The sequence below is a fragment of the Tympanuchus pallidicinctus genome, unplaced genomic scaffold (genome assembly GCF_026119805.1).
Source record: "Tympanuchus pallidicinctus isolate F22 unplaced genomic scaffold, pur_lepc_1.0 scaffold3, whole genome shotgun sequence".
NCBI classification, from domain to species: domain Eukaryota; kingdom Metazoa; phylum Chordata; class Aves; order Galliformes; family Phasianidae; genus Tympanuchus; species Tympanuchus pallidicinctus.
In genome coordinates, this window is record NW_026294747.1 from 14092320 (window position 1) to 14164408 (window position 72089).

The 72089-nt window shown below is 41.0% G+C and overlaps 1 protein-coding gene across 1 annotated transcript; it reads right to left on the reverse strand.

Moving 5' to 3' along the window:
* Positions 1-2964: 2964 nt before the first annotated feature.
* On the reverse strand, positions 2965-54326 carry MUC5AC (mucin 5AC, oligomeric mucus/gel-forming). The gene is made up of 50 exons (XM_052692775.1): positions 54210-54326; positions 52290-52361; positions 50579-50650; positions 49940-50201; positions 48832-48946; positions 48334-48424; positions 47844-47956; positions 47110-47326; positions 46627-46752; positions 45661-45778; positions 44891-45029; positions 43577-43687; positions 43096-43165; positions 42496-42633; positions 42248-42412; positions 41391-41485; positions 40431-40557; positions 39683-39938; positions 39059-39108; positions 38319-38419; positions 38039-38190; positions 37312-37450; positions 36706-36819; positions 36214-36393; positions 35522-35761; positions 34788-34944; positions 34092-34220; positions 33627-33768; positions 32199-32242; positions 31899-32099; positions 25027-30700; positions 15029-15108; positions 14095-14297; positions 13479-13653; positions 13077-13327; positions 12591-12774; positions 12090-12288; positions 10945-11123; positions 10632-10701; positions 10233-10333; positions 9856-9887; positions 9376-9553; positions 8579-8683; positions 8364-8398; positions 7876-7998; positions 7666-7764; positions 6835-6963; positions 5969-6026; positions 5232-5334; positions 2965-4364 (listed from the first exon to the last, which is right to left on the reverse strand). Exons 1-50 carry the CDS (start codon positions 54280-54282, stop codon positions 4160-4162), a joined length of 12192 nt encoding a protein of 4063 aa, XP_052548735.1. The 5' UTR covers positions 54283-54326; the 3' UTR covers positions 2965-4159.
* Between the last annotated feature and the right edge of the window lie 17763 nt (positions 54327-72089).

The following is a 72089-nucleotide window of genomic DNA, read 5'->3' on the forward strand; positions in this document are numbered from 1 at the left end:
GGCAGGTAATAAAGAGACCTAAGTCTTTTCATAGCTACTATATTGCTCACAAGCTGGTTGTCATGTGCTTTAACACTCAAATAAATTATTTCAGGTGGGACTCCAAGGTGGTAAATCTGAGCAGATACATTATTCATCATTACAAAATATAACTGAAAAGTCATTCTTAGTGATTAGTAATTTATACTGCTGAATTTTTAAATGGTGCATAGAAAAGGGAGAAGAAAATAATCTGGTCGTGCAATAGTTAAGCTACAAAAGTCCCGAATGGGGCAAAAGTATGAATGTCCAAGGAAGAACCTTGGACAGACAATACTGAGCTTAGACCCAAAGCCTTTGAATGTTTTTTGTGAAAAAGTTTTGTGCAAAGTTAATGGTTTCTTTGTGATTTGTTTGTATTCCAAAGATGACCAGGTAAGAAAAAAAAAAAAAAAAAGCGACAAATAAGTCTTGGTATGTTGTTTAGAATGAATGCCCATCGATTCATGAAATAATAAAGAGCAAAGTTTATCATAATGACTGGAAACCAAGGCAATAGTTGTTACCTTGCTTACTTCAAAGTGCATTCAAAGAAACCCTGTGGAATGAGCACTTCTTCCCTTAGTCTTTGTAAATTGTGAGCCTAGAGCCCTCTAGTGTTAGTGTTTGTATAATGCATATTATTGTTCACAGTAAGGTAGATCACTGTGAACTGCACATTATTCTGACCTGTGTCAGCAAAGGGCTACTAAGCCAATCGCCTAATTTTTTATTGACTTTAATATTTATTTATGAGAAAGCAACTGATCTCATTCATCCCAGTTTTTAGAAAGGAGTTATTTATTTACTTTGGAGCTATTACCCAATCTGTGTCAGTAGTATCCCTGAACAAAGATAGCTCTTATGCAAAGGAAAATTTAGGGAGCCTATAATACTAGTGGCACCTAATTTTTCGTCTACTCTATGTATCGTTTAATGCTGATCTGGGAGCTCCTGTAAGTCCTTCTAGTTCCTCTTTCGTGCACAAAGCATATTGTGACCTCTGTTCTCCTTCTCCTTAGTTGATAGTCCCCATTTTATCTTTCTCACCACTGGAACTGTATATGTGAGATTGTTCCTTCTTTCTTCAGGGCAGGGATTCTAGTGTGTCCTCAGCCACACTAGAACAGATTCTGCATGCCTCCATGGTTTACTTTTGCTTAGGGTTCCTCTCCTTGTATCCTTGCCTCGTTGCTTCTTCATGCCAGGACCAGGGTCTGTCCCTTCCTTTGCTTCTTTTTCTATTTTTAAAATTTTTATACTAGATGGACATTCGCTTTTCCCTTCTGCAGAATGAGCAGGAGAAAAATAATTTCCCGGTTTACCTGGGAGGAAAGTTCAGAGAATTTGTCACTCACCAAATTGGTCACAAATTCTTGAGTAGTGCTGCATGGGGAAGCTTAATGGATTTAGAGGAAAGGAGGAGTATGTGCAGTAAACCAGCTGAGCCTCACTGTGAAGCAGAAAAGTCCAAGAACTGGGAAGAGGAAGTTTTCTGAAAAGCCAAAAAGCAGAAAGTGAAGTGACAATTTGTCAGTAGAAAGCTGGAAGGACTTAAGGCAGATTTTTGCCAGCAGGAGGTAAGAAGTTACCAGTGATCCTCTGGGACAAATAAATGCTCACTTCTGACTGGGAGGTATATAAGTTGATCCTGTTCTTTAAAAGATGAGAAAAGCAGCCTTATCAGGCATCTGCATCTGCAGGAAGCCTATATTGTTACCCAAATGTTACAAGTCAGAAACAACTGTTACTGAGTTGTCCAAACTGCAAAGCTCATTATTATTATTATTATTTATTTATTTATTTACTATTGCCCCTACTGGCCCAGGAAGTCATTTAGTCATTTGTGAACTGTGTAAAAAATTGTCAATATACAAACTACACTCAAATCTGTGGTAGCTAGTTCAAAGTAAAGCTGCATGGTAACTTAGAATTTGTTGATTTGCAACAGTGCAATTTCAGGTTTGTTTGAGATTTATGTATGTTTCTGTAGGCATTAAGATATGAAACTAACTGGCTTAGGGGTTTTTGAATAGTTTGTCAGTCAGGTAAAGAACGTGTAGATTTATAAAGTATATATGGACCCAAAATGTTGTTGCTTACTGAAATCTCACTTACTGATGGCATCAAAAGGGATATACTTGGAACACTTTCAGAATGCTGCACCTTGGGATGAAAAACCCCAGGCACCAGGAGCTAGCCACCCAACTGAAAAGCAGCTCTGAAGTAAAGGATGTAGGTACCAAGTTGAACATGAGTCAGCAATGTGCCTTTATTGAAGGCAGCTAATATTCTTAGCTGCATTAGGCAACGTATTGCCAACAGGCCAAGAGAGGTTATCCCTCAATTCTGCCTTGGTGAGGCCACACTGAATGTTATGTCCAGTTCTGAGCCCTCTGCTACAGGAGAGACCTGGACATTCTTGAAATAGTGCAACACAGGGCCACCAAGATGCTGAAGGGCCTGGAGCAGCTCTCCTATGAGGAGAAGATGAGAGAGTTGTGACTATTCAGCCTGGAGAAGATGAGGCTCAAAGGGATCTCACCAATGTCCATAAATACCTGAATGGAAGTTGCAAAGAAAATGTAGCTAGGCTATTTTCAGTGATGCCCAGAACAAGAACAAGAGGAAATGGGCACAAACTGGAACACAAGAGATTCCCTCTAGTGGGAGATATTTCTGTGCTGTGCAAGTGCCTAAGCACACATTGCCCCGAGAGGTTGTGACTTCTCCTTCTTTGGAGATCTTCAAAAGCCACGTGGACGTAGTTCTGGATGTCCCTGCTCAAGCAGGGGGTTGGACTAGATGGACCCAGAAGTCCTTTCCCACTTCAACCATGCTGTGATTCTGTAGAGCTATTAAAACACAACTGTGGTAGAGCGGGAAGCAAATATTTTATAGGGCCAGCAGGGAGTGTTTCAGAGAAAAGACTGAGGAGACATACTGTAAAATGCTTACAATTTATTAATCATCATTACTTTTTTTCATAAAGAACAAAAATAAAATAATATTCCAAAACAAAATGGAAGAAGAAAATACACCACACCCAGATAATATGACTAAGACTAAAAAATGGGGTAATGTTAATTCTGAAAGAAATGGCCCAATAAATCAGTTCTCCAAAAAAACAAAATAAATAGCAATAGTACAACTTTTTAAAAGCTTTCTAGGAAAGAATTTACATATAATATTATTATTATTACTTTTGTTTACAAAAGTCCTTCATATGCCCCATTGGCAATATATATATATATATATATATATTTCTTCTGTAAACAGTTAACCACAAAGGAAAAAAAAATTCCAAATTTTCATACAGTTTCTATGCTGATGATGTTATGTAAACAAAGAGTAGTATGCAGCAGCTTATCATTTTAGTATCTTTCTCCCTCTCTTTCTTCTTTCTTCTTTTGTTTTCTTTCTTTTCTTTCTCATGAGAATAGATAGGGAAATGCCCTAAAAATTGTTTATAACATTGAATTTTATAGCTTTGAGAAGATCTGGCTTTTTGCAATCTAAGTTTTCCATAATGCAAAACAGAAAGTACAACAGAGGTACAGTTTTCTTTTTCTTGGACTTTAGCTTTTGATCTGTCTCAGTGAACTGAAATTGAAATGTTCCGTAATAGTTCAGTGTATCAAAGGAAATCTCAGATAATGTCAAGTAGTTGTCGAATGTAATGACCAGCAAAACTTGATTTCCTGCAGAGTAATATTTATTCTTTACCAGTGCAGTTTATATTGTGCCATGAAAGGAAAGCCTTGAAAACAATGTCATTCTAATAAAAGACTTTGTGTGGTCTAAATCTTATGGTTTAGCACTTCTCATAAGACAAACTAACAAGAAATATGAAAATTTTGTATATGTTTTGTATACAGTATATGATCTTATACTGTACCTCTCAAGGTGTAAAGAAAAGTCATGAAAAACAGTATGAGACACAATGGTAAGGAAAGCTGACATAGTGTAGACAGACGTATTGAGCTTGTATGCAGAAAATATAATCTGTTCGTAAAAAATTGTAGCTGCTTTTGACACTTTCTTTCAGATGTGTTTTCATCTATGTTCAACTCATTTGGCTTCTCTTTAGTTTTAATTTTAGACGTTCCCTTTTTCTTGCGTTCCCTTTTTCTTCTTTATCTCATATTTTGCCTGTTTGCTGTTGTTGGTTGGCAATGTCTTGTGGAACACACTCAGCACCAACACAGCTGCATTGGTCCACATAGGTGTATGAGTGATCAAGATAGGTTCCATCACTGCATGTCAAAGTCACCTTTCTTACACTAGTCTGGATTTCCTGGCAACATGAGCATTTATGTTCCATCATGTTTGCTTCTTGAGAGTACCTGTTTGCAAAACCAACAAAAGAGAGAGATTCAGAAATTATGTGAGAAATATCGCTGCCCTCTCACACATTTCTAAATATAAGTAGAAGTTATGTATGGAGATATGTCTTAATATTACCATTCTTCCAGTGGTTTGGTGACACAGAATTTGTTCTTCGTTGTAAAATGGGTAAACCTAGCTTTTGATTCTGATCTAGAATCACAGAATCACAGAATCACAGAATCACCCGGGTTGGAAGGGACCTCAAGGATCATGTAGTTCCAACCCCCCTGCCTAGCAGGGCCACCAAACGTACACATTTAGACCAGGTTGCCCAGGACCCCGTCCAACCTGGCCTTGAACACGTCCAAGGACGGGGCATCCACAACCTCCCTGGGAGGCCCGTTCAAGGGCCTAACCACTCTCCTTGTAAAGAAAGTGGAAGTAGAAGTGATCTAGTGGAAGACATCCCTTCTCATGGGAGGGGGTTTGGAACTGGATTATTTTAAAGGTTTCTTTCAACTCGAACCATTCTATAATTCTGTAATTCATTAAGACAAAAGAAAAGTGAAAAAAAACTAATCCAGATAACAAATCAAGCCAGTCCAAAATGAGAGACTGATATGAAACAAATAACCTCACTTTTATAGAGGCAAGATCAAAACTCGGGACCAGTCACTTAATAGTCTATTAAGATCTGGTTAGTTTTGAGATAATTAAGCTAATGTAGCACCATGTCTGTTAAAAATTCTGGTTAATGTAATGGGAACAGTTGATGGCTTGGTGAATGTTAGACATTGTAGAAAATCACTAGCAATGTGTTTTTTTCTGCTGTTATAATAACAAATAGAAGACTGGAGATTACAGTCATCTTTTACACCACTTACCTTGAGTAAGCATCACAGCTGCCTTCACAGTATGTCATCTCAACAGGTGCAGAAACACATCCTTGGTATTTGATGACAGTAGTGGTGTTATGCTTCTTGCAACCTGATGTTGCCACAAACCAAGAGAGAATAGTTAAAATATATGCATATATAGATAGATAGGTTAAAATATATGCATATATAGACAGATACTTGTATATGATAGACAATCCTTAGCTGAAAACTAAGATGCGTGGAGCTGAAATAGGAAGTTATGTCACAGTGCGTTTCTGTTTTAATTGCTTATGGCTAAATGATAGGCTGTGCTACTTGTCTTAACATTGAGTGGAAAATTCCCTTTATGCTGCATTGGTGCAGGATGCAGAAATATAGAGCAGTGCCATGGCAACTGCTCAGTGCACACCCATCTCCCAGGACCAGCTTCACTTTCATCCTTAAAGAGAATGTGTTTGTAGAAGTTGGAGAATAGGTGTAGTCCTCTATTTCACTAAAAGGCTAATATTGAACAGTACAGGATGGGAAAGTTCACCATATCTGTATTTTCAAAGACCCTAAATGTTCTGTTTCTATACCACCTGGTGGTTCTAAATGTTCTGTTTCAGACCAGGTGGTATGGAAACACTGGTACCAGATTTTGGGCTTTTCACCTCTTCTGTCCTTGTTCCTGCCATGCAAGTTGGACTAATACAGCTAACAAGGCACATATTGTGCTTTTACCCCAAATTACTATCACTTACCTGATGGTGGGATTGAGCACACACTACAGCAGCCATCATCTGATAGCCTGATGCTGTCCTGGAGTGGGAAAAAAAAAAAAAAAAAAAGATGACTCAGGTTTCATATATGCATGATAAAAACTTGGTTTGTAGGGTTCTCTGGTGCCAGAAAGTTCTTTGTATTGGCATGGAATCTAATTTCAAGCAGATCTAAATATTAAAGGCACGTAACTACTACTTCAGTACTTAATAAAACTTCTTTGGAAGCGTACATTGAAGGGACTGGAATTGCTTTGTTATCGTTGGAATTCAGTAGTAAAAATTCAGAAATAAAGCTTGCAGTGCACATTGGGATATTTTGAGGTACAAAAATCAGTGTAGATTAAGGGTTATGTCAGACAGTGTAAAACAGTTAATGAACTACTGACAGTATAGATATCTGGGATTGGTTTTTATCTTTCCTGAGGTGTATTAAGTGAACTGAAGTAGTTTGTTTTCCTTCACCTTTGCTCTTAATGATTGGTTTCCAAAAATGGAATTATAAGCCTAAATAATTTAGGAATAAAAATCCCATTATTTTCTGGTAATATTCTTGCTCCTAGACACCTGGTACTTTTAGGAATGCAAAGCATTATGTTTTTCCCTTCTCCCTAGTATCCTGTGCTATCTTATTTCCTCAGTGAGGATATATTGCCATTTTAAATTTTCATTTGTTTTTTTAAAGTGAAATTTGATGGGGTACAGTTTCAGAGAGGATAAAATCGGAGTTACATCCCATGTGATGCTCCTTGTAGGTATTTTTCTAGGATACCATGATCTTGCTATCGCTGGTGCTAATCACTGCAATCTTTTCAAACAAACATGAGAGCTGGTAGACAAGTACTTACAGGTTCACAGAGATCCGGGTTGAAGGCGGGACAGCTTTTCTTTGATATGACTGTAATGAACTGGCCATTGTATTTTTCACATGTGTAAGTTGTACAGTTATTACCAGGTGGGCTCCAGAATTTTCCAACCTGAAAGTAGTTAAATTAAATAAAGGTGAATAAAAGGCATCTTGCCTGAAAGTGAGAACACACAACTGGTGTTCATCATTGCTGTGCACTGCAGTATGCTTATTCTGAATAATGTCCTTGAATGGCAGCTGGTAGTTGCTCATTGACCTTTTTCATTAACCAAGTGAAGAGGATGTGATTTTAGGTGGCTATGGTCATGGTTTTTGTGTGCATGGCTTAAGTGAAGGCTGACTTGTGTTTCAGTGGTTTTGTTGTCAGAATTTATGATGTGCCCTAGTCCTGTTCAGGTACATGGCAGAATTCCAGGTGTTTTCACCAACGCATCCTGTTCTTGAGCTCCCAGCTAACTTGAGATTGAATATTCGGTGCAGAAGCTGCCTCCATACATAGAAAGACAAAACTGAGCAAAATTGGTGCAATGTTTTCTTGCTGAAGGCAAATAAGATGGCATTGCTTTCACATATTTTTCTATTTAGACCTCTGAAAGCCATTGTTCAATATCACAGTTGTTTCCAGAAGCTTCAGTTAGCCTCATGGCTCAAGGTTCTGTTCAAGCTATGTGAGTCAGTCCTTCCTCATCTGTATAAGCAGTATTGTAATATGTGAAAAGACACTGCAAGTAAATGTGATAGAGGCAAGGAAAGGAAAGAGTTAAAAGGCAAACAGAGTTCACCAAAGGTGAGCTGCAGCAGGGCTAGTTACCTTAAGCACGTGTGTAGTGTTGTCTTCCATGACCACTATGCAGGCTTCAGCCTTGCATGTGCCACAGCACTTTCCAGGTTCCTCTGTATACTTGTAACCCTATTTTGAAAGAAACAGAGAGGGAATATTGTTGAGCCAGGACACTGAGATTAAGTGGCAGATGTTTGAACTGAGCAAGGTAGGCATTACTGACCATAAATAAGCACTCACCACTGGACAATAGGTGTCACAGGTAACAGGCTGGCACTTGACAGCAAACTTCTGATGGCTTGAATAAGAGGATATGGAGCAGCTGCAGCTTTCACAGGGGCCTGATGGAATCACAGTTCCAGGCTAGGGAAAGACAGAAGAAAAATCGGTATTAGTAATAGCAAGTTGCTGTGAGTATGTACCTAACAGACAATTCAAGGCTGAACTATCTATCAGCTAAACTATCCTTAAATTCAATATTGGTTGTTTAAGCAGAGTTTCTATTGTTGGTTATGTCCATGCTGCTTCTCATTTTGAAAGGAAATTATGCTAATGTTACAGGTGAGCAGATAATACTGTTGCATATAAGAAAAGGTGCTGATATGCTGACCTCAATTAGTCTCTTGGTCCTTTTTGCAAAATGGCATCTATAATAGGAGTCTCAAAAATGTTTCATTTTGAACCTATGTGAAGTTGTATTTTTATAGTGACTTACTCTGTGTACTTACCGCATAGTAGGTTTCATTGACTACACAGCCATGTCCTGGAAAGAAGGAAGAAAGATAGTGTCACCAAGGTATAAAATTTAAGAAGCTGAAGTATGTGAAGAAACTCCTACTTTTTTGGCCCAATGTGACAATGTTGATTAATTACATCTTTTTCTTTTAAGGATTTTGTATTCATAGCTCTGACTAGCATGTTGAAAAAGTTGCATGGCACTTACTGCATTCAAAGGTAGGGCAGCATTTTCCAGGCTGTGTTACTGTAATTACTTCCTGTCCCTCTAAGCATTGTTGTGTGACCTCAGGGCAGAGGCTCGTATTGCAGTCTGTGCAATGTAAAAGAAGACAGCAAATTATGAATTTTTAAATTTTGTTTGGCATGAACTTCAGAAGTTTTCCAGTGAGGCAAATACAGTGTTTTAAGTAAAAACAAGTTAGTTTAATAGCTATTTCAGTATATTTGCCCGTCTAATTTTGAAGTGAAAGAGCTTTTCTAACCTTTGCAAAGCAAAGCATTGGCTGAAAAGAATAGAGTAATGATTGCTTGAAAGGACAGATTTCCGAAGATAAAATAATCAGAAAATCTGATGGCTCTCTGAGTTTCAGACGGTCTTTTGAACAATTCTTAAAAGTTCAAGAGATGTATTAAGATTAGATAAAATATTTATGCTGGTCTTTGAAAAATAAGAGATACTGAATAGCTTTTGATTGTTGTTTCAGGTGGTGGCAGTGCTACAGGTTTTCTTTTTTTTTCCTTTCAAACATTAAATTACAAATTTACAGCTACTTTCCTTTGTCTATGAGTGTAAAATTGATTCATCTTTAAATTTGTTCTTTTCAAGAATCTAGTAGATGCTTTGCAGCAAGGCTTTAAAAAGCTGTATGAGGGAGAAAAGTTACAAGATCAATGTAAACTATATATTAAAAAAAAAAAACACAAACAAGAGAAATTACTGCTGTAGATCCCCAAAACAAGTATAGTACATTACTCACAATAAAGAACTGAGACAGTACTTACAGCACTCAGTCCTGGTACAGCATGGATCTTCTGGTATCTGCGTCTGAACAGGCATGTATCCTGGTTCAGAACAAGATACTTGCTGTGGCAGAGGACATTCGTATTTTGTGCAATGCACTCTGAGAGTAGATCTGTCACAGACACATTCCTGGCAATTTTTTGTCCATTTTTCTCCTGGCTATACAAAAAGAAAATGAAAAATAAATAAAATAAACAATTTTTTTTAACTTCTAAATGTTTTATTCATAAATACAGTTATTGCTAACTAGCTAATTACATCAACCTTTTCGTGGTCCTAGTATTTTTAGATTTGTTAAGAAACCCTTAAAGTGAAACAAACTAGGAGAAGATGCTAGAGACCACTGAAGGTTCTGAGGATGTTGGTTTGCTCTTGTGAAACACCAAACAACAAATGTCCTCTTGCTTCAGCTGCTTGTATTTGATAAATTACATTGATGTAATTTTGATAGCGATACTCACCCATCTGAATACTCCATTTGGCTCTCTACAAGCTGAAAAAAAAAAAAAAAAAAAGGGGGATTTATACCACTGACTACTGACAGAAGGAGTAAGTTTGTGCAGTTTGAAATAAAAACACCATGAACATAAATCTAGCCAGACTAGTTCATATGAAATGATAGATTTCTTCCATTTTGCCTAGTCTCATGTAAGTAAGGAAGATGGGGAAAAACTATTGTTTTTTATTATTATATTTTTAGAGACTAAAGGAGCCTAAAAAAGTTGATCTGCCCATGATCTGACTATGTAAAAGATTACAAGTCTCCTGCCATTGTTAATCGGGTCTCCTCTTTAACAATCCAGATCTCCATTCCCCAAAGTAGTTATAGAGTACTTACAGCATTCAGAGACACAAATGTTGCTGTCTTCACTCAAGAGTGTCTTTCCTTCAGGACAGAAACAACCTTCAGTTACTCCATAGCCAGGACGGTCAACAAAGCTGGAGTGAGAGGAACATATATATATGTATGTGTTTTTGAGTGCCATGTTTTTGCCAGTGAAGCTGGAGAGAGGTGTGTAAAGAAGGTTGTTGTGTCAGATACAAGGGAGACGAATGAATTTGCATTTTGCTGAATGGAACTGGAAGTACATATTTATAGCAATGACTGATATCTATGAATTTTGAATAAACAATGAAAATTCATGAAATTTAATTATGAAATAGTTATATTTTGTAAGGAAAGTAGTTAGAAACAGAAGGAAAAAAAAAGATAAACATTTGTTTGGTCTTTCCATACCTTTGGCTGCAGGTAGCAGAATTAATGGACTCACATGGCTTGTATACCATGTTTGCTGGACAGTTGTATGCTGTATGACAAAAGATGAAAAATGATCAAAAACTGATAGTAGATATTGTGATATATCTACTAGATATAAAGAAAAGTGACTTTATCTTTACTGTCTACATCAGGGGTTTCTGACAGTAAGGACATTTCTGTATTTTTGTAGGTAAAATGCTATAGTCAAGTGTAAGATGCAACATATACTTACTCAATAAAATCCTAACTACTACTGGTTTACTCGTACATTTTTGAGTCCTGCAATACTTACGGCACGTATTGTTTGTCTTTCCTCTCCAGTCAATGCAGACACCTCTTGCAGCACACTCTGTAGCATATATCTCCAAACTGGAACACTGCATGGATTCATCAGTTATGCGACATCCATCAAAAACACATCCTTTGTAAAATGGTTCTGGAGGTATCACGTCATGGCATTCTGCAAAAACTCTACAGACAGAAAAGAAACCAGAAGAAACTGGTTATTATATAAAATCTGATCACACGTGGCATTTTCCCAGTTGATGGCGTGTTACTCTCTGCTTCAAAAGGAATGTATTATGAGAAAGAGAGTTAACCATATGAATGGCCACTACTGTGGGAGATAGATTCAGGAATGGAAAGATTAGGAAATTGAAGCTCTATTCTTTTCTAAAGAGGCTTGTGGGTATAATATTTATGTAAGTGTACACAGTGTTTTATCAGTCTGACACTAGAAATTTCTTGAAGAAGGCAATTGCATCAGATAGATGGAAAAAGAATGCTGTAAGTACTCAAGGAACAGAAAAATCGGATAGAATAGCTTGCAACTTATTAGACATTACAGCAAGCATGCAGATGAGGGTCTGTATGAATGACACAGCTAAAAAAAACTTTTGCTAGAGTTCACAGAAGTATAAAAAACAGCCTTTGATGATGCTGCTTTTTTTTTTTTAAATTCCATGTTTTACATAAAATGTGCAAAGAGTGAAGGCACTTTGGCTAAGACATTTCTGTCTGTTCTGTTTTTCTGGTTGGTAACCAAATTATTTCCCTTCAGGACTAAGGGACCACTTCACATGTAAATTTTCATCTTTCTTTTAATAGCGTGACTAAGAATGAGTAAGCATACCCTAGAAAGCAGGGAGGGAAAAAGATAACAGAAATGTATGTGGTAACAATCCAGGGTGTATGGACTTTAGTGCTTGCTGTCTCCTTCATTTTCTAATTCTTGCTCAGCTATCTTTGCGATGCAAGTCCTTAAAGAAAAGCAGTTTCTTTATCAAAGGCCTTTTATTGTATATATCCTTATATTAGGTTGATGTTTTCAGCAATAATCCCATGATAGGACTGTAGTTCATACCATTTCATAAAATACTGAAACATTTCAGTATAGAAAGAGCAAGTCAATTTTGGTTGTTTGTTTCTTTTTCTTACTTGCTTATGATAAGCTTGCAGAGTTCAGGAACATGACACTGTGGCCTTGCAGGAGGTGTGGTTACTATTGATGGTGGTGGTACTCCAGTGCATGATGTGTCATTACCAACAAGCCAGTGATGAGCCATTTGGGGACAGGAAGAAATGATCTTACCACTTGGCAAGCGACATTCATCTCTTTTGTTATTTGTACATGTTCCTGGAAGATAACAGAGACAAGGTATGTTAGCTTCATATGCCACATCGGTGATGCACAGTACATTAGTGTGCTGATACTAAGTTTAGATGTGATGTGCTCATGAAATTCTCTACTTCACGAGGATTCTTTACAGTCGTATGAGTTTTAATTTAGTTTAGGAAAAAAGCAGTCAAAATCCAAAACCCAAATCTGACATCAGAAAACACTTCAAAATGTATATGCCTATCATGATCTTGCATAGCCAAAGTGGGTAACTATAGCTATGGAGGATGGGCAAAATATGATTAGTACATCTGTCTTACCACATTGTCCTTCAGTATTGTTGCCAAATTTGCTGTATGGGAGTTTCACAGAAAAGATCAGCCCACTGAAGGTGATGGTTGCGCCAATTTCTGGTATTTCTACAATCATATTGATTCCAAGTGTGGAGAAATAAATGCCATCTTTGTGAAAGCCTGGTTGGACAATCTTATTGTTGAAGTACATCTGAACGCAGAGTTTAAAAAAAACAAAACAAAACAAAACACAACTTCAGAATAAACTTCTGCTTTTGTCTGATTGTTTTAATGTATTAAATGATAATGTATTTTCTAATCTTTGTAATCATGCGTAACTTGGTATTGTTGTGCATCATATCCAACTCCTGTTTATATTGTTGTAACTACATACAATTCTCACCTTTATAATCTGATATTCTAACAAACTGTATTTCAAGTGAGAAACTGTAAGGCCTGTGGACCTTATTTCTCTTTTTCAGTAACAGAGAAGTAAAAATAAATTTATTTTACCACATTTGTCATCACACCATTCAGGAGTTCACGGGTCAGCTTCACTGTTGCAGATTTGTAGAAAATAATAATGGATTTAGGACAGGAAAGTCCATCTTTTGAATCACAGTAGTAATTCTCAATGTGAACACGGAAGTTGTCATATTTAGGCACAATCTGTTTCACCAGAACATAAGTGCAATTTTCAAGGAAAGTATAGTAGGTTCCATCAAAAGTAATATAATGAGGATCACCCCATCCACTGCAGACACCTGGCATAGAGAAAATATTTGTGTTAACATGAAAGTAAATATAGAAGAACATACTACAGTTTCAAATGCAACCTTGGGAAAACATAATTCCCTTATATTCTTGCAAACTTTTGCTTATTTTTGAAAATTTAAGTCCTTAATCTACACTTACATTGACACTCATAGTGGTAACAGCATCCATTTTCATCAGGTACCAATACTGCTGGATATTTGTTTGCACAGGTAATTTCCTTTATAGGTGGACATACTGTTTGGTTTACAATAACTTTGTTGTTTCCCTCACAGATGAGTTCTGTACAGTTGGATAATTTGAATCTCTGGCCAGGCTGCAAAATGAACAAAAATTGCTGTCACAGAAATTTGCAGACAGGTATGAATTTTACTAATATTGTTATGAGATGTAACCCTCTATACTAGCTTTGATTTTTCTGCTCAGTGAAGAATCAAAAAGCAATAGAAAACGTGCTTTTTTATTTCATTGAGAAGGTTTGTTACGTATACTATGCTGTGCATTAAAAAGCATGTTTAACTAGCTGCAAAATGATAACAAAAAATTATTGTACTTTTCTTTCTTAGTTTACAAAAAAAAAAAAAAGGAAAAAAAGGGAAAAAGATGCATAGAAATTTTATGCCATATATTGACTGGTAATAAGAGTTATTCTGACAACCAAAATATATAAGATTGGCAACTGTTTCTTTCTTACACCTTTCTGGTATAAAACTAACACTGATGTTATTTAAAAAATCATAACATGGAATCTATGTACCTGTAGGGGAGGGTGAGTACCAGAAACACAACCCGGAGGAAGAATTGGATGTGTTGTTATTATGGTAGGCGTCTGAGGAGATGCAGTGGTTAATGGAGTAGTAAAATTACAGTCTCCAGTGTAGCGTTCAACTGTACATTTTTCACTACACCTAGCATAAAATCTACATCCATCACTATCCATTGTGCTGTAAATCAGTCCACCTGAAAAACGGGAAAAAACACAGTCAAATAAAGAGAAAAAATGAAAATTCTTCAAAATTGATCAACGCATTACATTTTGAAGTGTCCTGGTATAAACTGGTGTGGTAGAGAATTTTTTTTAAAAATAAAATGCTATGTTTCAGTCTTTCAGATTTAGGATGAAAATACTGTTGATGCTGAGCAGTACTTATACTAAGTTAATAATTCCTCAGCATTCTCCACTGCCCTGCCAATGAGAAGACCAGGGTTGCAGAAGAAATTATGAAATGATAAAACCAGACAGGCTGGTACCAACTAAGCAAAGGGATGTTTAATGCTGTATGACATCATACAGAACCATGAAAATAGGAAGAAATGGGGAAAAATGCAGCTGTTGCCAAGGGTCAGGACATAGGACCTTATCAGGTGGTGATGAAAAATTTGATGGGGTATCAGTTGTTTAATTTATGATATTAGTCACAGAATATCTATTCAGTACCTAATCATAACTAACAAACACTGCTCGAAACTAAAGATCAGGCGTTTATATCTGGGATTTCCACAATAGCTCTGAAGTGGAGAAAGATACTGAAAGACTGTGTAATAGTCATCAGTATGTCACATTAATAGAAAACAGAAAGAAACAAATGCTGAAATTACAACAACAAAAGTCAAAATAAATACAAAGAACAATAATTTAAATACTACAAATGAGAAGATATATTGAAACTGAAAAAATTACCAGGACCCACCAGGTGAATAAATGTTGTTTCCAATTTTACAGAAACATGATGTTGATATAGAAGTACTGGTGCTGAAACTGGTGGAAAATGTGGAAGATGGGACAGTGGTGAAGGACGTAGGGGAGGAGGTGCCTGTGGAGATGGAGGTGGTGGGACTGGTGGTAGGAGTGATGGTGTATACGCAGTTGGGGTTAGACCGGCAGCAGAGGACACGGATCCTGTAGTTGAGGCACATCTTAAAGCTGCCCTGCTGGTCCTGGTTCCTGCACACCAGTCCGTAGTGAACGTCACACTGCACAACCTGTCCGACTTGTTCGATGGAAATGTCGGGGTAGTCCTCGGCCTGGCACTCAATTTGTTTTGGCTGCTGACAGACTTCCTTCCCGGCAGCGCGGATGTGCTGGTAGGTTTCGAAGTCTCCCTGGCTTGTCCCCGAGGAGGGGAAGTCAACGTCAAACCAGTCCGTCCAGGAGCAGAGTTCAGGTTCGCAGGAGGTGGTGTGTTGCGTGGTGGAGGGGGAGCTGGTAGAGGAGATGAGAGTAGGGGTGGGCGAGAGGGTGCTGGTGCTGGTTGTTGGTGTTGTTGCCATTGTGGAGGGCGTAGCGGTGGAGGTGGAGGTTGTGACGGTGATGAAGGACGTAGGGGAGGAGGTGCCTGTGGAGATGGAGGTGGTGGGACTGGTGGTAGGAGTGATGGTGTATACGCAGTTGGGGTTAGACCGGCAGCAGAGGACACGGATCCTGTAGTTGAGGCACATCTTAAAGCTGCCCTGCTGGTCCTGGTTCCTGCACACCAGTCCGTAGTGAACGTCACACTGCACAACCTGTCCGACTTGTTCGATGGAAATGTCGGGGTAGTCCTCGGCCTGGCACTCAATTTGTTTTGGCTGCTGACAGACTTCCTTCCCGGCAGCGCGGATGTGCTGGTAGGTTTCGAAGTCTCCCTGGCTTGTCCCCGAGGAGGGGAAGTCAACGTCAAACCAGTCCGTCCAGGAGCAGAGTTCAGGTTCGCAGGAGGTGGTGTGTTGCGTGGTGGAGGGGGAGCTGGTAGAGGAGATGAGAGTAGGGGTGGGCGAGAGGGTGCTGGTGCTGGTTGTTGGTGTTGTTGCCGTTATGGAGGGCGTAGCGGTGGAGGTGGAGGTTGTGACGGTGATGAAGGACGTAGGGGAGGAGGTGCCTGTGGAGATGGAGGTGGTGGGACTGGTGGTAGGAGTGATGGTGTATACGCAGTTGGGGTTAGACCGGCAGCAGAGGACACGGATCCTGTAGTTGAGGCACATCTTAAAGCTGCCCTGCTGGTCCTGGTTCCTGCACACCAGTCCGTAGTGAACGTCACACTGCACAACCTGTCCGACTTGTTCGATGGAAATGTCGGGGTAGTCCTCGGCCTGGCACTCAATTTGTTTTGGCTGCTGACAGACTTCCTTCCCGGCAGCGCGGATGTGCTGGTAGGTTTCGAAGTCTCCCTGGCTTGTCCCCGAGGAGGGGAAGTCAACGTCAAACCAGTCCGTCCAGGAGCAGAGTTCAGGTTCGCAGGAGGTGGTGTGTTGCGTGGTGGAGGGGGAGCTGGTAGAGGAGATGAGAGTAGGGGTGGGCGAGAGGGTGCTGGTGCTGGTTGTTGGTGTTGTTGCCGTTGTGGAGGGCGTAGCGGTGGAGGTGGAGGTTGTGACGGTGATGAAGGACGTAGGGGAGGAGGTGCCTGTGGAGATGGAGGTGGTGGGACTGGTGGTAGGAGTGATGGTGTATACGCAGTTGGGGTTAGACCGGCAGCAGAGGACACGGATCCTGTAGTTGAGGCACATCTTAAAGCTGCCCTGCTGGTCCTGGTTCCTGCACACCAGTCCGTAGTGAACGTCACACTGCACAACCTGTCCGACTTGTTCGATGGAAATGTCGGGGTAGTCCTCGGCCTGGCACTCAATTTGTTTTGGCTGCTGACAGACTTCCTTCCCGGCAGCGCGGATGTGCTGGTAGGTTTCGAAGTCTCCCTGGCTTGTCCCCGAGGAGGGGAAGTCAACGTCAAACCAGTCCGTCCAGGAGCAGAGTTCAGGTTCGCAGGAGGTGGTGTGTTGCGTGGTGGAGGGGGAGCTGGTAGAGGAGATGAGAGTAGGGGTGGGCGAGAGGGTGCTGGTGCTGGTTGTTGGTGTTGTTGCCGTTGTGGAAGGCGTAGCGGTGGAGGTGGAGGTTGTGACGGTGATGAAGGACGTAGGGGAGGAGGTGCCTGTGGAGATGGAGGTGGTGGGACTGGTGGTAGGAGTGATGGTGTATACGCAGTTGGGGTTAGACCGGCAGCAGAGGACACGGATCCTGTAGTTGAGGCACATCTTAAAGCTGCCCTGCTGGTCCTGGTTCCTGCACACCAGTCCGTAGTGAACGTCACACTGCACAACCTGTCCGACTTGTTCGATGGAAATGTCGGGGTAGTCCTCGGCCTGGCACTCAATTTGTTTTGGCTGCTGACAGACTTCCTTCCCGGCAGCGCGGATGTGCTGGTAGGTTTCGAAGTCTCCCTGGCTTGTCCCCGAGGAGGGGAAGTCAACGTCAAACCAGTCCGTCCAGGAGCAGAGTTCAGGTTCGCAGGAGGTGGTGTGTTGCGTGGTGGAGGGGGAGCTGGTAGAGGAGATGAGAGTAGGGGTGGGCGAGAGGGTGCTGGTGCTGGTTGTTGGTGTTGTTGCCATTGTGGAGGGCGTAGCGGTGGAGGTGGAGGTTGTGACGGTGATGAAGGACGTAGGGGAGGAGGTGCCTGTGGAGATGGAGGTGGTGGGACTGGTGGTAGGAGTGATGGTGTATACGCAGTTGGGGTTAGACCGGCAGCAGAGGACACGGATCCTGTAGTTGAGGCACATCTTAAAGCTGCCCTGCTGGTCCTGGTTCCTGCACACCAGTCCGTAGTGAACGTCACACTGCACAACCTGTCCGACTTGTTCGATGGAAATGTCGGGGTAGTCCTCGGCCTGGCACTCAATTTGTTTTGGCTGCTGACAGACTTCCTTCCCGGCAGCGCGGATGTGCTGGTAGGTTTCGAAGTCTCCCTGGCTTGTCCCCGAGGAGGGGAAGTCAACGTCAAACCAGTCCGTCCAGGAGCAGAGTTCAGGTTCGCAGGAGGTGGTGTGTTGCGTGGTGGAGGGGGAGCTGGTAGAGGAGATGAGAGTAGGGGTGGGCGAGAGGGTGCTGGTGCTGGTTGTTGGTGTTGTTGCCGTTATGGAGGGCGTAGCGGTGGAGGTGGAGGTTGTGACGGTGATGAAGGACGTAGGGGAGGAGGTGCCTGTGGAGATGGAGGTGGTGGGACTGGTGGTAGGAGTGATGGTGTATACGCAGTTGGGGTTAGACCGGCAGCAGAGGACACGGATCCTGTAGTTGAGGCACATCTTAAAGCTGCCCTGCTGGTCCTGGTTCCTGCACACCAGTCCGTAGTGAACGTCACACTGCACAACCTGTCCGACTTGTTCGATGGAAATGTCGGGGTAGTCCTCGGCCTGGCACTCAATTTGTTTTGGCTGCTGACAGACTTCCTTCCCGGCAGCGCGGATGTGCTGGTAGGTTTCGAAGTCTCCCTGGCTTGTCCCCGAGGAGGGGAAGTCAACGTCAAACCAGTCCGTCCAGGAGCAGAGTTCAGGTTCGCAGGAGGTGGTGTGTTGCGTGGTGGAGGGGGAGCTGGTAGAGGAGATGAGAGTAGGGGTGGGCGAGAGGGTGCTGGTGCTGGTTGTTGGTGTTGTTGCCGTTGTGGAGGGCGTAGCGGTGGAGGTGGAGGTTGTGACGGTGATGAAGGACGTAGGGGAGGAGGTGCCTGTGGAGATGGAGGTGGTGGGACTGGTGGTAGGAGTGATGGTGTATACGCAGTTGGGGTTAGACCGGCAGCAGAGGACACGGATCCTGTAGTTGAGGCACATCTTAAAGCTGCCCTGCTGGTCCTGGTTCCTGCACACCAGTCCGTAGTGAACGTCACACTGCACAACCTGTCCGACTTGTTCGATGGAAATGTCGGGGTAGTCCTCGGCCTGGCACTCAATTTGTTTTGGCTGCTGACAGACTTCCTTCCCGGCAGCGCGGATGTGCTGGTAGGTTTCGAAGTCTCCCTGGCTTGTCCCCGAGGAGGGGAAGTCAACGTCAAACCAGTCCGTCCAGGAGCAGAGTTCAGGTTCGCAGGAGGTGGTGTGTTGCGTGGTGGAGGGGGAGCTGGTAGAGGAGATGAGAGTAGGGGTGGGCGAGAGGGTGCTGGTGCTGGTTGTTGGTGTTGTTGCCGTTATGGAGGGCGTAGCGGTGGAGGTGGAGGTTGTGACGGTGATGAAGGACGTAGGGGAGGAGGTGCCTGTGGAGATGGAGGTGGTGGGACTGGTGGTAGGAGTGATGGTGTATACGCAGTTGGGGTTAGACCGGCAGCAGAGGACACGGATCCTGTAGTTGAGGCACATCTTAAAGCTGCCCTGCTGGTCCTGGTTCCTGCACACCAGTCCGTAGTGAACGTCACACTGCACAACCTGTCCGACTTGTTCGATGGAAATGTCGGGGTAGTCCTCGGCCTGGCACTCAATTTGTTTTGGCTGCTGACAGACTTCCTTCCCGGCAGCGCGGATGTGCTGGTAGGTTTCGAAGTCTCCCTGGCTTGTCCCCGAGGAGGGGAAGTCAACGTCAAACCAGTCCGTCCAGGAGCAGAGTTCAGGTTCGCAGGAGGTGGTGTGTTGCGTGGTGGAGGGGGAGCTGGTAGAGGAGATGAGAGTAGGGGTGGGCGAGAGGGTGCTGGTGCTGGTTGTTGGTGTTGTTGCCGTTATGGAGGGCGTAGCGGTGGAGGTGGAGGTTGTGACGGTGATGAAGGACGTAGGGGAGGAGGTGCCTGTGGAGATGGAGGTGGTGGGACTGGTGGTAGGAGTGATGGTGTATACGCAGTTGGGGTTAGACCGGCAGCAGAGGACACGGATCCTGTAGTTGAGGCACATCTTAAAGCTGCCCTGCTGGTCCTGGTTCCTGCACACCAGTCCGTAGTGAACGTCACACTGCACAACCTGTCCGACTTGTTCGATGGAAATGTCGGGGTAGTCCTCGGCCTGGCACTCAATTTGTTTTGGCTGCTGACAGACTTCCTTCCCGGCAGCGCGGATGTGCTGGTAGGTTTCGAAGTCTCCCTGGCTTGTCCCCGAGGAGGGGAAGTCAACGTCAAACCAGTCCGTCCAGGAGCAGAGTTCAGGTTCGCAGGAGGTGGTGTGTTGCGTGGTGGAGGGGGAGCTGGTAGAGGAGATGAGAGTAGGGGTGGGCGAGAGGGTGCTGGTGCTGGTTGTTGGTGTTGTTGCCGTTGTGGAGGGCGTAGCGGTGGAGGTGGAGGTTGTGACGGTGATGAAGGACGTAGGGGAGGAGGTGCCTGTGGAGATGGAGGTGGTGGGACTGGTGGTAGGAGTGATGGTGTATACGCAGTTGGGGTTAGACCGGCAGCAGAGGACACGGATCCTGTAGTTGAGGCACATCTTAAAGCTGCCCTGCTGGTCCTGGTTCCTGCACACCAGTCCGTAGTGAACGTCACACTGCACAACCTGTCCGACTTGTTCGATGGAAATGTCGGGGTAGTCCTCGGCCTGGCACTCAATTTGTTTTGGCTGCTGACAGACTTCCTTCCCGGCAGCGCGGATGTGCTGGTAGGTTTCGAAGTCTCCCTGGCTTGTCCCCGAGGAGGGGAAGTCAACGTCAAACCAGTCCGTCCAGGAGCAGAGTTCAGGTTCGCAGGAGGTGGTGTGTTGCGTGGTGGAGGGGGAGCTGGTAGAGGAGATGAGAGTAGGGGTGGGCGAGAGGGTGCTGGTGCTGGTTGTTGGTGTTGTTGCCGTTGTGGAAGGCGTAGCGGTGGAGGTGGAGGTTGTGACGGTGATGAAGGACGTAGGGGAGGAGGTGCCTGTGGAGATGGAGGTGGTGGGACTGGTGGTAGGAGTGATGGTGTATACGCAGTTGGGGTTAGACCGGCAGCAGAGGACACGGATCCTGTAGTTGAGGCACATCTTAAAGCTGCCCTGCTGGTCCTGGTTCCTGCACACCAGTCCGTAGTGAACGTCACACTGCACAACCTGTCCGACTTGTTCGATGGAAATGTCGGGGTAGTCCTCGGCCTGGCACTCAATTTGTTTTGGCTGCTGACAGACTTCCTTCCCGGCAGCGCGGATGTGCTGGTAGGTTTCGAAGTCTCCCTGGCTTGTCCCCGAGGAGGGGAAGTCAACGTCAAACCAGTCCGTCCAGGAGCAGAGTTCAGGTTCGCAGGAGGTGGTGTGTTGCGTGGTGGAGGGGGAGCTGGTAGAGGAGATGAGAGTAGGGGTGGGCGAGAGGGTGCTGGTGCTGGTTGTTGGTGTTGTTGCCATTGTGGAGGGCGTAGCGGTGGAGGTGGAGGTTGTGACGGTGATGAAGGACGTAGGGGAGGAGGTGCCTGTGGAGATGGAGGTGGTGGGACTGGTGGTAGGAGTGATGGTGTATACGCAGTTGGGGTTAGACCGGCAGCAGAGGACACGGATCCTGTAGTTGAGGCACATCTTAAAGCTGCCCTGCTGGTCCTGGTTCCTGCACACCAGTCCGTAGTGAACGTCACACTGCACAACCTGTCCGACTTGTTCGATGGAAATGTCGGGGTAGTCCTCGGCCTGGCACTCAATTTGTTTTGGCTGCTGACAGACTTCCTTCCCGGCAGCGCGGATGTGCTGGTAGGTTTCGAAGTCTCCCTGGCTTGTCCCCGAGGAGGGGAAGTCAACGTCAAACCAGTCCGTCCAGGAGCAGAGTTCAGGTTCGCAGGAGGTGGTGTGTTGCGTGGTGGAGGGGGAGCTGGTAGAGGAGATGAGAGTAGGGGTGGGCGAGAGGGTGCTGGTGCTGGTTGTTGGTGTTGTTGCCGTTATGGAGGGCGTAGCGGTGGAGGTGGAGGTTGTGACGGTGATGAAGGACGTAGGGGAGGAGGTGCCTGTGGAGATGGAGGTGGTGGGACTGGTGGTAGGAGTGATGGTGTATACGCAGTTGGGGTTAGACCGGCAGCAGAGGACACGGATCCTGTAGTTGAGGCACATCTTAAAGCTGCCCTGCTGGTCCTGGTTCCTGCACACCAGTCCGTAGTGAACGTCACACTGCACAACCTGTCCGACTTGTTCGATGGAAATGTCGGGGTAGTCCTCGGCCTGGCACTCAATTTGTTTTGGCTGCTGACAGACTTCCTTCCCGGCAGCGCGGATGTGCTGGTAGGTTTCGAAGTCTCCCTGGCTTGTCCCCGAGGAGGGGAAGTCAACGTCAAACCAGTCCGTCCAGGAGCAGAGTTCAGGTTCGCAGGAGGTGGTGTGTTGCGTGGTGGAGGGGGAGCTGGTAGAGGAGATGAGAGTAGGGGTGGGCGAGAGGGTGCTGGTGCTGGTTGTTGGTGTTGTTGCCGTTGTGGAGGGCGTAGCGGTGGAGGTGGAGGTTGTGACGGTGATGAAGGACGTAGGGGAGGAGGTGCCTGTGGAGATGGAGGTGGTGGGACTGGTGGTAGGAGTGATGGTGTATACGCAGTTGGGGTTAGACCGGCAGCAGAGGACACGGATCCTGTAGTTGAGGCACATCTTAAAGCTGCCCTGCTGGTCCTGGTTCCTGCACACCAGTCCGTAGTGAACGTCACACTGCACAACCTGTCCGACTTGTTCGATGGAAATGTCGGGGTAGTCCTCGGCCTGGCACTCAATTTGTTTTGGCTGCTGACAGACTTCCTTCCCGGCAGCGCGGATGTGCTGGTAGGTTTCGAAGTCTCCCTGGCTTGTCCCCGAGGAGGGGAAGTCAACGTCAAACCAGTCCGTCCAGGAGCAGAGTTCAGGTTCGCAGGAGGTGGTGTGTTGCGTGGTGGAGGGGGAGCTGGTAGAGGAGATGAGAGTAGGGGTGGGCGAGAGGGTGCTGGTGCTGGTTGTTGGTGTTGTTGCCGTTATGGAGGGCGTAGCGGTGGAGGTGGAGGTTGTGACGGTGATGAAGGACGTAGGGGAGGAGGTGCCTGTGGAGATGGAGGTGGTGGGACTGGTGGTAGGAGTGATGGTGTATACGCAGTTGGGGTTAGACCGGCAGCAGAGGACACGGATCCTGTAGTTGAGGCACATCTTAAAGCTGCCCTGCTGGTCCTGGTTCCTGCACACCAGTCCGTAGTGAACGTCACACTGCACAACCTGTCCGACTTGTTCGATGGAAATGTCGGGGTAGTCCTCGGCCTGGCACTCAATTTGTTTTGGCTGCTGACAGACTTCCTTCCCGGCAGCGCGGATGTGCTGGTAGGTTTCGAAGTCTCCCTGGCTTGTCCCCGAGGAGGGGAAGTCAACGTCAAACCAGTCCGTCCAGGAGCAGAGTTCAGGTTCGCAGGAGGTGGTGTGTTGCGTGGTGGAGGGGGAGCTGGTAGAGGAGATGAGAGTAGGGGTGGGCGAGAGGGTGCTGGTGCTGGTTGTTGGTGTTGTTGCCGTTGTGGAGGGCGTAGCGGTGGAGGTGGAGGTTGTGACGGTGATGAAGGACGTAGGGGAGGAGGTGCCTGTGGAGATGGAGGTGGTGGGACTGGTGGTAGGAGTGATGGTGTATACGCAGTTGGGGTTAGACCGGCAGCAGAGGACACGGATCCTGTAGTTGAGGCACATCTTAAAGCTGCCCTGCTGGTCCTGGTTCCTGCACACCAGTCCGTAGTGAACGTCACACTGCACAACCTGTCCGACTTGTTCGATGGAAATGTCGGGGTAGTCCTCGGCCTGGCACTCAATTTGTTTTGGCTGCTGACAGACTTCCTTCCCGGCAGCGCGGATGTGCTGGTAGGTTTCGAAGTCTCCCTGGCTTGTCCCCGAGGAGGGGAAGTCAACGTCAAACCAGTCCGTCCAGGAGCAGAGTTCAGGTTCGCAGGAGGTGGTGTGTTGCGTGGTGGAGGGGGAGCTGGTAGAGGAGATGAGAGTAGGGGTGGGCGAGAGGGTGCTGGTGCTGGTTGTTGGTGTTGTTGCCGTTGTGGAGGGCGTAGCGGTGGAGGTGGAGGTTGTGACGGTGATGAAGGACGTAGGGGAGGAGGTGCCTGTGGAGATGGAGGTGGTGGGACTGGTGGTAGGAGTGATGGTGTATACGCAGTTGGGGTTAGACCGGCAGCAGAGGACACGGATCCTGTAGTTGAGGCACATCTTAAAGCTGCCCTGCTGGTCCTGGTTCCTGCACACCAGTCCGTAGTGAACGTCACACTGCACAACCTGTCCGACTTGTTCGATAGAAATGTCGGGGTAGTCCTCGGCCTGGCACTCAATTTGTTTTGGCTGCTGACAGACTTCCTTCCCGGCAGCGCGGATGTGCTGGTAGGTTTCGAAGTCTCCCTGGCTTGTCCCCGAGGAGGGGAAGTCAACGTCAAACCAGTCCGTCCAGGAGCAGAGTTCAGGTTCGCAGGAGGTGGTGTGTTGCGTGGTGGAGGGGGAGCTGGTAGAGGAGATGAGAGTAGGGGTGGGCGAGAGGGTGCTGGTGCTGGTTGTTGGTGTTGTTGCCGTTGTGGAGGGCGTAGCGGTGGAGGTGGAGGTTGTGACGGTGATGAAGGACGTAGGGGAGGAGGTGCCTGTGGAGATGGAGGTGGTGGGACTGGTGGTAGGAGTGATGGTGTATACGCAGTTGGGGTTAGACCGGCAGCAGAGGACACGGATCCTGTAGTTGAGGCACATCTTAAAGCTGCCCTGCTGGTCCTGGTTCCTGCACACCAGTCCGTAGTGAACGTCACACTGCACAACCTGTCCGACTTGTTCGATGGAAATGTCGGGGTAGTCCTCGGCCTGGCACTCAATTTGTTTTGGCTGCTGACAGACTTCCTTCCCGGCAGCGCGGATGTGCTGGTAGGTTTCGAAGTCTCCCTGGCTTGTCCCCGAGGAGGGGAAGTCAACGTCAAACCAGTCCGTCCAGGAGCAGAGTTCAGGTTCGCAGGAGGTGGTGTGTTGCGTGGTGGAGGGGGAGCTGGTAGAGGAGATGAGAGTAGGGGTGGGCGAGAGGGTGCTGGTGCTGGTTGTTGGTGTTGTTGCCGTTATGGAGGGCGTAGCGGTGGAGGTGGAGGTTGTGACGGTGATGAAGGACGTAGGGGAGGAGGTGCCTGTGGAGATGGAGGTGGTGGGACTGGTGGTAGGAGTGATGGTGTATACGCAGTTGGGGTTAGACCGGCAGCAGAGGACACGGATCCTGTAGTTGAGGCACATCTTAAAGCTGCCCTGCTGGTCCTGGTTCCTGCACACCAGTCCGTAGTGAACGTCACACTGCACAACCTGTCCGACTTGTTCGATGGAAATGTCGGGGTAGTCCTCGGCCTGGCACTCAATTTGTTTTGGCTGCTGACAGACTTCCTTCCCGGCAGCGCGGATGTGCTGGTAGGTTTCGAAGTCTCCCTGGCTTGTCCCCGAGGAGGGGAAGTCAACGTCAAACCAGTCCGTCCAGGAGCAGAGTTCAGGTTCGCAGGAGGTGGTGTGTTGCGTGGTGGAGGGGGAGCTGGTAGAGGAGATGAGAGTAGGGGTGGGCGAGAGGGTGCTGGTGCTGGTTGTTGGTGTTGTTGCCGTTGTGGAGGGCGTAGCGGTGGAGGTGGAGGTTGTGACGGTGATGAAGGACGTAGGGGAGGAGGTGCCTGTGGAGATGGAGGTGGTGGGACTGGTGGTAGGAGTGATGGTGTATACGCAGTTGGGGTTAGACCGGCAGCAGAGGACACGGATCCTGTAGTTGAGGCACATCTTAAAGCTGCCCTGCTGGTCCTGGTTCCTGCACACCAGTCCGTAGTGAACGTCACACTGCACAACCTGTCCGACTTGTTCGATGGAAATGTCGGGGTAGTCCTCGGCCTGGCACTCAATTTGTTTTGGCTGCTGACAGACTTCCTTCCCGGCAGCGCGGATGTGCTGGTAGGTTTCGAAGTCTCCCTGGCTTGTCCCCGAGGAGGGGAAGTCAACGTCAAACCAGTCCGTCCAGGAGCAGAGTTCAGGTTCGCAGGAGGTGGTGTGTTGCGTGGTGGAGGGGGAGCTGGTAGAGGAGATGAGAGTAGGGGTGGGCGAGAGGGTGCTGGTGCTGGTTGTTGGTGTTGTTGCCGTTGTGGAGGGCGTAGCGGTGGAGGTGGAGGTTGTGACGGTGATGAAGGACGTAGGGGAGGAGGTGCCTGTGGAGATGGAGGTGGTGGGACTGGTGGTAGGAGTGATGGTGTATACGCAGTTGGGGTTAGACCGGCAGCAGAGGACACGGATCCTGTAGTTGAGGCACATCTTAAAGCTGCCCTGCTGGTCCTGGTTCCTGCACACCAGTCCGTAGTGAACGTCACACTGCACAACCTGTCCGACTTGTTCGATGGAAATGTCGGGGTAGTCCTCGGCCTGGCACTCAATTTGTTTTGGCTGCTGACAGACTTCCTTCCCGGCAGCGCGGATGTGCTGGTAGGTTTCGAAGTCTCCCTGGCTTGTCCCCGAGGAGGGGAAGTCAACGTCAAACCAGTCCGTCCAGGAGCAGAGTTCAGGTTCGCAGGAGGTGGTGTGTTGCGTGGTGGAGGGGGAGCTGGTAGAGGAGATGAGAGTAGGGGTGGGCGAGAGGGTGCTGGTGCTGGTTGTTGGTGTTGTTGCCGTTGTGGAGGGCGTAGCGGTGGAGGTGGAGGTTGTGACGGTGATGAAGGACGTAGGGGAGGAGGTGCCTGTGGAGATGGAGGTGGTGGGACTGGTGGTAGGAGTGATGGTGTATACGCAGTTGGGGTTAGACCGGCAGCAGAGGACACGGATCCTGTAGTTGAGGCACATCTTAAAGCTGCCCTGCTGGTCCTGGTTCCTGCACACCAGTCCGTAGTGAACGTCACACTGCACAACCTGTCCGACTTGTTCGATGGAAATGTCGGGGTAGTCCTCGGCCTGGCACTCAATTTGTTTTGGCTGCTGACAGACTTCCTTCCCGGCAGCGCGGATGTGCTGGTAGGTTTCGAAGTCTCCCTGGCTTGTCCCCGAGGAGGGGAAGTCAACGTCAAACCAGTCCGTCCAGGAGCAGAGTTCAGGTTCGCAGGAGGTGGTGTGTTGCGTGGTGGAGGGGGAGCTGGTAGAGGAGATGAGAGTAGGGGTGGGCGAGAGGGTGCTGGTGCTGGTTGTTGGTGTTGTTGCCGTTGTGGAGGGCGTAGCGGTGGAGGTGGAGGTTGTGACGGTGATGAAGGACGTAGGGGAGGAGGTGCCTGTGGAGATGGAGGTGGTGGGACTGGTGGTAGGAGTGATGGTGTATACGCAGTTGGGGTTAGACCGGCAGCAGAGGACACGGATCCTGTAGTTGAGGCACATCTTAAAGCTGCCCTGCTGGTCCTGGTTCCTGCACACCAGTCCGTAGTGAACGTCACACTGCACAACCTGTCCGACTTGTTCGATGGAAATGTCGGGGTAGTCCTCGGCCTGGCACTCAATTTGTTTTGGCTGCTGACAGACTTCCTTCCCGGCAGCGCGGATGTGCTGGTAGGTTTCGAAGTCTCCCTGGCTTGTCCCCGAGGAGGGGAAGTCAACGTCAAACCAGTCCGTCCAGGAGCAGAGTTCAGGTTCGCAGGAGGTGGTGTGTTGCGTGGTGGAGGGGGAGCTGGTAGAGGAGATGAGAGTAGGGGTGGGCGAGAGGGTGCTGGTGCTGGTTGTTGGTGTTGTTGCCGTTGTGGAGGGCGTAGCGGTGGAGGTGGAGGTTGTGACGGTGATGAAGGACGTAGGGGAGGAGGTGCCTGTGGAGATGGAGGTGGTGGGACTGGTGGTAGGAGTGATGGTGTATACGCAGTTGGGGTTAGACCGGCAGCAGAGGACACGGATCCTGTAGTTGAGGCACATCTTAAAGCTGCCCTGCTGGTCCTGGTTCCTGCACACCAGTCCGTAGTGAACGTCACACTGCACAACCTGTCCGACTTGTTCGATGGAAATGTCGGGGTAGTCCTCGGCCTGGCACTCAATTTGTTTTGGCTGCTGACAGACTTCCTTCCCGGCAGCGCGGATGTGCTGGTAGGTTTCGAAGTCTCCCTGGCTTGTCCCCGAGGAGGGGAAGTCAACGTCAAACCAGTCCGTCCAGGAGCAGAGTTCAGGTTCGCAGGAGGTGGTGTGTTGCGTGGTGGAGGGGGAGCTGGTAGAGGAGATGAGAGTAGGGGTGGGCGAGAGGGTGCTGGTGCTGGTTGTTGGTGTTGTTGCCGTTGTGGAGGGCGTAGCGGTGGAGGTGGAGGTTGTGACGGTGATGAAGGACGTAGGGGAGGAGGTGCCTGTGGAGATGGAGGTGGTGGGACTGGTGGTAGGAGTGATGGTGTATACGCAGTTGGGGTTAGACCGGCAGCAGAGGACACGGATCCTGTAGTTGAGGCACATCTTAAAGCTGCCCTGCTGGTCCTGGTTCCTGCACACCAGTCCGTAGTGAACGTCACACTGCACAACCTGTCCGACTTGTTCGATGGAAATGTCGGGGTAGTCCTCGGCCTGGCACTCAATTTGTTTTGGCTGCTGACAGACTTCCTTCCCGGCAGCGCGGATGTGCTGGTAGGTTTCGAAGTCTCCCTGGCTTGTCCCCGAGGAGGGGAAGTCAACGTCAAACCAGTCCGTCCAGGAGCAGAGTTCAGGTTCGCAGGAGGTGGTGTGTTGCGTGGTGGAGGGGGAGCTGGTAGAGGAGATGAGAGTAGGGGTGGGCGAGAGGGTGCTGGTGCTGGTTGTTGGTGTTGTTGCCGTTGTGGAGGGCGTAGCGGTGGAGGTGGAGGTTGTGACGGTGATGAAGGACGTAGGGGAGGAGGTGCCTGTGGAGATGGAGGTGGTGGGACTGGTGGTAGGAGTGATGGTGTATACGCAGTTGGGGTTAGACCGGCAGCAGAGGACACGGATCCTGTAGTTGAGGCACATCTTAAAGCTGCCCTGCTGGTCCTGGTTCCTGCACACCAGTCCGTAGTGAACGTCACACTGCACAACCTGTCCGACTTGTTCGATGGAAATGTCGGGGTAGTCCTCGGCCTGGCACTCAATTTGTTTTGGCTGCTGACAGACTTCCTTCCCGGCAGCGCGGATGTGCTGGTAGGTTTCGAAGTCTCCCTGGCTTGTCCCCGAGGAGGGGAAGTCAACGTCAAACCAGTCCGTCCAGGAGCAGAGTTCAGGTTCGCAGGAGGTGGTGTGTTGCGTGGTGGAGGGGGAGCTGGTAGAGGAGATGAGAGTAGGGGTGGGCGAGAGGGTGCTAATGGTTGTGCTCGTGGAGAGTTCCGTTGTTGTGGTGGTTGTAGCTGTGGTGGTGGGGGTTGTTACTGTCGGTATGGCTGTTTTCTTTGTTGTCTGTGTGCTTTGATTTGGTGTTGATGTGGTTTCGCTGTGAATATTTTCTGTTCTTGGTGGTATTGTTTCTATAGTGGTTGTCTTATGTTTTGTTTGTATCTGTGGTGTGTATTGTGTTGTTGATATTTCTGTGTATGGTGTCGTTGTTGTTGTTGAAATTGTTGTTGTTGTTTGTGTTTCTGTAGTTGAATATGGTGTTTGTGTTGTTTGGCATGGTATTGTTACGTTTTTACAGCATTTAAATCTTACTTCGTAGTTGTAGCAGATCGGTGGTAGCTGGTCTTTATTATAGCATATTAAACCTTCTTCAGTGTTGCATGTAATATGTTGTTCCAGGAGTTGATATGGTGTATCAGGGAATCTTACCGCTCTGCATTCAACAGCCTTTCTGTTAGCACAGACTGTATATCCCTGTTTTCTTATATTCTGAACTGTATCAAAGTCTCCATCATCGTATCCCGATCCTGGATAGCTGGCATCATACCAAATTGACCAGTCACATTCTTCTTTTACACAGATTGCTGCTGTTGAAGGAGATACGGTGACTAGTGTTGTTGTTTTAATTGCAGTTGTTGAAATTTCTGAGGTTGTAGTAGCTGGTGTTTGTGTAGTGGTGGTAGTAATTTCCTCTATTACCGTAGGTGTCACGCTTGATTGGCAGTGGCTGTAGTCATCACAACAGAATACTTTTACTTGATAATTAAGACAGATATGCAGTTCTCCTTTTTGATCTTCATTTCTGCAGATAAGTCCATATGTTACATTGCAGTGGACAACCTGGCCTATTTCTTCAATAGATTTATGTGGGTATTTCTCTGCTCTGCATTGTATTTTTTCAGGGTTTCTGCAGATTGCTTTTCCAGCAGATCTAATGTCCTGGTAGGTTTCATAATCTCCTTTGTTGTGCAGTGTTGGGAAATGGACATCATACCATTGGGACCATTTGCACTTTGGTTGGCAAGGTATTGTAGTGATTGTCTCTGGGGAGGTACTTGCTGTTTCCGAAGTGCTTGTGACAGAAGTAGTTCCTGTTTCTGTGGTTGCAGATGAAGTTGTGGTAATCATACTTGATGTTGTGGTTGTCATTTCTGGAACTGGGGTATGTGTTGTGATGGATGGAGTGGAAGAGCACGGTACAAAAACACAACATAAGATTCTGATTTCGTAATTGTAGCACATAGTTGAAATTTGATCTTTGTTGTAACATATAAGCCCATCTTTTGTATTACATTCTACACTTTGGCCAAGGTCCTTCAGTGGTATGTTAGGAAATTTCTCTGCCCTGCATTGAACTGCCTTTGGAGCTCTACAGACTTCATAACCTTTAGCTCTCAAATCACTGAATGTTTCAAAATCTCCACCGTCAAATCCAGGTATTAGTGAACTTCCATCATACCATTCTGACCACTGACAGACTTCATGAACACATACCGATGTCGTTGGTGATGATGTAACTGAAAGAGTTAAAGAAAATATTTTGAAACTTAGAATACATTCCCATATACATATTTTCATTATGTTGAAGGGGCTGAAAATTTTTTAACACCATTAGTTGCATTTTGAGTCTTTTAAGAATTATTTTAGGATAATTATAATTTAATATCAACTAGAATAGAAAATCCATTATCTAGTGATTTATCTCACTGACATGTTTGGAACAGTCACTTCAATGAAAATATTGTTTGTTATTTAGAGAGTGCTGAAATAAGACTCAGACACACTTTATCTGTTTTGAAGGAAATCCCCCCCCCCCCCCCCCTTTTTTTTTTTTTTTACATTTGATTCAGTGCAATTGCTTGGTTTTGTGTCTTGTTTCAGTATTTAATAGTCTTTCCTGAACATCAAGTGTGGCAGAAAGAACAGCATTTGTTTCACTGGTGCGTTTAGTTTTCATTCCTAATGAATTTATTCCTCATGAAATACACGGCATTGCCATTGCTTCTTCATTTGAATTTAAGATATCTCTGACACAACATCATTAGCAACTCGACACTTTGTACTTTAGTTCTGCTCTTAAGAAATTATTTATTGATTGGAGAGCAGTCCATAAGATTTTGCAGACTAACTATTCACATGAAATAGCTGGAAAATAGCTAACAAATTCTAGTTGTGCTGATGGTTTCTGAGATTTGAAAACTTATAATTCAAAATTTTATGTTGAACATGTATTTTGTTTGACTGTGGTCACAGTAATTAGAGATTACCAACCTTGAGTATACTGGAGAATTCTAAAAGTGAGTATTTCAATATCTCGATGTCATTATCTGAGTGATCTACTTAGTACTTTAATTACATATATCATGAACACTATCAGGAATTCTATAGAATGTAATCATTTTATAATTTAATAGGAAAAATAATGAGTGATCTATTTATTCAGTAAAGATTATTCCAGGTACATAGTTACAAATAGAGATAATAAATCTCATGCAGCTTTCTTATAGTTTGCTGTGAAAACAAACAAAATAATTGTATCAAAATAGTGTGCAGTTGTTCTTATGCTGGTGTTTTGGAAGTGATTTTATTTTCTGTATTGTATTAGTTTGATTACCAAATATTGACTGAAACCCAACACTAATAACAGTGCTATTTAGTGGTTATATTTTATCCAGTAATGCATAGAATAAGTTCCTATGACCTGTAAGATTATACCTGTGGAAGCAGTGGCAGGCGGAGTGGTGCTGAAGTAAAACGGTATTGTGGGTGATACTGAGATTGGGCAGTCAAACACAGCTCTTTGAAGTGTTCCATTAGGACCACAGGTTGCAACAATACAGCCTCCTATGCCATCTGTAGTATTGTAGATCATATCTGTATAGTTATATGTCCGTCCTTCATAAACACAGACACATTCTGTAAAACAAAAGAGGATAGTATTCTTTGGTATCTAAAACACAGAGCAGGGTGCTTTAAATGCATTGTACTCTTATGAAAACAACTTTTTCAACATACCATGTTCGTCATATTTGCATATTTTGCCATGGTTTGTGCATTCACTGGAAAAGAGAAAAAAGAAGATAATGAATCTGAATGTATTGGTTAGTAGTATCAGTTTACTGCATCTTTTTCTGTTGTCTGCTGTTCATTGCATGTTGCAGGGTATCCTCAGCAGTGCATTTAGAGGCAAGGCAAAGATATGGGGAGGCGTGATTAGGAATGTTCTTGTCTCCTTGATAAGCACACATTTTTGGAAGGGAAAGTACAGTAAAAATATCACTTGAGAAAGGATCACTGTGTTACAGATGTTTACATCAGATTTCTGACAAACCTTCAGGGAATGTAGTTTTTAAAAAGAATTTATCTATTATCTGTTAAGAATTGAATCCTGATATATTTATTTACATTTATATGACTAAGGGCATATGTACACTGCATAAACTTAAGCAAATACAGATATATATTTAACAGTTTACATTTAGTACTGTTGATGACATAGGTGAGGCAATCAAAGCTATCTTTGAGCTGCAAAGTGTAACATGAATGTTGAGTAAATAGTCAGATTGGCTCTTAATGGACTCTGCCACTCTGGCTGCATTGCTTGCAGTATTCATTTATAGCTATTTTGAAGACCACAGAGTCATAAAATTGTACAGTGATTTGGGTTGGAAGGGACCTTAAAGACATCTAGTTGAACCACCTGCCATGGGTATGGACATTTTCTCTAGATGAGGTTGCTCAAAGCCCCATCAAACCTGGCCTTGAACACTTTCAGGGATGGGGCATCCACAACTTCTCTGGGCAACCCATTCCAGGGCCTCCCATTTTCATAGTGAAGAATTTCTTCCTAAAGTGTAATCTAAACCTACCCTATTTTAGCTTTAAACCATTATCCCTTGTCCTGTCACTGCAGTCTCGAAGAGTCCCTCCCAAAAATGTCTCAGGACAATGTTAACTGATTCATGGCTGGTTCTGCTAACTTTGTGCTATTTGATAGAAAGCTTGACAGGACTTTCCCAACAAGTACAGCTAGCTTGTATTCATAAATTCTAATGGAATATGTAGGAATACTTGCTGACTGTTGCAAATAACAGAAATGAGTTCAAAACAATGAAGAATTGACATGTACTCATTTCTAAATAATTCCACATAATTACTTTAGGGATATCTTAATATAAGTCCTCAGATTATTTACAAAATTATTATTATTATTATTTGTTTTTTTTTACTTAATAATGTTTGTAATAAGAATGCAGAGTGAGTAATATATATTAATCTCCCTAAAGTAAAACGTTTTATCATATCATCTACATTCCTGGGAACAGAAGAAAATTAGACATTATTCAGCAGCCTAATTTTTGCTAGCAAACAAAAAACCAAATGCACGATGAATTAAGTTCTGCAACTTTAGGCTCGACATTGAAAAATCTTTATTAATCCTACCATGCTTGGCAGTTCTGCTTTGAAGGCATCTGCATTCCTGGCTTGTAATGTTTTCCATTCTCATAGCAACCACAATTAGAAACACAAGCCATGGTTTCTTCATCAAAATAGGGCTTATTCTTTGGGCAGTGTGGATAACAGCCTGCAGAAAAATAGAGTCATATTTATGCTGATCTTTCACAAGTAGAAGTGACCCTACACTCTGCTAATATCTGATCTAGTGAAATTATTCCATGTGGTAATTGGAATTTCACTTTCCATTACTGTTATTTCATTGATTACAGATTAATCTTTGGAAGCATTTTGTCCTCATTTTCACTCCAAACTAGTGTATGATTCACTGGGAGTTAGGTTGTCTTCAAATTTCTGCTATAAACATTTCATACACTGAATAATCCAGATTTTGTTCATCTTACTCTTTTAATTTTTTACTAAGTAGAATGAGATATGCATAATTATGTTTACCTTCCAAACCTCTCAACTCATGAAGGCACTTCCCACTTGGATTATTACAGGTCTTCATACAAGGGGCTCCACAGGGCTTGTAGTGCCATTCACATTCCCCCTGTGGATTGTAGTAATCGCAGAACAGAGCTAGAGAAAGAGAAATGACAGAAAAGGATCTTAACTTTATCTATTTCTATTGGTGTTATTTTGCTGGGTAAGTCTCATGTCATCAGCACAATCATGTAAGTGGTGAACAGCATGTTGTCTTATTTCTCTTTTAATACTGTTGTTATACTTTTACAACATTTTGAACCCAATGAAGTTATAAAACAGCAAACAGAGTTAGACTTTAAGCATGCAAAATAACGACTGGCAAGTAAATGGGACGCTAATAATACAGCAGGTGAAGTTACTGGCAGATGGTTTCTTTTTATGTAGATTGAATAGAATAGATTCCAGTGATTTACTCAAATTGCTTTGGGTTTTGTGTTGCTTTTTTTTGTTTGTTTGTTTGTTTGTTTGTTATTATTGTGCTGGTTTTTTTTCTGCCTGTTTTTATGATACAGCAGTGTCCCCTACAAATACAGTTTTATCCTCCTTTCTTTCTTCTTCCTACTTTTTTTGTTTGTTTGTTTGTTTCTTTGATTTTGTTTGTTTCTTGTCTTGCTTTCTTTCCCTCTGTATCCCTTCAGAAAGAAGTGGAGTGAGACTTACGACAAATGGATGGGGTTCTCCATGAAATGCAAATGTCCAGCTCATTGCACGCTTGAGCATAGGCAGCTACTGCTGTACAAAAACATTCACAGTCTCCTCCAGTGTCACAAGCACAAGCATCATCCACACATGCTTGATAATATTCATTCGGTTCAACCTGTTGGAGGAAATATTTGAGTTTTGTTTCCTGCACTTGTCCACTTTTAAAAGGTATTTTCAGTACTAAAAAAATAACTTAGAAAATATCTGTAGTTGGCCACTGTATATTTTAGAAAGATAAAAAATGAAAAAATTATGATAATATTTTGAAAAATCAAGAGAACAACGTTGCAGACAGCTATTAGTAGGAAGTCATAACCATAGGAACGATTTGGTGTTAAAGACACAATTACAGAAGGAGTATTGCTACATTACTACATGCTAGCACACAATTGTAGATATCATGTAGCTGATATTTTTATTAATAGAAAACGATGCCATTGCAATTAAAATGTATCCTGCTATTTATCTGTAACTGTCCCTTCTATAACACAAGAAACCAAGTCCTATGGATTTTTGTGTTGTGTTAGAAAACTGGCATAAGCAGAAGAAATGGAGGTGCATATCCTTTCTATTCAATCTCCCTAGAGCATGGCCTGACTTTGTTATTCATGACTTAGTCCAAATCCTAGTGTGTTTTCAATTGCTCCACATAAAAATTGATGTAAACTCTGCAGACTGAAGTTCTATCGTACCTGGGAGTGACACTTTGCAAATACTTCACTGGTAATGATGCTGCATTGCTTCTGTGCCCAGGATTTCCTGTATGGGTTTGCAGTGCATGGATCTTTGGTTTGATTGGCATTTGGGCAAGTAGAGGACACTTTCCAGCTATTGGCAAACTCCAGCACATTTCCTACCACAGACTGACTGCGCGTAGTGAAGTCATTGTTTCCATTGCCATCATAATTTCCACAAAGGCCACAGACATGTCCCTGCATGGGGATAAACATAAAATAACGAAGATCAGCAAGGTACAGCTTCTCAGTATCTGTGAGGAACGTACTCCAGGATGAAGCTTATTTAAAATGAGCAGGACTTCTTCAGCAAAATACCCTTCAGGTAAAGATATTTCTAAGATATCCTTACAAGTGATAGGGAAAGAAGCAGAGTAGACTTGTGGTTTTTGTTCTTAATATTAATTAAATGTACCGCTTCAGCAAAGTACATTTTCTTGAAGGATACTACTTATACAGCTGCTGTTATGCTGTTGTTGAAAAACAGAATTTATGGAAAATGTGTATATAGAATCTGAGTCAATATTACAAAGATAATAGGCAATAACTGCTATTTCAGTTGCAGCCTAAATTTCCATATTTCCACACGAGATAGAGCATGAAAATGGGTCAGGAAGCGTCCACTCCAGGTTTTGGATTTTAAAACGTACCTGAAAGCTGGGACTAAGTTTGATGAATATACTGGTTTTCTTGTCCCACATGAGTATCAGACCAACAGTAGTGTCAACAACCGTGTAGATGCCCATGGAACGGATTTGGAATGGCATTTCTCCTCCAGGTGACCTCTGAATGACATCAGAATGTCCATCACTGAGCACCAGCTCGTAGTTCTGGGGCAAGAAATGGAAAAGTTAGAGACCAATTTAAAAAGTCACCCATTAGGTCCATTTTTTTATATTGTTAGTAGCCATTTTTGAAATAATCATCATCAAAATGTTGTATTCAAAAATCTCCTGTTGATCTGCTTCTCTTCAAAAATCCCTCCATTGTTTTCCCTGGCAGAATTGTTGGCAGTGATCATGGAAGTGTGATAACATTTTTGCTGACCTGGGGGACACTTTTATTATACAGTCTGTCTGGGACAACCCAACAGTCCTTCCAGCAAATTAGTTTGGGTGAAACTTATTTAAGAACATGCTTACCCCCAAGAAAACTTTAATGGACTTGGAGCAGGTGGTTCCTGTTGTGCCACATGGAATGTTTTCAGTGATTACTCTGAAGGTTCCCTGATTCAAACCTTTTCTGCCACAGTAGTTCTGAAACAGAGAAATGATATTCTGGGTTAATGATGTTCTGTGATGCATTATACAAGAATTATAGAATCACAGATCACCATGGTTGGAAAAGACCTCGAAGATCATCTAGTCCAACTGTCTACCTACCAGTAATACTCCCCCACTAAACCACACGCCTTAGTACCACATCTGAATGTTTCTTGAACACCTCCAGGGACAGTGACTCCACCACCTCCGTGGGCAGCCCATTCCGGAGTCTGACCACTCTTTCAGAGAAGAAATTTTTCCTAATATCCAGCCTAAACCTCCCTTGCTGCAACTTAAGGTCATTTCCTATCATCCTATTACTTGGAGAATCCTAGAATCACAAAGTGGCTTGGATTGAAAAAGACCCCAAGACCATCAATTCCAAGCTCCCTGCCACAGGCAGGGCTTCCAACTTTCAGAAAAGTAAACCAGCTCCCACCTCACTACAACCTCCTTTCAGGTAGTTGTACAGAAGGAATCTGTTACCTGGATTAGAACATATTCACAGTCTCCTTCAAAATCAAAGCGTTTGCCATCAAAGGTGGTATAATGCCCATCTCCATAAACTGAACAGGTTTCTAGGCAAGGTTCCTCGGAGCAGTGCCACTTTCTGTTTCTACATGTGCTACATAAGATGAAAAGAACTCAAAAAATGTAGAAAACAGGTATTCACATATTATACAGATTTATATTTCTACATGTACATTCTTCTGTTTTTAGTTTTAAAAAATGTTAAGCCTGCAGTGAAAAAATAAGGTGTGTTTATTCTCAGAAATGCAGCAAAGCTCCAGTCTCTAGAATTTACCCAAAGAGTGTTAATTTATGATGACGTGAATAATTTGGGTTAGAAGAAACTTAGGTGTTCCACATTTCTAAATCTTGTTGGTTGTATTGAATTATAAGTATTGCCTGAGAAGAAAAAAAGAAAGCTATCTTAACTCTAATGAATATGATAGCATCTAAACCAAATTTTTATTCTGATCACATGCAATTTCTGTGCTGTGTGCATCTTTGAAAACAGAAGCAGTTTGCTTTTTATTTAAAATGGCCATGAGTGGGCCCAATTGGCCTTATTTTTTTGCTTAATTTATCATTTTATTTAGGATTCTTTCCTACGAATCTTGATACTGCTGGAGTGAAAAGCTATAATTCAACTAGAATTTAAACTGTTCCCTTCTAGGGGCTTGAAAATAATGTTTTAATATGCTCTTACCAGTTGTTGCAGCCAACTCTGATTGATTCTCCTGGACGGTAGGAATACCCATTGTGAACACATGGGCACTCTTCAGCAACTATGCAGCCACCTTTGCCATCTGATACGTAATTAGGAGGACATATGCAGCCAGAGACGCAGTGGGTTTTGTACTGTAAAGACCGTGTAAGAGATGTGACTTGAGACATTGCCCTGATGGAAGAGTCCATCTACAACTGGTAAGCATAAAAGAGATCTAGTTTCTTATGCTTTCAATTGGATGTACAGATTCTATACTTACACATTCCATGTCTAAAGTCTGACAACTCTTCTGGCACTCTGCTCCTATGACACCTGCAGTGGCATTGCCACAGTCAACATAGACCATGGGAGGTTCACAGACTGGAAGAGAGAAAAAAAGCACGAGAAGTGTGAAATGAACTATGTTTATATCTTTATGTTTCCTTAAAAATTCAAAAACGAACTAGCAAACAAAAAACAAACAAACAAACAAAAAAACACATATGTTTCAGATACATGCAACTTAAGAGAATGCATTTGACCGGAGGTAAAAACAAATGTTCTGAAGTCATACCCATTTTGGTTTTATGTTTATGCTTGGACTGTTCATAGAAACTAATGTGCAGTTAGCTTCATAAAACACTTCTTTTCACCAAAGGAAAAACAAGAAAGTAAAGATCCTGTTTCACTTTGAACGTTTGCAATGACTGGCTTTCAGTTCTTTAATTTAAAAAAATATATTTAAAAGGCGGTCATTTTTCCCCTCAAGTTCACTGAAATGAGCAAGTATTCTTTTCCCCTGGGTAATCCAGGAGGTATAACTTGATGGTTTTATCACTTGAAAGCGAAAACAGTGTTTTTTGTTTTTTTTTCACAGTTATGGTGTGTTACAGAATCATTGGTTTGTTTTCTTGTTTGATTTCAGACTTAAAGTATTTGTATCATTATAACAAAAACAGAGAATTGAAAAGGTTGAAGGTGTGAAGGGAAAATTAAATAAAATCTTAAGCAGTACGTTACCTGGTGATGGTTTCTCTCCAATGCAGCTCAGCTTTCCGTAACTGCAAGTGCTATAAAAAAGAGAAAGGTTTTATGTTTGATTTTCTTGCTGAGTTTCAATTTGTTTCCTAATTAATTTGAAAGAATGAAACAAACACTGTGTTTTCATCAGAATAGTTTAGAATATTTAAAAATATTTCATATTAGAGCAGACCAAAATGCCATTATGTTCTATAAGTGGACCAATTTTCTTTGTCCATTTGTCTAATTAAAAATTGTCCTTCAGAATATTCCAGATTTCATTCATAATGTTAATCCTAGTATGATTGTCAAGTCTGTATCATCTCCAACTGTCAAAGAAGTCTTTTACACTCACCGAAATTTTGTTGCAGAGAGTAAGCAAGTACCTGAGTGAGATTTTGGCTGGTAGCCAAGGTTAATTCACCATAGTATGCTTTATTTGATTGCTACAGTAGTCTAATTCAAAACATGAATAGCCCTTATAATTTTTCTGAATTCTTTTTTTGTGTGTGTTGAATTCACTAGGGAGAAAAATTGGTTTGATTTGCATAAATTGCATAGGATATATGTGGTTTCCTGATTGCCTGTACCCAATCTCATTCTTTTCTTTTTCAAATCTCTTACCAGACAATGCCATTATCATGAATAACTTCTCCAGTAGACAGAGGCATTCCTTTGTAGTAACAAGGACAGCTAGATGCAGGCACACATTTGCCACTTTCATCCATGTAGGTTCCATTTACACAGGTGCAGCCATCAACTGGGACAAACTTGATGTTGCATGTGACATCAGGCTCACTCAGAGAACGACAAGTAGGTTGACAGGAATCAACATTGTAAGTGTACTCCAAGGATTTTGGACACGTGTTGGTGTATTTTGCTTGAGAGAGTAAAACAAGGTGAGTTAATTTAAGGATCAGTGTAGATATAAATGCAGTATTTGAGGTAAAGTACATATGATAAAAAATGGCATTGTAGGTAGATGTGCTTTTCTAATATCCTCAGTGGTGTGATTTTTTTTTTTTTAATTGCCAAAGCAAAAATTTCCCCCATAATTGTGTGACAAATACAAATATTATGTCCAAGTTAAAAAAAAAAAAAAAAGCAAAAAAGTTCAATTATATTGATACATCGTGTGTTTTTCCTTCATTGCTATTTTCTGAGCAAGTAACCAAGTATCTTGTTTATATTTCTCCTTGTATGCTGCTTGTCTTTTATGGTATTCCTCTCTTCCTCAAATTCTTAGAATTGAATGCTATACTTAAAACATAAATTAACACAATTTACTCTAGGACTCCCATATGTTCTGAAAGATTGTTTGTGGGGTCTTTTGGACGATTGTTTTCAAGAGGTAAAGTGGTGTAGAACTTACTGCAGACTTTGTTCCTCCATCCATTAACGAGTATTCCTTTAGCGGCACAGGCTCTGACATAGCTGGAAAGGGCAGCACACATGCAGTCCTCAGTACTCTCACAGTTACATGTATCAAACATGCAGTTCTAGGGAAAGAGGATGATATGAGATCATCAGATTGTCATTTCAAAACTGTATCTTTTTAGACTTTATTTAAAGAGTCATGTTCATTACAGCTAAAAGAAAATGTAATTTGAATACATATAAATAACCACATGCCTATTTTTTCATTTGAAGATTTCTTTGAGCCCTTTCAGAAAAGATTATATGCAAAGAAAAATAGTAATCAGAGGCCTGTGATTTTAACTTATTTTTCCTTTTTGTTGTTGTTCTTTACTTTTGCAGGTGGTGATAGGTTTCCCTGTTGCTTCCAATTTGTAGCCATGGTACCACAGATAGTGGAACAAGTAGTATTTAATCCCACCTGACTTTTCATCTTTGCTAGACTCTCTGATTCAGAGGAATAAAGGGGAGGAAAAAAAAGTCATTCTTTTTGTATGTAGGGCCATAGGTTGAATTCTTGGAATGTTTTTTTTTAACAGTCCATTTGCTGCTTTGTACTTCCAGTTCTTGCTTTCTCCTTAGAAATGTGCAGAAAGGGGCCAGCTGAGAGCAACTAGGCAAAGTACTGCTTATACTCCTTTTATCTCTGGAAAAGTGCCTTTGTCATTGGACTTGAGAAAGAATCCACACAGCTCAAGCTCCTAGATTAGGAATTTGGCATCAAGAAAATGTCTGTAAATTTATCCTCCTTTGAGTGAAAAGAAAGGTTATTTTATAAAGGAGTAGATATTATGATGCCTAGATAAAATGAATCCTTAGCTTGGAAAGAACAGTTGTAAATGTGTCTTCTCTCAGTGTTAGCATCAGTAGTCCAAATCTTATTCTTTTAAGCATGAAAAAGTTAAGAGCCAAGTACCTTCTGGTAAACTTCTGGATTCACTGTTGAGTGACATTCTGCAAAAGGTCCCATGGTATCAGAGAGCAAGCCACACCAGTGCTGAGCATAGTTATCTGTGAATTTAAAACATGCAAGTTAATATTCACATAATTGTCTAAATTGTCTTCACTTCGTTGTCTAAATTCTAGTTTCTGTTACATTACTTCCTGCAGTGAAATTAGAGAGGTTTAACTTAATAGAATTCATCTGTTTCCTTAAATATTAACAGTATTCTGCATCATCTGTACAAAAATTATAATTCTTCATAAATTGAGTACTCTTAATTTACAGTAGTTGTTGTGGAATAAAGTAAAATTTCTTGGATGTATTTTGATAAAGAAGAATCACACTGTGAATCAAAACTATAGTAGTTCATCTTAAAAAATTGAAGAGTGGCTGTGGATGGTGGAAGCGTAAGTGTTTCTTTGTCTGAAATTCTTAAGATTCAGAGAGCTATGAAGTCATTCATGAACTATAAGTGGTTCATAGTTTGATAGCGGAAGGACCACAGTGAGTCCTCCTCCTTCAGTTGAGATATGCACAGCTTTTTCATGTATGATAACCAGTGCTTTCCAAGAATAGATTCCTTAGCTGTATAGTTCCAGTTCCCCTTGGGTAAACTGGCAAAAGCAACACTGGCTTTCTTTAGCCAAAGGAATATTTTTGAAAATCCAAAATATTGAACTACTTAGTACTTATTAATTGATAATTTCTATTGTCTGCTGAGGAAAATAGCATGTGTATGCAAATGGTCCACTGTTACTTTGGCTAAATGCTTTGTGGTTGATCAGCTCTTTTCTTCTTTTTATCTTAAAAGAGAATACAAAAGAGCTTACCATTTTCTATACTGAGAGTGCAGGGGTTCTCAAAGGTAATTTTGGCATCAGGACAGTCAGCCTGAGTTTTCCAAGTATTGCCAAAGGCAGCCGAAGTACCCTCTATTACACCACTTGTGGTTTTGAAGTCATCTGTCTGGATGTCATTGAAGTTTCCACAGAGACCTAGAGGGAAGTAAATGGTCTGTGAAAGTCTCCTACAAAATATGCATGCTGATGAAGGCAGTTGTTAGAATAAGATCACTTACCACAGGTCTGCCCTTTCTGTGATGGATCTAAATTTATAAAAAGTTGCATGAGAGGTACAATTTGAATCTGCAGCTGAAGACCAAAAGTTGTTTGTAAAATGATGAAGAATGATGATGGTCTGAAGATGGTGACATTTGCTGTGGACAAAGAGGAATAATTTCATTTAAGATAGAAACAACTTTTCACTATATAGGAGAATTACACAGCTGTGTGTGATCTTAGTTGTTGAAGAACAGAAACATATATATATATATATATAGATATATAGATATATAGATATATAGATATATATATATATATAGGATTTCAAATCCTGCACCAAGATGGGCTGTCTTTACTTTAAAGAATGAGTATGCAAAAAGCTTCCACTTTTCCATCAGCTGTTCTAAAGTGGAGGGGAAGACGTACTTTTCTGTTCCTATCTAAAAGAACACCTCTGCTTGATGAAAATGTTTAGCACGAGTTAGTGGTAGACTCCAATATGAAACTATTCTGTCATTTAATAGTTTGCTTTCTGTTCAGGTGCAGCAGTATCTGAGAAGAAGTGGTACGATACTCTCCAGTGAGAAATATCACAGAAGTCTTTGAAAGGAACTTACCTGCAGAGAAGGGCAGCTGTGTGTAGATCATATTCACAAATACACTGCCAGAAGGCTGGATCACAATGTTCTGTCCACAAGAAAAGGCAATGATTGTCAAGCATGTTTAGGAAAGGTAAAACACTTTCCAAACGTAGTATATCTAGTATTACTTAAGGCAAAGGAAAGGAGTGCGGGGGGGGGAAGGGAAGAAGCAAGTTGGTGGACTCCAGCTATGGTGATTTTCAGATTCCCTTACTATTTCTTTTATCGTTACTATAGAGATCCATTGATGGCTAAAACAGAAAACTAAATGACAGAAAACTATGAGGATTTTAACTTCCAATATATCTGCTTTGTTCTTTTCAAAAATTGAATTCATTTTCAAATGAGATAAAACAAAAAATCAGTCCATGCTGTTATGAGTCATTTGCATACTAATTGCATATTGAGATTGGAAAACATCACTGCAGAATATTAGCTGTTTGTATTTGCTACTTACAGTTTGTCCTCCACTTAGACTGATGGCTACGCCCTTGAGGCAAGTCTCAGTGTCAGTGAGACCACACTTGTAGATGTCACCCAGAACAGTGAAATCATTGCTGTCACAGAGCTAAAAGAAGAAAACAAACTAAGTCCATTGTATTAGAAAGATCACACTCAGTGGGTTTTTACACTTCTTCTTTTTTTTTTTTTTTTCTATTTCATTTTTTTTGCTCTTTGGTTTTTTGTTTTTTCTTTTTTGTTTTTTTTTTTTTTTGCAGACTGTGTTCTGTGAGCTGTATTCGAAGTACGCCTAAGGGCCAAGTCATTACAGAGAAATACACAGAACTTGTTTTTTTGGTGTTAACAGTACTAAACTGAGGACAGCTGAGATGTGGAATTACAGCCATAAGAAAATTTAATGTTAAAATTTAGAGCTTTTTAAATCTTATCTATACAGGTTGAAGGTTTTGGTTTACTTCCAGGACCCCTGTGAATCTAATTTTACATGCTGGTGCCAAAAAGGAAGTTTAACATGTAAGTCTGATGTATGCTCACATTGTTGATCCAACCCTATGCATGTGATTTTCACTGAAAATTTTCATTGATTTAATCTAATCTGTTTCTAAATTTTGTTATTCTAGCTCATTTCTTCAGTGTTTATGGTTCTCTTTCCAGGTAACATTCAGCTTGAGCTTTTTCAGAGCAGGTTTTATTTAATGTAAAGCCTTCAGGAGACTGATTTTGCATTACTCGTACAGTATAAATCAACAGCCAAAAATACATTGCATTCTGAGATTTGAAATCTGCAGTTGTTAACTAAGACATACTTACTCAGGATTCAGTCCCTACAAATTTAGCAAGTCCAGTTGATCTTAAGTGGGTTGTTTTTTTTTTTATGTTTTTGTTTTTTTTTAATGTATATATATAATTTCTGATGCTGGTTTTAGAATACATGTATGACTTCTTACCATTTTGCTTTCAAATTCTAGTGTATTTTGCATTTTCTCTTTCTCAGAAAGAGACAGTTACGAAACACCAGACAGGGAATATTCAATTAAAACAAAAAGGAAAGTGTAGAGGCTGTTTCATGAAAACTAAAAACTCACTGCAGTTCTTAACCAATGATCAAATAGATAAGAATACTAAAATATATTTGTTTTCTACAAAACTATCAGAAAGCCCATTGAGATCTATTTAAGGTTCCAGGTATTTCTTTTAAGTTTCAGAAAATTGCTGTAATTGCCAGTAGTTTAAATTAAACATTCTTGTATTTAATAACAGAGTTTTCTGTTAGCAAATTACTTTAACAAGGAATGTGACTCCTTTTTACCTTGGTTAGGACATAGCTACAATCTCCATAGAAGGAATAATATTTTTCATCAAATGTTGTAATGTGGGAGCCTCCTTCGATGCTGCAAGTCCCTGGACATGACTGGGTGACACAAGTCCATTCACCCCCAGCACAAGTACTGAAATGAAGAAGGCATTCTGTAACCTTGGTAGTGCATGTATAAATGAAATTAGACATAAGGGCACCTTTATTTTCATGAATCATTGCTGATCATGCTGCCTTCTGGAGAAAAGAATATTTACAAAGAAACCATATTTCTTTGAGATCTCAAAATAAGTATCATTAATATAAATCACCTATCATTTATAGATATCATATATATATATATAAGTATAAATATCATTTATATCATTTATATTAATGATATTTTTAACATAATGTTTTTTATTTCCAGTTGTTGGACAGAATTAAATTCCTTTGAACCTGGCATTCATTTTGTTACACAATGCTGTGACGGATGTGACATGGTAATCACATCTCTACATGGCTTTTCAGCCTCCGCAATTTGAGTTTGATTGTTCCATATAAATGGTTAGTCTTGACATCAGAACACCTATATCTAAACTTAAAATTGTGCTTCTGAGTCTAAAGAGAAAACAGATTTGAAAATCCTCTTAAAAAGTTATCAAGGAACTTCAGTTAATAAGTAGTTCTTTTTTTTTTCAAGGAGCAATTTTTCCCTGTCTCCAAAACATATAGGTAACACCCCTAAAAAAAAAAAAAAAAGTATGAGAAAGGGGCTATGTTACCATGATCTGCATTTAGATGAGAAGGAGGTACCAGGAGCATAAGTTTCGCCTTCATAGGTACAATGGCATTCCTTACGGGGAATACAGCCAGCACCATTAATGTCGTCAAATACCATTCCTAGGGAAAGAAACAGTCTGTTAGTCATTCTGTGCACTACAGAATTTGCTTTTGTCTACATATCTGCCAGATGTATGAAGTGTTTTGCATTTCTCCTGCATGTGGAAAATGTAAAGGTCCTTAAAATAATAGAATGCCAGCTATAGAGGGAATGAAGACGCTATATTTCATTGAAGCCTATCTGAAATCCTAGGATGTTCATAAGTAACTTTTAAGTAAAGTCCTTTCCGTTATAGGCTTCATTAGATTGGAATTAGGATTAAAACTATTAGAGAGTAAGATGGAATAGATGTACCATTTATAAGATTGCCTAGGGATATATTTGGCTAGATATATATTTGCTGTACAAAGTCAGAGAATTATTTAAGAGGCGTCAGTGTTATTGTATAAACAAGTGATGGTGAATTCTGTCAGACATCACTGAAAATGTGCAAAGATCTACAATGGAGAAGATGTCCATCACTCAGAATGCCAACAATTCTCAGGCAGAGAAGCCAACACAAGGAAAGTAAATACATTTGTTGTGTATGGTACTCTGGGTAACCACACCTAGCTTTGCTAACAGTAGGAGTTACCACTGTGGACAGAGTGTAATTAAACATTCTGTGTGTTCAGTTAACTGCATGTGGATGCTGAGAATGTTCTCTTATCATTAGTAGTAAAGTATCTTATACACAATTGAGTCATTATATACATGTCTTAGGACCATTTGGTGTTTGAAAGGTGTTTTTATAACCAGGGTAGATGTATGTATATCAAGGAAGATAACAACAACAATGACATAGCATGAATAGATAAAGAAGGCTTTAATGCTTTTGGCTATGAATGAAGGGTATGAAGTAACTTGCCTGAAGGACAGGTACAGCCATCTGTACAATGATCTTCACAAAGTGCAGATCGTTCGGGGTTGCTGCAGGTGTCGGAGCAGGGGGAGCCACACTCCTGGTGTTGCATGTTGAAAGGACATGACTTGGCTGAAAATAGAAAGAGTAGTGTGATGCTGGCTTTTCCTTTGAAATGTTGAGAAAGAGTATTTAATATCTCTGTTTTCTGTCAAGATATAATGGACAATATCCGAGTGTAGGTTGCAACATTTTAGACCTTCTGATATATATCGAAAATGGTAATGTAAAATCCTCTAAACCTTCATATCCATGAAATCTTGAGTGTACTCAAGTGTAAGCTGATTTCATGAAACTTATATATACCTTTAAATGATAAATATACCTTTAAATATGTACCTGTCTTCTTCAGGAAGAAAAATTAGATATTATAAGCTCACTGTATATAAGGAGGCAGCGTAAGTAGAAGTCTTTTCCAGAGATACTTACGACATAATTCTGAGGTTCTCCAGTTCAGAGGCTGTCCACCTGCATGAGCACACTGCCGGGAGTATTCAGCAAAGGTGTTGCACATACAGAAGTCTGCCATAGAAGTATCACAGTGGCATAGGTCTTGTATGCAAGTTTCAATGTAGTCCTGAACATCCACAAGAGCATTACAGCTTGTGAATGCTTCACTGGTTAATACTGTCTTGCAGATAGAAGCCTGGAAAGGAAAACAATGAAATAGTGTTTAGAAAACATGGAAATAGTTATTTCATTTCAGGAATGAAGCAAAACAAATCAAAAGTTCATCTAGTCCAAAACCCTGTCCAACAGTAGCCATAGGCAAATGTTTAGGGAAAGATCTATTTAGAAGCTTAGAAAAACATATTATCACAATAGGACTCATGGGACTCCCTTGATGGTTCCCATATGTTGAGTTACTTTCTCAGGTGACTCTGCAAGCATTGTATTGTTTCCTTGTGTTTAGACATCTTTGGTAAATTCCTTTTCATTTTAAAATGTCCAGTCTTCTCTTGAACTCATGTAATTTTTATTTTCTTTTGCATTCATGTTAGCGAAGAATACTAAATTTGGGAATCTTTTTTTTTTCCAGACCCACGTCTGGCCATATTCATGCTGTATTTTTACATATCTTAGCAGATATTCTCCAAACAAAGGGAAGAAAGGATAGTGTATGTTACTCTGAAAAAAAATAAATCTGAAAGAGAGGTTCTTACAAATTCAGATGAGCAGTTCATCAGAACAGTGGAAGGAATAGGATCATCACACTGCTCTGTGGGTCCATCTATCTTCTGCCTATTCCCAAACTGTAGAGCAGTCAGTTTTGCATCTGTATAAAGTAGACAAAATATTAGAATGATATTTACTGCTTTGCTAGCTTCTGCATGGAGGTGTTTTCTTTTGAGATACTACCCATTGAAAACAGTGATTACCAAATAATATTACTATAGTGATAGACAAAAGGAAGTAAAGAAGGTTTGGAGCCTAACTGAAAAAAAGTAGAAGGTTACATTATTTTAAAAGATCTAACAGTGGTCGAAACACCTAAATACATCTGAAAGCTGCAATGCTATTACGTGTTAAAACTGACATCATAAAAATACCGACTGGAAGATGTATCATTAATTTGGGAGTTACTATAACCCACATCCTATGCTGCTAAAATGAGGAAAAAAAGTGCCAAGGTGTAATAATGGTTTTTATTACTTTGTGAAATAAACTCGTTGTTAGTTGGGATTCCATTGAAGTCCCCACAGAGTCCACAGGTTTGGTTGGCGTATTTCTTATCTAGTTCCACCTAAAAGGAATGAGGAAAGCAAGTTTAGGTTCACAGTAACGTCAACCCTGATGGTTAGAAACACTGTCCTTATGTAGTTAAAATTTGACGTGGGTGTGCTGGTGCAGACTGTAAGATGTGGAAGGTCAATGACCACCATGAAAAGCTTCATCTTAGTCCAGCCCTTGGACTGTGAACATCTGAGTATTTCACTGTGATGTGCAAGCACTGTAATTTGGGTTTATATTATTCTCAGTGGGAAAAAAAGTAAAACCAAGAAAAGGCTGGAATATAGATTTGTATCTATACTAAACATAGATACAAATCCATAAAGTATTAATGTCTGCTTGACTATTTAAGATTGCAAAAATTTAAATGGACTTTCTTCTAATTATAGGCTTTCTGTCACATTTTGGATATTTTCTTACCAGGAGGGCATCCTCTTCATTCCAGAGAAAGATCAGTCCTAACTTGGCAGAAACTTTCAAATAGTTGTTGCTTCTCTCTATCATGATTCCCATATGGCTATAGGGCATCTGAATCCTGGGAAAAGATCACCATAATTCAGTGGGAGCAGGGACAGAATATCCATTGAGCAAATTGATACCAATTCCTACTCTTTGAGAAGCTACTGTGCACAAAGATGAGGAAATTAGCCAGAGCAATAAATACAGACAGCTCAAATTTGTTAACGTTTGGCTATTTTGATTGTTTCTTTGTCCACAATGGATCAGCCTTACTTTCCCTGCTTTTCCTTTTGCTTATTTCTGTTAAAGTTAAAATGTCGGCATGTCTTCAGTTACACAGATCAAAAAAAGTGCTGGGATATTCTGTTTTGCAGGCAGTATGCTTCAAAATATTGCTGAATACTCCTTTAAGCCCTTGATAATGAGGGGATAGACTCTTTAGGCTTTCTGTGACATGAGTGCCGCTTGTAAACTGTATCCAAAATAACCTTTAGTCTAGCTTGCTGTAAGTAGTTGCCATAATACACAGATCACTGTGAGATAGCTGTCCAAATATTTACTCAAACATTTGGACAGGTTTCACACTTTTTGCCAAAGTCAGTGCTACCATTTCTTCAAGAGTAGGAGGTTCCCAGATTAGCTTATTTAAAATAAGCTCAGGTGCAATCTGTAGTTGAAGTGCAAGTACAGGAACAATAAGAAATTCCTCATGGGGCTCCTGTCTGGTAAAATTAATGACAGGTAGAAACTTACAGGGTGGAAAGGCCAATACTTTGGCTGAATCCAGCTTATACAATCAACTGCATATATAGACAATTGTTGCAATGGGGCTGCATCTGGGATATAGCTCCTCTGAACAAAATGCACACAAGGATAATCTGCAGAAGTTGCATGTTGCTCACTGTCAGGCACTCTAATTTTTGTTGTTGCCTCAAGAAGGACCAGAGCCCTTCAGCTGGTTGGGAGCAGTATCAGATCAGATGAAGAAAAGGGATACTTGCTCAAAGAGCCTTCAGGGAGTGATAGCAGTCCCGACAATTTCAGTTCATAGTAGAAGATGTGAACGTACTGTTTGCCATTGACCAGGACAGAGGTGCGTGTCAATTCAACCACTGCTCCTTCCAGCCTCATGATGACGTGAGTGATCACGGTAGCATTTTCCCCAGTGGTGCGCCTAATCTGGATATTGAAGTCCTCATAGGGAGATTTGCAGTTGGATGTAAAGATGTAATTGCAGACCCCAGGGAAGTAAAAGATGTCCCCATCAAAGTTCTTGAAGTGGAAGTTACCCCATGTACTGCATACACGGCCATTGTGAGAGGGGTTGCCAGCTGCGGATTCAAAATGAGCCATCAGAATTTTCTGCAATTAGCTGTAGATACCCTCCATTTAGTTCCTTTGGTGAGATATCTCCCAATGTTTTGAACACATTTAACTTACTTAATGGAAACAGTCAGTGTGATTTATCCCAGTATTTCATATATAGTATTTTTCCCCAGTTTCATCGTATTAACAAAATATAGGCTGGAGATCATGCTGCTTGTAGAATATCCCTATTACTTGATTAATTGATTATTTTTCTGTTTGTTTTTTTTTTATTTTATGAGGCTGAAGGATCTTATAAAATTTGTGAATCTATTTAGTTCAATCCAGGTTTTGTGTGGTACAAATACACACATATCTGAGCCATGACATTTATTGCACTCACCCTTTACTTTCAGTGTGTTTGGAGGAGGTGGGATGAACGTCAGTCCATGGGATTTGGAAACTGGTGAAAGATCTAAGACAAAAAAAAAAAAGCTCAAGTTTAATCTCATGAGAAATCCTGAAAAATGGCTAGAGATTGCTTAAGTTTCTTTAGTAATATAACATTTCCTGCTACTAGTTACACCCTAGTGAGAATTTCCGCAAGTCTTTATTGTTGCTTTCCATTTTCCATGCAATGCTCTGTATTCTATCTTTCCATGTGTTTCACTAGCATCCAAATCTCAAAGAGATTGGCTGTAGTTTTTATTTGCATTATATGTTCAAGACTCCCATCTGATGCTGGCCTTGCTAATCTGAGCTCAAAAGCAGCAATGTAATCCTTAGATTGCTGTGTTGTAACGGTAGTGGACAAAAAGCCACGCTAATGTCTGTATCTCAGTCTTCGCCTCTCAGTACGTTTAGAAGCAGAAGGCTACTGAAGAATCTTAGAGGATGAAAAACAGCAGTTATTTTTTTTTGAACCTAGTCTCTTTTTTCTGGTGAGAATGGAACTCTACACAACCAGCTGTGAGTAGCCATTGTTTGTTTGCTTTCCCTAAAAGTAAAGCTGTTTAAATTCTGTAAAGCTTTGATCATTTTCTTCATGCAAAGACTTCTGTTCATAGGATCTTGCCTTAAATCTTCTATGTCCAAATCCTATGTTTTCCCTATAGCTCTAGCTATGAAGGGGATAGAATACTTAGAGAATCTACTATATATTTTCTTTACATCAGAGTTTGAGGATTAGCTGCAGTTTCTCCTTGGACAGTATAAAATTGTAGAACACAATGACTTTCAAATTGTAGGCTGTGGAATATTAGCAACTGACTTATGTGTTTAGACTAAAACAACACTAGGACAAATCCATAATTTTAGAAAGGCAGTTTGGTTAAGTCTTGATGTAAGGATTTTAAGAAAAAGCAGATATACTACCTTATTTGATAATCTATTCCAATAACTGAATGCACTCATGAAATAATTTGAAATATACTTCCAGTTTGTTTTTAGTACTTTTTTAATTCCCAGCTAGAGACTTCGCAATTGCCGATAGCAGTGCAGGCTAAATGGTTAATTATCACAACATGTCATCACCAATACACCAGTTGGCATTTTATCTTTTCACCCTTGTTTTGCTGTGTATTGTTACTGTGTTCCAGTATGTGTCATAAAACCATTTCACATACATGATGATTTAGTGCTTAATCATTGTAATCTTTAAGGTAGTTACAGTTCTGTTATTCTCACTTGTAAGTGATGCGATCATATTGACACAGCATAAAAAATGTATTTTTTATTGCCTTCTATCAAATACCTTGGTGATATGTATGTATACACACCCCCTTTTGAAAATACGCTTTTTGATAGAAAGTATGTACCTTTCATGAAGTTTAAGATTAGATAACTGTAGCACGTCAGTTGACCAGATATACTAGGCTAGATCTCAGAAGAAGTTAGTTCTCCCAAGAATTGCTGGGACTTAGATATTTTGTAGACAGATTTCTCTCTCTCTCTCTCTTTCTCTCTCTCCATTTGATTTATTTATTTATGTTTGCTCATTTATTTGTAGAGGGAAAGTAGGTTTAAGCCATTCTAGTCCCAGTCTATGAATCTGGAATTTTATCAGTTTAACTTGGGATAAAATATTAGAAATATGTCAGCATAAAAGTACTTACTATTTTGTTGCTGCAGGAATAATGGAGAGTCATAGTTCGATTGTGATTGTTGCTCATTGCCCTGAGCTTGAACTGCACCAAGGAGAGTGAAAAAGGAAAGAGTTAATGTTTAATTTACATGAGTTTCTTCATTATTTTCTTTCAATTACATTTATTTAAACTTGCAGTTTATGCATGTAAAAATTGGCAAAGCTATGTTTGTGTGCCAGACTTACATTAGGACCTGTGCTCCATGCAACCGTGGTGGCCCTATACCCCTCCCTGAAATATTTTTTTCTGCAGGCTAATGAAGTACTACTGCAAGGAAGCTATCAAAAATGTGCTAGTGAGAATTTGAGCAGACTCTTATTCTATTAATTGTTGTAATATCACCCCAATACTTGGTTATATTTTTCAGATAAATGACTTAATTTTCTATTTTATGATTATTGTGTCCTTTAGTCATAAGTAAAAGCCTTTGTCTATCTAAAGGGCTTTAAAAATAGTTCAATTTGTTACAGGACATTTTTGAAGTGGAAGAGCAATCTCTATCTTCTTTTACTGAAAGCCAAAGTTACTATTTATTTTACTGTTCCAAGCACTTTTTATAATAAGCAGCAAAAGAAAAATAAACCCACAAGCCACACAGAAAGAAATAGGCCCCCAAACAGAGCTTTCTCTTTTCAGCTGTGAAGCTGCTTTTTAATCCATGCCCCTTCAGCTTCAAAGGGGCATACACACAAAATCTGTAGGGCCCAAGAGGCATTTTAACTTGTTGAGAGTTTGTACAAGGCAGGTTGCAGGGGAGGCCATGGCAGCTGGAGAAAAACTACAAAGGCAGGCCAGGCCAACTGTTTTCTGTGTCTCACAGCAGGGCAGTCCATGGGTAGCACCACTAGAGGGGCTAATACTGAAATTAGAGCTGAAGGGAGCTCCATAAATTCTTTCCTTCTTGCATCAGCTGGGAATTTGCAGCTAGGGTTGGAAGGATGTGTTGTACCCCTTTTGCAGATGTGAACCAGTCAGTGCTTTTGGGTTCCTCCCCTCCATTCCATATCCTTAGTGTGCTTTTTCTTCTTTTTCCATGCCTGCTATGGCTCCAACACTCTGCCTAGTGCCACATGCTTCCCAGTTTCCCATTTCCATTGCACTGTATGGTAATACTACAGCTAGGCTTCTGATGGGCTATTCTTAGACAGCACTACTTTTTAACAGAAATTAGTGTGGAATTATCTGGTGCTAGAAAAATATAAAGTAGTTCACTAGGATTTGCATCGGAAACTAAAACACACTAAAAACTAACACTGTTGTCACCTTAATCTTTAAAGGAAATTAACAGAGGAATATGAATAAAAAAGATTTCTACCCATTTGTGAGTATGAAGTGTTTTTTTGTAATATTTAAGGCAAATCTATTTGTTTTTGTACCCTGAAAAAAACAAACATTTGCTCTAAGCTTTTGTACAATCTCATGCTTATGGATAAATGACATTTAAAATGTAATGTACAACATTTTTCAAGAAAAATCTCTACCGTATTGTTAGCTGATAAAACAACAAAGAAGTATTTCATAATGCAAACAGATTCCACTAGTTTCTTCTTTCTTAAATGTGTTTTTGCACCTTTTGGTTTGTGCATTCCTAAAAGAAGTAGTTTCAAAAGCTCACATCAGAAGTTAAATGCCAGTCTTGAGGTACAGTGGTAGAAATATGAATTACTGCAGATTTCAAATGCAGAAAATGTGTTAAGAACATGAACTAGAATATGAAAATTGAAGACTCTTAATTTCCTCTTTTTAGGAAGGAAAGTATTTGTAACTGAGAAGAAAATTTTGCGTAAAGGTATACATTAGCTCCGCAAAGCCAAAAAAAGGTTTCAAACTCTGAAGCAGGTCATAAATTCTTTAAAACTGTAAAAATCCCAAGCAAGTAAATCCTCCTACCTTTGATCTGTACGTAGGCAAGTGCTAGTATTGATATCCATAGTGGTATTTGTGTCCCACTACCTGTGCCCATCTTCTGGAAGTCCGGTAGAAACTACCGAACAACCTGCCTCTGAGAAAGTACTGGTCTGCTCCTGAGTTTTATATAGTGAGAGAGCAAGTTTTGGCTCAGCTCCCAGATTGCTTCACAAGGTCCTTAAAAGGTGGGGCTTCAGACGTTTTACTTTTCCTTTGCAGGTGCACAGGTAAATAGAGGATGCTCTGACTTCCCTATGGTATTTGCACTCTAGGAGGAGTCTTCTTTCTACAAGTCTTGCAGATGAAATGTCAAGAGGTGAACAGGAAAAATTTTTGCACAGACTTAGTCCTACGAAATTGTTAATATTGTAAGATAAATGTAATTTAATGAATTTCCGAGTGACATTTGAGCAGGACCTTGGAATGAATAACTCCACAGTTTTATAATTTTCTTCCTCATATTTAAAGATTCCAGCTTCTCAAAAAAGTCAAGTCCGATCTGACACAAATTTTTAATGAGTTTGCACCTGTGCATGTAGTTACTTTGCTTGTGAAAAAGAAATTTCAAAAGCCATCTAAGGTCAGCATTTATCCACAGGTCTACATAATGAAAATCCTTCAGCTTTGGACAGTTAATAGTATGAATCCTTTCTTGAATATTCCTTCTTCTCACATATGCAATTTTATTGCTAGTTCAGCAGTTTCTCCTCTTTATAAACATGATCTCAATCTCATAATAAATGAGATCAAATTTTAGAGTTAAAAATATATATTCATTTAACAATCAAAATAGATGTATTATTGATTATTGCTTTACCTAGAGGCACAAGAAGACTAATTTACAGGAATATCCTTTGTAATGTAGTGTTTTAAGAACAATGAGAGAACGAACAAAGTTTTGTGAATGTGTTAAAATATGATTTTAAAGATATATTACAATAGTGAGCTAACTTTTTAGAATGTTTTTCCCTGGGCTGTGGATAAACAGTTTTTCAGAAGGGGAATAGACTGAACAGTTCCTGTAAAGAAGAAAGTACTAAGATGTTTCCCATATTCACTGAGAACAGGACAAGATGTAATGAGGTAAAAAAGCCAGGAGTGGCTTTTGGGTTAGACAATGGGAAATACAAATTCTTTTTACGCGTGTGGTGAAGCACATGTTTGAGAGGTTGTTTGAGAAGGCTGTTGGATTTCCATCACTCATGTTGTTTAAGAGCAGGTTAGACTGACACCTGCCTGAGGATGGTGTCAGTGTAGCTCATAGTGTGCTGGGGCAGGGGAATGGGCAGAATGGCCATTTTAGATTCCTTTTAACCCACTTTTTTTCTGGAAAAATAATAAAAAAAAATTACTGTATTCTCTCTTTAGGAGCAGTTATATTTGAGTAATGAACTTAATAATTAAGAAGGGAGAATTAAAAGGCACTTTTTTCTTTTTTGTCATAGCAAGAAATGATCCTATTTTTATCAAATATTTTAAAATTACAAATAAAAGTAACATAACTAAATAAAGTTGGAAGTGTTGAAAAGAATTGGTCACTTTCAGTCATTAGTGGCAATTTCAGTGACATACACATCATCATAGAATTAACCTTAGTATTATCTGAATGAGGAAAAGATGGCTACAAAATACTTGCACGTTTGGAAATATATGCAGTTCAATATTAAGGGAAATGTTACCATCTCAATTATTATGAAGATAACCAAGATGAATAATTGAAAAACAAAAATTTTAACGGAGGTAGCTGGTGTGTATTTGAAGTCATGATGAAAGGAAAAAATAAGGTAAACTCATCTGGCTAACAAACGTAAGCTTATTAAGTGATTCTGATGAAGTAACACATCATAGTGAGAGGGAAAATATACTTTATGAATCATTACGTTGCTACTACTGAAAAATCAATTAATATCAACAGTTGCTATGCTGTGGTTTTAAATACGCAGGATAACATTTCCTGCATGTTTGGAGAAGTGTTATGACCTCTCCGAAGCCCCAGATTTGTCACTACTGATTATTCCCTTTGTAAACTATCATAAATAAGGCCTAAATAGATTTATACTTAAATTTAATTAATTTGACCTTTAAGACACCATCAGCAGCATTTGCATATATCTGCATTTTTTGATACAGATCACGTTATTCCTACTCTCCTAAATGATTACTTCTTGCCAAGTTAACTTTCATTATCTGGTACTGAGACTTTTCAGAAATTATAATGAAATGTATCAAAATATATGAGACTTGTGAAAATAATTTCCAAATACTTATGATAAATTAATTTAGTAATATTACTAATTATTCAAAGGAATACTTCCTCTTGAAGTTGCATTTCACCTCCATTCATTCAATAGACTTACACAGCCAACATGGAAGAGTATTTTTTAATTCCTCCTGTTCAAGAAAACAGAAAATACTTAGACACTGTATACTTCGAATAGATCTCTGCTCATAAAGTAAGTAAACATCGTTTCCTGGGAGAGATCTGAAATGCCGTGACTGATGTTGGCTAGGTCAAGTGAACAATAATGTAAGCATTAGCACAATAATGTGACTTTACCACAAGTTCCCAGAGTAACCTTGCTAGTAACTTGTAGCAGTGTTTTTCTTGTCATGCGGCATTCAGAGGTGGAAGGGCACTGTTTTAGCCCATTCCTTTCTTCACAGCTTTTCCATAAATCCAGGTTGTCACTCCCAGGATTTTTGCATATAGAATAACCCTACTAGTGACTGGCTGCTTCTGCCAGCTAGTTCTTCAGATCAGCTCTACTTTGCATTAATACTGCTCTTCAATCTTCCTTACTTCTTCTTCTAGTATCCTTTATGTTCTTCTTGACATACCTACTCTCCTAACTTTTGCTTTCACCAAATTTGTCCTGTTTTTTTTGTCTCCTACAATGCATGGAAAATGGAGAGAGATGTCATTCAGGAAGGAGCCTGGGGGAGGTTCCGATTGGACATTATGAAAAACTTATTTGCGGTGTAGAAAACAGTTTAATTTTTGTGTTTCTTGCTCACAGTTATGACATGCTAATAGGCATGATGAAATTCAAAAATGCTTCTTTAAAACAGGAAGAGAGGAAAAAAAAGTTATTTTCTGCAAAGACAAATCACTTAGTGCCTTTTGTGTGCTGTTATCTGAAATCAAGCCCCATTTATCCACTTGGTTAGTTCTTCGAATCCACCATGCTGTTCAGTGCCCATGATTTTTTATGGAAGTGTTTCCATGAAGGGGTCCAGAATGCAGTTTTTAATATGGACATTTTTAATGTTACTTACTGTCTGTCCAGAAGTATAGGAGATAAGAGTACGTGAGCAACATTGTTCTTTGAGATTTATGTAGCTGTGATCTGCAATTGCAATTAGTCAAAATCAGAAAATATGAGAATTTCGACTTAGCCCAACAGGTTCTTCTCTGTTGGGCAGATGATCTGTGATCTAGTATTAAGTTTTCTGATAAAATATGTTATATATTGGCATATGGCTTTTCCAGGAGACTCTTACAAAGCCGAACCTCTGTGATTTCCACTTCCTGGTTAATGAACAGCAATGCTGTATTTTATTTATGCCTACTTAGTACTGGACCAGATCTTGATTACTGGTTCCTATTCACACACTTCTCTGGTAACAGAATGACCGATTTCCTCAAATAAGTCTCTATAGTGCTATCGCTCTAGCAACTGACTTCTTCACAAATTGTTATTACTGAGTGTACTTTTACAAAATTCTGGTAAATGAAGAAATGCAACTGAAGTATGGTCAGTAGTACTACTAGGTTTGGGTGCAGATGATGAAGGCAATATCTTTTTTCAGAGTGTTTGGCATTACATACCATGTAGCATGGCTCACATTGGTTTTGGCAGTAGCTGAATGCTCAGCATTTCTGCACATTCTGTGTCAGTGTTTCAAACTAATCACCCAGAAAATGAAGAAAGTACAATTAAGAATCATGACTATAATTTGATACAAATCTTTTGCTGATATCACAAATGAAGTTTATGGCACTCAAGCAGCCTGATGTTGTTCTTGCTCTTTTCAGCATTTCCCTCATTCGGTCACTTTGATTTTAAGTTCTGCAACAAGGAAACAAAGCAGGAAATCTTTCAAACTATATTCTTCTATACTTAAGTTTAATTCTTTACCAAAAAATCCCTACACTTCACTGAGTAATAGAAGGGGTTGTAGAAAAAACAATGTGCATCCTGCATCAAGAGGAGTATGAAAACAAATGACGGTAAGGTTGTCATGTCATCTGCAAACATCCAGGATATCTGTGTTTATAGAGGGGATCAACACTTAATCCTCTTTACAGCTTGTAAACACAAATATTACAACTGTGCATACTGATATTTGCAATTGATTTTATAGACTAGAATCTGTGTGTGTACACAAATGCTTGAGGACAGGTTTACATTGTGCAGTAGTGCGTGTTGCAGACATCCTACTGCTAACAACAGCCAAGATAAATTTATAGTACTAAATAGTACTATATAGTACTAGTACTAAATAGTACTAAATAGGGGCATGAAGTTGCACTAAGTGATTTTGCCTTTCTCTGAGGCACTGACACTGCAGCATTGTGCTTGGGATCTGAGCTGATATCTCTAAACAGGACTATATGCTTGTAGTGACAGTGTTTTCACCACTGAAAGCTGGATGACTCTGCTGTGTCCAAAAAAGAAAGTGTCCAAAAAATCAGTCTTTTAAAGTAGGTGGTAATGTTTACAGTTTCAGTAGAAATAGAGAAATAAGAAGAATGAATAATAGAAATGTAAGTTGGTGAAAGGGATGGCTGAGTTGAGCAGCACAAAACCCTGGAAGAAGCAGTAGAGATGCACAGCCTCGAAAAGGTCTGTATATTGGAACTGGTGGACATCATTCTGATATGTTTGTAATACTAGAAGGAAAACACTATGTAAAAACTTGATATATAAATTTATATGTATTACCACTGTATGTACTTACATATACATTATCTGTATTGATACAATGGATTATCCAACTGCTTCCCAAGATGCCAAGGTTTCCCTCTTCTTTTGAATTATTTCAATTTCATACCTTCTATAATACACCTGTTCTTTTGCACTCATAAAAGTTCCTTTCTTTTTCCTCCTTAATAGCTTATTTTGGCAGCAGGATGTTAGGAGAGTCTCAGACAGTGAGACTGCATTCGTCACTATTTGTCACTGGATTGTTAGCAATAATATTGAGCCAGCAGGTTTGTTTAGTTTACTTTATCGGCTTCACTTACGTATTTTTGTGAGGTTGTGAGAAATATCTGAGGATCTTGCCCCATGCCATCTTTTCAATATATCTAAAATTCTCTTTCTTCATGGCAATATCTGCTTGCCACATTCATTTCTCAAGAATCAGCTTCTTCAGGTAATATTAGGTTGGTCTGTGGACAACCATCACATTCACACATTCAGACTCGAGTCCGGGTTCATCCTCCCTACCGCAGGTTCATGCTGTGCATTCAGTGAAATAGAGACCCTGTGGAGAATTGTGAGGTCCACATGTAATTGTAGGTCGTGTAATATTGCATATGCACAAAGATGGCACGTTGCAGCTTGAGATAGCCTGCAGCCTTTAGTCATATTGACAGTACTTTCCCAGTGAGTCTGAGTAAGTTGAGGAGAATTTCTCATGAGAAATCCTCATTTCTCTGCTGTCACTTATCATAGTCTGCGGTTTTTTTATATTTTCTCCAAACACGCATCATGGAGGTGACTAATTGCTGTGCATGTTTTGCTAAGGTAAGCTGTCAGCATGCTTATCGTTTTGGAATGACGAAGTATGATATAAAACAAAAATGCTGTCAAACGTGAACAGCTAGACTTGCACTGTACTGAACATTAAATACGTCACTGGGTGAATTGTCTACTGATAGTTTTGGGTTTTATTGTTCAGAAAACTATGAAAATCCTTATCTGCTTTGATTTGTTGCTGCAAGTGAATGAAAACTGGTGTTCCATGTTTGCATTTTTTATTTCAGAACAGCATTGAGTGAATTTGTTTCCCATGACCTGAAATGCCTGACAAAGATGGATGAGTAAATGAATCTGCTCTTTCTAGTCTTATAATCAGGCTAGCTTTATCGATGACAACATGACTGTCAGTCTTCAGCAGGAATATGATGGCGTAAGCTGGTAGTGATTGCTATCTCCATTGTCTATTTTTGACAGAGTATAACTTCAGTTCCTTTAAATGCTGTATTTCCAACTGAATGAAGGCAGAGTCTGCATTATTGTTAATCAGGTGAACTGAGAGAAGCCCACGTAGATTTCAGAGCTAATGGGAGGCTTGGTGAGCTGCTAATTAGGAAAGAAGAATGAATTACAAATTGTTTGTGGTCACCCTAAAAATTGAAACAACAGCATTTCTAGATCCCTTAAACAATGTCAAATTCACCTAATTTTCATAATAAATTACTTACTTCCTAGAGGATGAATATACCTTTTCATTTTATTCTCCGGGATCTTAAATACTTGATTTTCTTCCAAATCTCATCTGACTGTTGATATAGTAATCATTGTGGTTAGGAGAAATATGTGGAATTTTTTTGTCTTTTTTATCTTCCTGATACTTTTCTCCTGCATTACGTTATCTTAAGACTTTGCGTGTAGTTAGTTCTGATACATGCTTGTAGAGTGGAGCCATTATACAGGTACAGAACAGACGAGCTATGATTCCTTTTTATACGCTATAACAAATCATATTTATCTCTTGATTATATTGCCCCACAGCTAGCTTTAGGGAAATATCTCTCTATCATTTGTTCATGTGCCTTCGATGCTTTTTTCCCATCTTTTTATGATACAGTGTGAGGTGGAACTAGGATAGTTTGCACTAGAATGTATTTAACTTCTTCACCGAAATGTATCATTTGCGTATGTTTCAATTTCATGACTGAAATAGTAGCAGATATTGCCTATTGCTGAAAGAACTTATCTTTTATGTTGAGTAAAGTAATTTTGTGGAAGCAAGTTTTTAATTGTTTATTCAAACTATGCTCAGCACTGCTATACTTTCCTATCTTAGTAGAATGGGAATGTTGCTACGGTGCTTCTGGAAATTTCTGTGTACTACAAATACAGAACCTCATGCTAAAAAAAAACTGGCAATAATGCATCAAATGCAGATCTTAACTGATAATACCCTACAATTTCTTTTCAGTGAACATCAAAGAGCTGAAGAAAGCCTGTATACAGTGGAATTTATTAAAAGTTTGTGAAAATGTCTACAGAGCAGACTTTAGTAAGAGGCTGACTTTTCTTGAAATTGAAAGTGGATTAGACTTTTTAATAATGTTTATCTTGGATTAATATTGACACAAAGGGTTGTCTTCCATTATTATCTTTATCAATGCAATAGCATTTTTGATAGAGAAAATGCGGAATCATTTTTTCTGTTGTTACCACTAGGAAAAAATAAGTCTGCTACTATCCCCAGAAACAGAGAAAATATTGCTGTATGTTTTGTAGTAGACAGTGAGCTCTTAAGCTTTCTGAAACAGTTGCAATCCGGAAAGCTGTCCATTTCTGTATTCTCTTTCTGGCCAGGAAGAAGAGAAACAGGAAAAGTAAGTTTGCTTTTATGGTGTGGATCCTGCAGTTTTGGAACTCCTTTGTATGCTCATTTGTTTTCTCTGAATCACTCATGCAAACAGGTGGAGAGCACTTTCTTTTCTTACAGTTTTTGGATTGAATTCAAGGCTCCAGGAAACTCAGGTCTTCTGTGTTAGCATACTTTCAAAACACTTTAGCAGAACTCAGTGGAGCTGTGCAAAAGTAAACTTGAGCGACACTCTTCCAATGAGATGTTTCTTCAAAACATCTCATAATCCATGGCTCAAAGATGTAAAGCCATCAGAGATCACTGTGACAATTTTTATTGAACCAGACTACATCCTCATACATTCTTTTATCCTTTTGTTTTGTTTTGTTTCTATTACCACTTTACATTTGATTTAGGGCATATTTTTTTAAGCCAATGTCCCTTGACTCAAAGATTCCCAATTGCAGACAGTTGTCTCCATCTGTTGACAAGCTGTTTTGGCTGTTATAAATGCAACAATGCTGAAACACAATCTTATTTTACTGAAGGAACAGTCAAGGTGAAGAAACATACATTCATCAGCCATTAAAAGGTTGCACAGCTGAGTGGTACTAAAGCAGTTTGCTATAAAACTGATGTCAAGATTTAGCTAAAGTGGGTTTGACTGCCTTGTTCCATGAAGCTAGATCCTAATTTGAAGCGGTTGGCTTGCATTAATTCCTTGTATTTGCACTGATTAAACTAGCTGAGGAAATTCAAGGTGTTTTCTTTCTGTGATCAGGTTCCCTTATTACTACCTAGTTGTTCCAAGTTGAAACTTGTAAGTACTACCAGGAGGACACAATGTAGATTCTGTGCATTTTCTGTACTACAACATTATAATAGCCTAGATTGTCAGGTAGTAGAAACTGGTTTCAGTGTATTTGGCCTATATAATCTTCTGATGTTCAATTAAGCTTCATTTATTGAATAATCCCTTTGCAGATATTCTCAAAGCTTACTATATTGTTCTCAAAGCAAAACCTTTGCTTAGCTTGACTTCAAGCCTACAGAAAATAATAATTATGTCTTTGTTATGCAACGTAGGACATAGTGGTCCTGGGAGATGAACTACCTTGGTAGCAAAATTTGACAGTTTACTTTTCCATGAGAGAAACAAGGGAAAAATTCCATGGGCTTGTGGTATGAGCCTTTTTAACCTCTTAGCTGCAAAAGTCCAGGGAGAGGATGGAAGAGTTGTGTGTTAAATAAAAACAGATTTACAGAATTGGCTTCTTGTTCAGAAGCTTAAAATTTGGAGGCACTGAAGGGATGGTGATTTATACTAGTAAATGAAGGGATAGGGTAGAGACACCAGAGAAACTTGGTCAGAGCCAGAATTGCAAATGAAGAGGTAAATAAATCTCATTAAGATCTTAAATATACATCAAGCCCTAGCAACTGTCTGGGCCAGTGCATAAGAAAATTCAGCATCTGATAACCCAGAATAGCATCTTAAGTGCTAAGAATGGGCGGAAGCAAGAACTTCTGGCACTGATGAAGATTTTAAGTGCCAATGCTCTGGGTATACAGTTCAATCTCTCTTGACATTCCATGAAAATAAAAGTGTTCTAAATCTCAGATCCAAATACTGTAATGTGAAAACTCTAGTGTTTTAATGAAATGCTGTAAGTCTGAAACTATGCTGTTGTTGGCAGCCTTTTTGACACATGCTGATTCAAACCAGGAAAGAAATATTGTGATACTCTGCTTTGAAGAGACAGCTCCAGATAAAGATCTCAACATTGCTTTTTGTTTTTGTCCCCAATTCTCCAAAGAATAGGACTACACTTATTGGAAATAAGCTGCCTCAGAACATGCTCTGTCAGGTATGCTGAGAATTTTCCTGTGGCCCCTCATGGGAAGTTTGGGAGAGAAGGAAAGAGAAGTAGAAGGAAGTATCTGGTAGAGTAGTAATGTTCATCTTAAGCTCTGGCCACAATACCAAAAGAGATTTGCGTATGGCATACTGTTTCATAAGAGTACTTAAACATTAGTTAAAATGAGCTAAGAAAGTACCGTCTGAAAATGCAGTCAAGAAGGCCAAACTGATCTGAAGATATTATGAACAGGTTTTTTTTTATCATGTGCTTCTACACTTATGTAGATTACTACAAATGCCAAGGTTTACCTTCACAATCCATAATGTTTTGAGTTATACAGTTGTCCAGCTTACTGGCAGTTGTTTCACATGTCTCTAGCACTTTGGTTCTCACTAGTATATCCTTGAATGCATTATTTGAGGATAACCGTAAGACTGATGGTGATTTCTGACACTCTATTGTTGTTAGCAGGAAATGTAATCATAGTAAGAGCCACTGGTAGTTACAGACAGAAGTCTAATTTAGCAGTTTTTCTAATAAGGATGATGTAGCTGCGGTATGCATTCCTGGTAGCTTGTATACCTAAGATTGTGCAACAGTGCTTTGAAAGCGTCAGTCTCAAATTTATTCTATGGTAAAGAGGAAATAACTGAATGAAACTTGGTTTCATTCAAATGATGCTATTTTACTAACATGCTAACTGGAAATTACAGCAAACTGTACACCACTTTCCTGGCTGGTTTGTGGTACCCAATTCCCTCTGCAATTGCAGATCCTTTTACCAACCCCAAATCTACTGCTCAAGTAATTTCTAGTTATCTTTTTTCTATTGGTCTTTATTTTAGGTATCTTTTACAGTTTATCTGAATAATTTTGATGCCTGTTCTATTTTTCCAGTGTACCAGCTGACCATCTTGAATCATCAAGAAATATCATTATCCAAATTATGAATGAAAAACTGATTAGACCTATGATGAGAATTTTTCTATAAAAAGCTAAAATGGTTTGATATCAAAAAGGACAATTATCTCTGTAATTCTAAGGTAAGTGTTCCAGATTTATATATAGACATGTACACTTGCAGACACACTTAATTGTATTATTATAATACGTTATTACTAATATATTATTTGTGAGTTATAAATTTTCTATGATATTTTAATAAATAATTAATTTATGGAACTGTGCTGTGTGGACAATTAAGTGAAAAGAAATTTGACAGGTTGTGGTTGAACAAAGTACAAATGTCCCACTTCATTTTATTTTATATTTACCCAAAATAAATACCAGGCTTTCTCTTGATAGTAACCAGATAGCCCATAACCTTGGAGGTTGAAAATCTGGAATTCTTACTCTGCCAAAATTTCACTGGTGTCAAGTACTACATGGTTAAATCCATTTGTTTCTGTAATGATTGTGTAGTTTTATCTGATAGGATTTTATCTGAAAGGGTTTGCTGGCAAATAGAATGCAAATAGAAGAATCTTTTATTCCTCGCTGTGTGCTGTGGACCTATAAGGTAGTTAAATATACTGAGCTGAATGTGAAAGTCAGTGTACATGCTGAGCATACTAATATGCATTTCATTTCTTTTATGCAACACAAGAGACAAATGATATTGTCTCTGTCAGAGGTGTTGATCTGCCTGAGGGTAGGGAGGCCCTTCAGAGGGATTTAGACAAGTTGGATCGCTGGGCTGAGGTGAATGGGATGAGGTTCAACAAGGCCAAGTGTTGGGTCCTGCACTTTGGGCACAACAACCCCATTCAGCGTTATAGGCTTGGGGATGAGTGGCTGGATGAGTGTGAAGAAGAGAGGGACCTAAGGGTGTTGGTTGATGCTCAGCTGAACATGAGCTGACAGTGTGCCCAGGTGGCCACGAGGGCCAACGGCATCCTGGCCTGCATTAGAAATAGTGTGGCCAGCAGGAGCTGGGAGGTGATCATCCCCCCTCTACTCAGCACTGGTGAGGCCACAACTCGAGTATGGTGTTCAGTCTTGGGCCGCTCACTACAGGAAAGATGTACAGGAAAGGTCCTGGAGCGTGTCCAGAGAAGGGCAATGAAACTGGTGAGGGGTCTGGAGCACAAGTCTTATGAGGAGTGACTGAGGGAGCTGGGATTGTTTAGTCTGGAGAAGAGGAGGCTCAGGGGAGACCTCATCGCACTCTATAACTTCCTGAAGGGAGGTTGTGGTGAAGAGGGATTTGGCCTCTTCTCCCAGGCAACGAGCAGGACACAAGGAAATAGCCACAAGCTGTATCAGAGGAGGTTTAGATTAGATGTAAGGAAGAACTATTTCTCTCAAAGAGTGGTCAGGCACTGGAATGGCTGCCCAGGGAGGTGGTGGAGTCACCGTCCCTGGCAGTGTTCAAGAGGCGTCTGGATGATGTGCTGCATGATGTGGTTTAGTAGCCTGTGATGAGGAGACGGTTGGACTAAATGATCTTATAGGTCGTTTCCAACCTTTTGATTCTATGATTCTATGATTCTTTCCCTCAGGAAATCTGACTCTATTTTGATCCAAAATACTAAGTCAGGATAAGATCTAGATTTTCAAGTGTATTGAGCATGAGATATTGTTCAAGCTTACAAGAATGAAGTTTGGAAAGCCCAGATGGAATTGAATCTGGCTAGGCAAATATAAGAAAACAAGAAAGGTTTCTATAAGTACATTGCTGTCAAAAGGTAGACTATGGAAAATGTGGGTCAATTGCTGAATGACTTGATTACACAGGACATGCAAAAGGTTGAGGTACTGAATGCATTTTTGCCTCAGCCTTCACTAGAAAGACTGCCCTTCTGTAATCCCTGGTTCCAGAGGCCTTGCTGGAGCATGGAGGATGTATATTTAGTGGCAGAGGATCAAGTACTTAAGCAAACTGAACACTTACAAGTCCATGGGCCCTGGTGGAATGCACCACATCTGCTGAAGAAAGTTGCGGATGTCATTGCAAGGCTGCTGTTGATAAGCTCTGGTCAATTGTGGTGACTTGAATAAGTGTTTGAAGACTGGAGGAAAGCAAATGTCACTCGTATCTTCAAGAAGGCCAAGAGAAGAAGCCAGGGAGCCATGATTCACCTGCTTCTTGGGAAGAATACGGAGATGCCATCCAGACATGCATCGATGGGATCAGGAAAGCCAATAGGTGAAACTGAACTAGGCAAGGCATATGAAAAATAATAAGATGTTCTTTAGATACATTGGTCATAAGGGACAGACAAAAGAGAGCGTATCTCCTTTGATAAATGAGAAAGGAGAACTAGCTTCAACAGACATGGAAAAAGCTGAGGTTCTCAGTAAGTTCTTTGCCTCAGTTTTCACTGGCAGTCACACTTCCCATACCTCTCATGTCCCTGAACTTCTAGGTGGAGTTCAGGGGAGCAAAATCCCTTCCACTGTGAGAGCAGAGCAAATCCAAGATCTCCTTATGAGTCTGAATAAGTACAAGTCTATGGCGGCCGGACGATGTGCATCCCAGGGTACTGAAGGAAGTGACAAATGTGGTTCCTAAGCCACTCTTCCAGTACTTGCCTGAGGAAGGGCAGCTGATGTCATATACCTGGAATTGTGTAAGGCCTTTAACATGGACAGTGGGATTGAGTGTACCCTCAGCAACTTATGACACCAAGCTGAGTGGTGCAGTTGATACAATAAAAGGAGGGGATGCCAACCAGAGAGTCATGGACAGGATGAGAAGGAGGACCATGTGAACTAACGGAGGTTTCAACAAGGCCAAGTACAAAGTGTTGCACTTGGGTAGGAGCAATCCTAGACATGTATATAGAATGAGAGAAGAACTTCCTGAGAGCAGCCCTGAGTAGAAAAATGTGGGGGTTCTGGTGATTGAAAAGATGGACATGAGCAGTAGTGCGTGCTTGCAGCCCATAAAGCCATCTGTATCATGGGCTGCATCAGAACAGGGTGGCCAGCAAGGAGCGGGAGGTGATCATGCCTTTCTCTGCCCTCATGATGCCCCAGCTGGAGTACTGTGTCAAGGCATGGTGCCCCTAGTACAGGAAGGATGCAAAGCTGTTGGAGTGGGTCCAGAGGAGGGCCACAGAGATGCTCAAAGGGCTTGAGCACCTCTCCAATGAAAGCTTGAGGGAGCTAGACTTGTTTAGCTTGGAGAATAGAAGGCTCCAGGGAGACCTCACCATGGCTTTCATGTACTTTAAAAGAGTTTATTTGCAGGAGTGGGACTGACTATTTGCACCGTCTGATCCTGATAGGACAAGGGGGAATGGCTTTAAACAAAAAGAGGAGAAATTTAGGTTAAATGTCCGGAAACAGTTCTTTAATCAGAGGGTGATGAGGCACTGGCACAGGCTGCCCTTAAAGGCTGTAGATGCCCCATCCCTGGAGGTGCTGAAGGCAGGGTTGGATGATGTCCTGGGCAGCCTGATCTGGTGGGTGGCAGCCATGCCCATGGTAAGGGTTTGCAACTTCCAACATTCTGCAGTTCTATGATATGAATGGGTGCATTGGAAGTTTTTTTTTTCTTTCTGCAGAAATCTTAAAGTTCCTGTTTTCATCTGCCATTTGACTGTTAAGTAGCTATATCAGGGAAGGCATTGGCCTGGACCAGCTAACACTGGCTTTTTCTGCCCAATTGGGCCCTCTGGCTCTGTTGAGAAATTATTATATCAGTGTACAAACTATTTTTAAACTATTCAAAGAATTACAGTGCTTTAGGATGAATAGGAACTCTTTCCTTTAACCTGCATTCAGTGGATGTGTACACCTAGCTATAAAAGACCTATATTTCTAATATGTGACCTCCCTAAAGTGGCAGTTATACTGGACACCTAAATAAGATTTCAGAGCAAAATTTTTGCTACATTTTGGTCTCACATTTCTAAACTTTTAAGGCTAAGCCAGGATTGTAGCAGACTATTTCTTGCAGTCCATCCATGAAAAGTAGATTGGAGCCAGTATCTTTAAACGTGTGACAATCTTGCAATCTAGTAATGCTCTCCTGGTATAAATTGTCCCTAAAACTTCAAAATTTGACGAGAAGAGTTTCTATAAGAAATATTTACATCAAATATCTTAGGAATCCATTATCTGGAAGGACTTGCCTAGAAAATTTCTTTATTGTTACAAAAAAAAAATAGAGACAAATTCTCAAATACTGTCAACTGCCTCACTTTTACTACCATAAATTTAGCTCTACCAATTTACTTAAGTTACAAGTCTGGTCTGTGAAGTACTGTGACAGAGGTGTACGCAGGCTGTACAGCTAGCCTTTAGAAGAGGTACAAAAGTAGGGTTCTCTGCCCTCTACTCTGGCAATTTAAATTTAGCATAGAAAATTAGCATTGGAATCATGATTTACATCTTCCAAAAGCCTGGGAAAGTATGGGTCTGGATCATGCTCTTTTCTCTTACCTCTAGTTACAGACTGGACTCTGCTTGTTCCACATTTATGGCAAACAAAGGTTTGTTATTTTACAATACATGGCTCAGATTATGCATCTAATAGAAGTGAAATGTTGGGAATTCAAAAAAGATGGCCCACAGTAATAATGAATGGGGAAATACAGGAGGGGAAGGAGCTGAGTGACTGCCCATCTTGTGGAAGGACGTACAAAGAGTTGAACATGAACAGAGCAGATGAAATATTGTCCTTTCTATATATATAGTTATCAATCTCAAGACAAAACTCTATTCTGCTAGACATGTAAAAACAAAAGATTCCTATCTTCCAGAAAGGTCTTGCAACCAACGAACAAAACAACAGACAGCAGAGTAGTCTGTGGATGGCGGGCAGGTAATAGTCTACAAGGAAACTAGATAGCGGTCTTAGAAATATATGCAAATGCCAGAATGCATTGAAGCGGGATATATAGTGCAGCTGTTCCCTGGAACAGAGAATTCTTTGAGTAAATATTAGCAAAGAATTACCACAGATATTTATCCAGGACCAATGAAAATGGATGCGTGTGTGAAATCGGCTGATCTGCTCAGCCACTATACACCTGTTCTCTTAGAGACATGTCTTTGAACGGGAAGGAGCAAGTGCAAGGCTGAAATTCCAAAACACCCTGCCGCAGCCTGTTCCGCCAGGCTTGCAGCGTTGCACAAGACCCTCATAAAAGGAGAAACTCATGAAAATGCGTGCAAAATGAGAATACCCTGCAGGAAAAACATCTGCCCCCACTAAACGTTTACCTCTGAGATGTGACTGTTAAGGCTGGGGCTGGGTCAGTGAGGGAAATGAGTTGTGTTTTAAACCTATTTACCCTCCAGTTATATGTGTTCAATCAGTCACCTATAGCTAATGTTTCTACTTTTTTTCTCTCTCTGTAGTGACAGGTCTGAGGTAGACAGGACTCTGTAGAAACAGTTCTTCAATGAATGAGGCGATAAGACCTCATAAACCTCAATTCCACAAGTATTCACTGTACCATCATGATGAAAGAGGTTCTTGGTTGTAGTTACAGTTTACAGCTGCTTCAACAGATGGCAACATCCAAGGTAGTGTTGATAGTGACTGGTTTTTTGCCTTTTTTTTTCCTACAGTAATGCTCATGAAAGCAGATTTGTCAGTTCCATATGCATCACTAGTTCCCAACTAGCGTGAAGATGAGATTTGGAATGAAATTTAGAGCAACCTCATCTGAAACATTTCTGGGCTTCATATCTTGACAGTTTTAGTACAGCTAACTTTGGGTCAACTCCTGCCCTCAACTCTTTCAAACACAATGGCTTTGTTCACTAGCGACCAGTCAGCTGTCATATTACCACAAGATGGTAAACATAAATTATGTTAATGATTTATAAAGAAGTAATTCACCTCCACCTGTACACAGAGATATAGTCAGAGGTCAATCACCAATTAACCATATGGGATTGTTGTTCTCTCAGTTGCTTCCAGAAATAAAGTTATGACAGTTTGAGTTTTAAGAGAACAACTCTTGCTCTATATCAGCCCAGGCCTCTATCCTCCTAAGTCCTATACATGTGTAGATAAGAGGTGGAACTCTGAGAGGTCTGTGAGAGAAAGCAAAGCATCTCCAAGCGTTTCTTCCCGTTGGAAATTTACTGTAATTACACTTCCCCAAATAGGACTCCAATAGAATGAAAAGATGCATTAAACTTAATACATGCAACACACATAGTTTAACTATGTCTGAAGTTTGTGTCTCAGTACTAGAGTCTACCAGCCATCAGTTCCCCCAGAAATTCAGATTAAAACCCAGAGCTATTCTGTAAATCAGTTTTAACTTTTGAAGATATCTGGCTGTGCTGTATTTCTAACTTCACTGTGCAGAGGAGCAGGACTAGTAGCAAGAAAGAAAAAAGCAGAAGCAAGTCTTGAAGCATGCAAGCTTTCCACTGAACAGTTGTTTTTGCTGAGATACTGAATTGGACCAGAGGATTTTAGCACAGCCAGTATAATTTTCTAGATCTCTGAAAAGATAGAAGTTATACTGCCTACTAGCTATAGATACTGCATCTGATTTTTTGGGAATAAGCTGATTATTTGGTCACTTGCATGTTAGAATTACAGGCAAACTAGAAGAAATATTATGCCATGGAATCACAGATGCTTCATAGGTAACTATGAGATGTGGTAGGTGCCCTAAACATAATAGAATAAAGGTGCCAAAATAGGCTACTGTGGCTCTGCATATTTTATATCCCACTAGAATTGTATTTGGTAGCATACATAGGCCTAATATCTGTACTACTTTCTGTTCTACAAAAAACTTGTAAACCATTTTAATAGCTAATAAAACAAAAGCAAACTAATTTACTCTTCTTTTTTTGTGTACTAATACGTTAGCAAATAGAAATAATCTCTTATCTGGCTAATAAAAATGTTAGGGGTGTATGGAAATGTAAGGAGAGAAGTACTTTTATTTGAAAAGGAATGTAAGAAAAGTATAAAAACAGAGTGCACGTATATAAAAGCAGAGAACACATATATGAAATCCATAAACAGCCTAATAAAAGGCTTGTTGTAGGTATATGTATATGAAAAGAAAGCAAGCCAGAAGATCATTAAAAGAAAATATTACTTATATAGAAAAAATGAGAAGCAATTGTCATTAATTGAAAAAACATCAAGCAGAAAGTTGCTTGGCTTAAAGTAAATTAGAAAGCAGAAATTCACGCATTATAGAAGAAAGAAAAATGGACGGAGAAAAGAAAACCAGGATGTGAAGCAGATATAGAAATACATCCTGATTTGAAATAAATTCATTTGAGGACAAAGTTAATGGAAATAAATTGTGGAAGAAATCTTTTATATTAACATTAAGCAGAAAAAAACTCAGTGAATATATAAAAATAAAGTGTAGGAACGAAGATTATAGTCATAATTCTTCCTTTCCAGACTTGCAAAAATTTCCCATTCCTCTGTCTCTTTCACCTAATCATTTTTTTTAAGCACATATTTTTAATTTTTTTTTTTTTTTTTAAATATTCAATGCTATAA

Excerpts from the sequence above, each read along its gene's own strand:
- MUC5AC (XM_052692775.1), bottom strand. The coding sequence starts at position 54,282 with ATGGGCACAGGTAGTGGGACACAAATACCACTATGGATATCAATACTA. Across the intron at positions 47,327-47,843 it reads TGAACTGCTCATCTGAATTT|GCTTCTATCTGCAAGACAGT; the intron begins GTAAGAACCTCT and ends TTTCCTTTCCAG. Across the intron at positions 39,939-40,430 it reads ATGGAGGAACAAAGTCTGCA|CAAAATACACCAACACGTGT; the intron begins GTAAGTTCTACA and ends TACTCTCTCAAG.